The sequence below is a fragment of the Lotus japonicus genome, chromosome 1 (assembly GCF_012489685.1).
Source record: "Lotus japonicus ecotype B-129 chromosome 1, LjGifu_v1.2".
Taxonomy (NCBI): domain Eukaryota; kingdom Viridiplantae; phylum Streptophyta; class Magnoliopsida; order Fabales; family Fabaceae; genus Lotus; species Lotus japonicus.
The window spans coordinates 22,719,207-22,788,421 of NC_080041.1; the positions used below are offsets into that span (position 1 = coordinate 22,719,207).

Below are 69,215 nucleotides of genomic sequence, written 5' to 3' on the forward strand. Positions count from 1 at the left end.
AGTTGCTCATCCTGAGAGCGCCATCCAACTTCCCTCTATGAAGGGATAAAAAAAACTTTATACTCACATATATATATATATATATATATATATATATCATGCATTAAATTACTGATAATTAATACAAATTTTGTACCAATCATCATACCTAAAAGACATCAAATCATTCTTTATGCTCGTCTTCATCCTTCTTAACAGATTGATAAGATTTGATCCCCTTCGTGATATTGGGTCTGAATAACAACTGTTTTCTTGTAGCGTATAAATTAAGGGTAAATCTACATTGATTGTATTTCGGGAAAAACTTAGATACAGTTGCTTAGGTGCAGTTTGTACTATTTGCGAATTAAAATATGACATGTGTAATTTTTTTTCCACATCAGATTCAACAAAATTCCACCCACCCACCCCACTTCATCTTCTTCCTTACATTCACGTTGAACCTGCCGTATCCACCCAAACTAGCAGCCCAGACCATCAATCTAGATCTGATTCCACATCAAATTGATATTGTCCAAAAGCCAAACCCACCCTTTTCAATTTAGCCACCACAACCAATTTCACATCTGATTTAACAACACTCAAAATCTAAAGCTCACCCATGTAAAAGGGGCTAGGGGCGCCACACACACATGGGAAGAAGGAAATACTGAGGGAGAAGAGGGACTGAGGGAGAGCAACGTTGAAAGGGGGAGAGTGGTCGGCGCTGCGCAGTATTCAGGTTGGGAAGACGGTGGTGACCACGCGGTTCCCAATTCCCACCGGCGACATGAGCAGAGATCTGGGATAGGGGTGCTCGAGGCACGGCGCGGCGGAATTTTGTTGAATCTGATGTGGAAAAAAAATTACACATGTCATATTTTAATTCGCAAACAGTACAAACTGCACCTAAGCAACTGTATCTAAGTTTTGCCCTTGTATTTCCTAATGGACGTAATGCAATTATTTGATTCAGAAGCTAGCATATACTAATGACTTTTATTTAGTACTTGTATTGGCATGTAGAATCCATCCCTATATATGCTGGTGAACATTTAAGTGTGAGTTGGAGTCTCACATTTGTTCAATATGGTGAGGTGAAGACTTTATATGATATGTGGCTCATGAACTCAATGCCTTAATATCTTAGGTAATGATGTGATGTTTAAATCTCTTGGTGTCTTTTTTTGTGACCCATGAGGTCCCCCTGTCTCCCCAACAAGTGGTATCATAGTCAATGGTTAGTGGCCATGGCGATGACTCCTTGTATTGAAGGTCTTTATGGTTGTGAGATCAGGTAGTGTATCTTGTTGACGCAGTGAAGTGAACGACGCTGTAAGTGTGGATAGCTTCAGCGGGGGGAGAGCATGATAATGTGGTGGTGAATCACACTTAAGAGATAGAATATTGATTATTTAAATGTGAGTTGTTCTCCCACATTGGTTAAATATGAATGGAGTGAAGAGTTTATAAGAGTTGTGACCTATAAACTCAATGTCTTACGACTTTGGGTAAAGATGTGGCGTCAGATTCTCTACGTGTCTTGTTTCCTTGACCCATGGTCTCATGCTTTGGGCTCTCATTGTCTCCCCAACAAGTGGTATCAGATCATATGGTTGGCATAGTCATGGTAACAACTCCTTGTATAGAAAGTCTTCATGTCGATGTAGCTAGGTGTCGTGTTTTGTTAATGCAGTGAAGCGAACGGCAATGCAAATAACTTCCACAAAGGGGATGCGTAATAATGTGGTGGTGACTGATACTTAAGAGGGAGAACGTTGAGTATTCAAGTGTGAGTTGGAGTCACACATAAGTTAAATATGAGTGGGGTGAAGACTTCATAAAAAATATACCTCATAAACTCAATGTCTTAAAGTTTTGGTAATGATATAATGTTCAAATCTAGACTGAGGGAAACCCCCACCCCCTAAGTGGGCTCGCCCAGAGACGACCATAAGCTTTCACGCCAGGGGCAAGGGATCAAGCTTCATGAGTTAGAGAATAGTGGCTCGAGTGATTGTCATAGGGCGGTCAACATTATGTAAGGGAGCTGGATTGAGATTTCCAAGGCCCAACAGCTAGCCCAATTAGCTTAGAGATTAGGGTTAGGGTTTCTTTGTAAAACCTCTATAAAAGGGAACTTCCACATCAATGTAAATGACTTTTTAGCATTTATCTTAAAACTACTAGGTTATTACTCACCCTTCGTCTACTAGGGTTTGGGGCCTATACACGTTCTGAGTGTTCATTCTGGAACAAAATCTCTTAGTATCTTGTTTCTCTAGCCCATGAGGTCCTCTGTATGTCGTGAAAAAAATCATCTCTCACAGTAAAAGAACACTATATGAGATGTTGCTATGAACATGCACAAATTACTTTGTCCGGAAGCTATGCTCAAAGAGCATATATGAAAATAAAATGTAGTAAAACTTTTCAAAGGAGCAATGCTTTGCATAGTCGAGGAGCATCTGAATGAATGATATAAAAACAAAAACAGGTCGGATAAGGATTGGAATTGGACCAACGTTGTCTACAAAATCAAATTGAATTCAATACTTAATTCCTTTACAAATTTCCATGGTGCAAAGTCCCCACCTCTCTCTATCAAACAATGACTAAAAACTAAAAACCAATAAAACAAAAGTAGCATTCTTTTCCGTGTGTGCTTGTAAATTTAATGTGGCACGAAATTGATTATGCATACTTGACTTTAAATGCAACTGTGTCGGTAACGAATTGAAGTGGTTACATTTCTTTTGAACATGTAACAATAAATCAAATGCTATATGCAATGTATCTATGGTTCAAATTAAGAAAAGAAAAAAGAAACAACTAAGTATGGCATGGTACACCTCGCCCACTAATCATGAGATTAAATAAGGTTTGAATAAAGAACATTTTGTGACCAGTCGCTTATTATTTAGTTTGAGCACCTGCGACCCCTTTGCACATGGGCTTTGTCCTGTTAGGACGAACCTAGGCTAGTTGACAGCTTGCTCTTCAGCTAGTCATATATGAGGCCCAATAGTCTAGTTAGGGTTTTACACATTTCCACTATAAAAGGGAAAGTCATATCTTGTAACAAGGATGGACACATTTTGTATACTATGGCAGCCGGGTCACTACAGGTCCTACTTTCGCTAGGATTCCGACTTAACTTACCTCCTTGCTCACTAAATATGCAAAACCCTAAATCTAAACCCTAATTGGACTCTTAGGCCTCATATATGATCGGCCCAAGAACCCTTAAAAGATTAATTAACCTAGCTATACTAGTTCCACCCCAACAGGATGAAGCCCTAAACTAAGGAACCAACTTGCCATGCATGAACCAGGGTGCCATATAAGGGGGTTTGTCAAGGGGCGCTCTCTTGGCTGAACGTTGATGGATCGTTCTTGAGCCTGCTTGACGAGCGCTCTAGTTGCCACAACCATAACTTATATTGATGGGAATTATCCTCACAAGCACGTTCTGGGCAGGCCTTATATATGAGAGGTACCCGACTAGTCTAGTAAATTTTCTTTTACATAGATATTCAATCATATTTTTCATTTTATCACAATATAACTGAAATAAAATAAAAATGATCCTTTCCGGTTGAATTTGTTGCTGCCTTTCGTTGCCGAATTGAGGCATTTCCCAGTGGTTGGCGGGTGCTTGTCTTAAATCTCGCACCATGGTTTCAAATCTCGAACCATTGCTTTTTGTTGATTTGGTTACTACACCCATCTTTCTATATATCCTTTTAAGAAAATTATTAGAGGGTTTCACTAATGGGGCGAGATTTGAATAATTTACATGAGATCACATATCCAAACATCATTATTTCTCTTGTACTTAAAAAATGAAAGATGAAGTAATGTTTTTAGCATTTATACTATTGATTTTATAACTTCATCATTTTTCAAAAAGCAACCACTAGCAATAGAAGTTCATAACTAGTTACTAATCAAATTCAAATCGAGTTATAATTAAAGAGAAACTATCCCTAAACATGAAATAATGCGAAGGAAAATGACGTTTGTGATTATCAAAATGTTTTAGGCCAGTTGCAATGGCATGGCATTGTAATTAGAAAATGATTATCCTGTTTTTCAATTGCTTCACCTGCTAATTGTCCTTGCTAATTGCCTATTATGAAGATGAGGTCCTACTTAGTTTAGTCAATGTTTAATGTTAAAATAAATTTGGTACTTGCAATAAGCAAATCCAAATTGACAGGTCCCAAAAGGTGACACACATCTAAAAGTAAGAAAAGGCCACTAAGTACATTTCTTATTATGCGGTCCCAGCATAAGACAACATATTCATTTTCTTTCACAAAGTGAATTGGCTGATTTTCACAAAGATTTTCTGACTTCATTAATAGTTCTATCTAACTTCTTTTACGATAAATAATTTACAAAACACGAATGAGGTGTCCAAACATTGAATAAATCTGACACGTTTAAATAAAAATTAAGGATAAATAAGTTCTTGTCCTGAAAAATAGGCTCAGCCTGAAATCATCCCGCAATTTGAGAAACAACCATATTTTAATCATGGCTTAAATACTCTAGGGGTCCCTGAAATTGTACCTCGTATCAAAATAAGTCCCTGAAATTTTTTTTTCCGATTCCGGATCCCTGGAATTGTTTTTTTAATCAGAATAAGTCCCTACGCCGGAGAAGACGGTGGTTGACGACGGCGGTCATGGCGGCGCTACGACCAGGGTGTTGGGCCGGCTTCGTCTCGTCCTCAGGAACTCAGTGGTGGTGGTCTCGTGGGCTGGGTCGTCACAGTTGAAGAGAAAAGGTCAGTCGCAAGTTGATTTCTTCTCGCCGGAATTTATGGAGCTTCTCGGTTTCTTCGTTTTAGCTTTGTTTCTTGCGATTTCTTCGCCCAGATCAGATATATGAAGGTCTAGGAGTGTTTTAAACATGTTATTTCATGGTTTGTGGAAACAATGAGGAGGCAACCACTGTCTTCTCCGGCGTAGGGACTTATTTTGATCAAACAAATTTTTCTAGGGACCCGGAATCGGAATTTTTTTTTTCAGGGACTTATTTTGATACGGGGTACAATTTCAGGGACCTACAGAGTATTTAAGCCTTTAATCATCGTCCAAAAATTGGCTCTCGTGACTTTGCTAGATGTATGATAGTGTTGACGTGGCACACCGTGTGAATTAATGAGGGATCAAATTCAAATTTTATCCCTGAGCAATGCTATATGACACGACAGATTTTGTCGTGTCATGCACGAAATGTGTTTCTTGGCGGTTTCAAACCGCAAAAAACGCATAAGTGTCACAAAATGCAAAAACCTGATTCATAATTTCTGGCGGTTTTGAACTTACAAGCGGTTTGTAACCGCCACAAAATTACGTCGTGTATCACACGACAGAATACATGTCGTGTACTTTAGCATTTTCCTTTATCCCCACATGGCTTTAATTTTTTCATTAACTCTTTTTTAATAACACTTAATTTCTAATTAAAATGTTTTTAATTAAAAAAAGAACATTTTTAAGATTAACATCTTCATTAAAAAACAAGTCATCAAAACATGTTTTTTAATTGTGAGGGAGGGAGGAAAGAATACGAACAATGTCAAAGAAATTAAGTCCAAGAAGCATCGAACTCCTCATCTCCACACTTTTAACACTTAATGTCGTTGTTGGGGCTGGTTGCAAATGTAAATCTTACGTTTTTAATGGTGACAAAGGAAGAAAGAAGTCAATTTTCTTTTTAAGAAGTCTCACATTACCTAGTGTGGTGAAGGGTGAAAGAGTTTGTTGAGAACTCAAGTGAGTTGAACTCTCACATTGGTTAAGAATGAGTGAGATGAATACTTTATAGGAGATATAACTCATAAACTCAATGATTTAAAATTTTTGGGTTAAGATATATATATATATATATGTGTGTGTGTGTGTGTGTATGTGTGTGTGTGGTGCTAGGTTCAGTATCTTGTTTCCTTGACTCATGGGTCCTCTGTCTCCCCAACAGTTTAGCATGAAATTCAGATGTGCATCAATCAGTGTAAAGATTGACAATGTATCAAAATTAAACTTTATTTTTTATGGTGTGAGATCATAGATCCTATTTTAAAAAGTAGATATCAACTTAAACTGATGTAAGACTTTAGTAATCATACACTTTAGTATTTTCAATAATGTAAAATTGAAAATAGTTTTTTGTAAATCCAACTATTGTATCATAACTATTCATTATCTTGATAATTTCTGACAATTTTTGTTTATAAAATTTAAGTTTTTTTTAGGTAAGCAAAAATGATATTAAGGGGAGTAGTATGGGTACTCCAACCATTAACAATTTATAAAATTTAAGTAACTACAAGTTTATAATCAGATGATTCTTGTCTTATTTATATATTTCAAAGTATTTATATGTGGCTAATCTTAGGATATTATGGAGATGTATCTTATAAGAATGACTATTTTATATGAGAATATATGAATTAAATCACGACCATTAGATTTAACTATCAACGGTCAAAATTAAAAGAATTTAATGGTCATGTGATTGTCACATGATCACTGAAAAATGTAACATGACTTCATGTATTAATTTTGACCGTTAATGATTAGATCTAACGACCGTGATTTATTCCTATAATTTCATATAAAATGGTCATTCTCATAAGATACATCTCCGGAAATCATGATCATTTAGTTAAAGACTTTGAATTAATATAAAATTATATATATAATCTATATATGTGATAGAGATTTTCAATTTAAATTTCATAATATAATTATCTGAAAAAAAGTTATCGAACGATATGATACTGCTAGTATAAACTTACTAGTACTTTTTACCCGTGCGATGCACGGGGACATTCATTTTTTTTATTGCGTAAAATTTTAAAATTAGTGTTATTGTTGTTATATGTATTTAAAGATGATGGACATTGATATAAATATCACCCACACATATCATTATAATCTCCCAATGTGTACCACACTTTAAAATGTGTTACATTTTCATTACCGCTACACATTAGGGTGGTTGGTATTACTAAGGGTGTGTGCAGTATTTTTAACAATGGCCAAAGATAATTTACGGATTAATAAAGGATAAAATTTAATTTTATATATAAAAAAATATTAATTTGTAAGTATTTTTTCATGATAAATGTGTTTGTTTTTGTCTTGCGAACCTTCACATGCTCGCATTTCTGAACCTCCTGTGGCGATTCAAAATTCTTCTTCACTTTCTGGTGTGGACTCACCAATTTTGACTGCTTCTGGTGTGGTTGTTTCTCCTCAAACAACCTCCTCAGGGAAAAATTCACAGCGAGGTCGCCCAAAGGGCGCAAGAATAAACCAAAGCCGCTTCCTATTGATATTTTAGAGCCAGTCTAAAGGGAAGATGGAGTAACGACGCGTGCGCAACGGACTTGGCTGATTGGCAAACAATTGGGTTTAAAACCAAGAGGATCAGAAGCTTTGATGATTAAGGGTTTAGAGGCTCAAATTCGTCTTAATCACCCACATCGTTGACACGCCTGGACTTTGGATTAGTTTCGAATGTTTTGATTTTCCTGGGTGGTGAATTTATTACAGTAATGAAGAATACAATAGACTTTTACTCGGTGGGGTAATGTGGTTTGTTGTAATGATTTCGTGGAGGATTGGTGGATGTTTTTAAGGTTGGTCTGGCTTTGTTTTGGAGATAATTTAAAAGGGTTGAGATGAAAATTTTTGGAGGGGTGTGAGAGAAGGGGATTTGGGGGTCGGAAAAAGTTGCATTCAGAGTGGTAGGTACAGGTGATGCTTGGAGGGTTTGTTTCTTTCGGAACTGATAGGAAGGGGCTTGATGATGGGTTTGCTGTCAAAATTATCTAGTGTTGCTGTTTTGCTGGTGCAACGTGCTGCGATCACTGTCAAATAGTTGATGTTGTGCATTGCTGTATTTTATTTGATGGTGCTGTCGTTTGTTGTTGTTGCTGCTACTGGTATAATTATTTTGCTGTTGTTGTTGCTGTCAAAATCTCTGCTGCCGCTGTTGCTGATGTGGTGTGCTGGTGCTGCTGTCAATTAATTTGTTGTTGTTATTTATTTGTTGTTGTTGTACGAATTTGTTGTTGCTGATGTCTACTGTTGCAGTGTTGTTACGTTTTCGTTGGTGTTGTTGGGGCTAGGTGCATTTTTTTGGGAGGGGCGCTTTTGACTTGTGGAAGGTTTATGGGTTATGATAATGTATCAGAGATGCAAATCTGGCTATTCTAAGGTTGTGGTACTCTTTTTCCTAATGGGTTTTAATGAGGTACCACAACATCTATGTCAACCTATTTTAGGTACCATACCTTAACCTAGCATAAGGTACCACAACAAGCACCTTAATCATAGGGAATTGTTATTCAGACCCTCCATCCCACATCTATTCAGATTCCAGACCCAAGAAAATACTAGATTCTCGAAAATACCCCTTCGAACGCACTCTTGGAGAGCATGTTGTCGCACTTTTTGAAAGGCGATGAAGACGCACCATGTACAAGCGTCGTTGACGCTTGTAGAAGGTGCGATAAATTAGTACCATAAGGTTTTATCGCGCCTTCTGATTGCGACTGTCACGCATGTTCAAAGTGCGGTTCTGACACACTTTCAATATGCGACATTTAACAAAAACTTGACAGACAATAACAGAAACAGAAACTAAAACAGAAACACACAACCTCAAACCAGAAACATATAATGGCAATGTTGCAGGAACTGAAACAGATAATGGCAATCTTACATTATACTAATATTACATTGTTACACTACAACAATGACCGCAATTTGCAATTCGACTATTACAACATCAATATGCTAGTCATCAGCGAGATATACGATTTCATCGCTCTACGGTATGTTTTCCACATATCTGGCCATGCGATCAAGGTATGGTCGCTCCCAACCACGAGCTTCAACTGTACAATAATAGCGCCATTGTGGATTAATCACCGGCAAAGGAAAGTCACTTGACATCTCTAACATTTACGTTGGCTAACTGTCTTTCTTCCACATTTTTTCTGGCACATTTTCTCCAGACATATCCACTTCATATGATTTAGGGAGACTCATTCTGAAATGAACCAGATAGACAAACGATTTACTGATTCTGAACTGTAAATAATCGCACTATGAACATGCGTCTGCGTCACACACTTAGAGTGCGACGTAAACGCTGTTTGATGGTGCGTCAATATAATAACAACAAAAAATCAACGGAATATCGCAGTTACAAACAGCGTTCGAGACGCCCTTAACGAGTGCGTCCCATATGCACTCAACAAGAGCGTTACAAACGCACGTTTAAAATGCGACAGATCTGAATCGGGAAATGATGCAGTTACCTTTACAGACGACGACGAATAGTAGCGGAGCGGAGGCCATGCGATCGGTGACGACGGAGACGGCGGTGTGGGCGGACGGCGACGATGAATTCGGTGGCGTATGTGGTGGTGGCCGGCGGCAGGAGCAGAGGAGAGGTTGATGGGTTTGGAGGTTGCTAAAATGAGTTTGGAAGTTTGTAGTGGGGGTTGGGGGGGGGGGGGTTGAAGAAGCCAAGAGAAAGAAGGTGGGTAGGGAGGAGGGGTATTTTGAATTTTTTTTTCATTAAGAACATTTTTTACAATTCACACATTTTGAGGGGTCTGAATAGATGTGGGGGGGTCTGAATAACAATTCTCTTAATCATATTAGTCAGTCGCCATAGTGGCAATGGGATTAATTTAGATATATATATATATATATGAGATGTTATCATGAGGTTATCATGATATAGCAGCTAATATTAGCTCTCGTGGTTTTAGTTAGTGGTGATTAGAGGGTGCTTGATGGCTTGCCCGGGTTCTTTTTGATGTTTTTGTCTACCCTTGTTGGCTTAGGATCTTTTGGGTTTTATTGGTTGATTTTTTTGGAGGGCTGGGTATAGTGAGCTTTGATTAGCTTTTTGGTGTACTAATCATCTTTTGTTATATATATAATTCTCCTTTTGCTTTCAAAAAAAATTACTTAACGGTCTCTCAGGCAATGATCATATGAATAAATATGTCGTAAACTAGGAAAGATACAAAAACAAAAAATTGCATGTGATAACTGATTATAGCAAGGATGCGATTCCAAAGAAATCAATGCCCTGAGTCATGTTCTTATTATATTTAGCACATGTAAAATAACCAACGCCATGCTACATAGTGATTGAAAAAAGACAATACTGCAATCAGTTAACGAAAAATATACACACAGAAAACAGTAATTAACGACTTGTATATAATGTCTGTCAATAATGGTTCCCCACGAGGGAAGGATGCCTAGTAGCATACAATCTTTAATCTTACGCACCAAAGACAGCCAAAAGTTAAATCCAAATCGAGTTCTTGATTTTAATCAAATATTTTTTGGGATTGCATGTTACATGATATATTTTCATTCTTTTCATCACAATAATAATCAAACAAAAAGTTAAATCCAAAAATGAAGATACAAAATGTTAAAGCCAAAATGGAAACACTGTTTGCTCACAATAGGAGTCTGTTCATTCTTGTTACATGATCAATTGTAAAGACTCATTCTTATTAAAAGAACAATAAAATTAAACTCCGGACACACTGTTTTATTCCTTATATTTTCTATAGATCTTCACATTTTTTATTCATTCACTAAATATTTTTTATTTTATACCGTTCTTATTTAACTGTCTGGAGAGAAAATAATACACATATTAAGAAGAATAATTGATTTTATTAAACTTTAGAAAAAATTTATTTTCTTATTTTACCCTAGAATGTGTTTTATTTTTTCTCATTTATTGCTCCAATAAAGACACAATTAGGAAAAACATTATTTAATGCACTTTTGAACAGATAAATAAGAACACATTTTTTTTTCTTTAAAATTGGGGTTATCTAAATGACCCATGAAAATGCTTGAGTTAAATAACTCATCGTCCAATTACATTGAAGATAAGTGGGTTAGAATTTCTATATTTTATTTATAATTTATTTATAAAAAATCTTATTGATCCATTGAGTTGTGGATTAGTAACATACATGAGTCATTTGGACAACCCTTAAAATTGACGATTAATAAGGAATTGAGGGAGGTAGTGCTTTTTTTTTTTGTCTGTGAACGAATTAGGAAAAAGAAAATTGTATGCACAACATTAGTATATGAGTTTAGTAAGCAGATCAATTGTACATGACAAGTTGACCTTCAAGTTTAGAGCATGATCATTTTCTTTTTTTCATTTTAGCACACTGTCCCAGTACTCCATGTTTTATTTTGTTAATAATAACAAGGGAACAGATAGTTGTGTACTATGTGTAGGATTTGCAAATATTAATTGAAAGGAACAGTTGCAAGACTTTGCAGTCCTTTTAGTTTTTATTTGTAATAAAAACAGCACAGTCTTATTTGTTTCTCCCATTGCTCCCTAGATTGGTCCATAAAATGGATGAGTACAAAAATTCATGCTGTCACTTTTACCTGCTAAGAGGAATCCAAAGTATGTCATTGTGTTTCTGACTTTCTGCTATATCAATATACAGGAACATTGAAAGTAAAAAAATAAAGTTATAAAATAATAATTTCAAAAACAAGGAAAAGAAAATCAATAGTATCAATCATCCTTATGAAAATTAGATTGACTTAGGGAGGTTTATTAAGTTAAAAAAATTGAGTTTGCGATTTTCTAGAAAATTAAAATTGTTTTTTAGGAATTTAATATGAAGCAGAAATTATTCTGTATTTTTTTATATATATATTCTTTCACCTAAGACAATATATTGTTTTGAGAAGCTAAAATTAATATATTTTATGACTTTTTTAGTGTTTTCCCTATTAATCTGTTTCAACCGACTTAAATAACTATAAAAACATCTCCAATGCAAGGTTTTTAATTCTTATTTCTGAGCTAAGAACCAAGAACCAAATTCTTAACCATTGAAGGGGGCTGACGTGGAGTTCTTAGTTCTTAAAAATAAGAATTAGTTCTTATATATAAAGAGTTTTACTTTTTGAGTTCTCAACATAAAAAATTAATTTTTTCTCTTTCACTTATCAACTGATTTAATTTAAGTATTGAATTAATATTTAAGTTTAAATCAAAATTATATGAAAATAGAAAATATTGCTAATCTATCTATATATATATGTAAAGCACACTTGAGTTTTTGCATTAAATACAAAAGCAAAACTCAAGTGTTGCATTGTATTAAAAGCATCCAAACAAACAAAAAACTTTGTAATAAATATGTCAAACAATAATAAACTTAAAATTGAAAATATCTGTATTGTTAAAAACTATTCAACTACTTACATTAAATAACAACATCCATAAACTTAAAATTTACTTGATTTTTGTATTTCACAAATATTAAAAATAAATTCTATCAGAAAATAATATTTATTAACAAATAATTTTGGGAAGAAAGAGACAAAAATATTTCAACATTAAACTTCCATTAGCACACTGTTCATATAGTTTCAATAGAAAGTACTATTTTCAAGGCCAAAACATGAAAGAAAGAGATAAATACCACTTTATAAAAGTCTTTTTTCTTTTATAAAAGATTTTACACAAACACAGACTAAATTATTCAACTCTAATTATATATTTTCATACTTTTGCTTATTATTGAGAGTGCATTACTATTGACACATATTATCAGCAAATGAACTGAAAATAATTTCTATTAAAGCACAACATAAAACATGTGCTTTAATATACTAAAAATTTAGTTTACATTTCATTACATTTATCATATTCTTATGGCTTAATACATCAGAAGGCCCCTGTAATTGTAAAGGGAATCAAATCCAGGGCCTAGAAAATTTTTGCATCAAATTGGGTCCCTAGAAAAAAAAATTAATTCAATTAAGGCCAAAGTGTGTCAGCTCTCAATTTTATCCCAGTCATCATTTCCACGTGGCTTTTATTATTATTTCTTAATTTAAAAAATAATTAAAAATTATTTTTAATTCCAACTCAGTTAAATAATCAGAAAAAAAAAAATTTAAAAAACTTAATAAATAACCTAATCTAATAATCTAACTAATAAACTAATCTAACCTAATCTAATCCCAAATCTAATAATCTAACCTAAAACAAATCACCAAATTGAACCCAATCCCAAATTCCAAATTGAACCCTAACACGATTGAGAGAGAGAGCGAAGAACACGACTGAGAGGGAGAGCGAAGAACACCTTGATAACATCGAAGAACAACCACCACCATCACGATCGAAGAAGGCAAAGAAAACGAACTCCAACCGAGAGAGCGAAGAAGAAGGTGAAGATCAACAAACTCGAAGAAGCTGGTGCTGTATTTAGAAAGGTCGAACCAGGTATTACGAATATAGTTGTTGATTTGCGTATTAAAATGTTGTTTGGGATGTTCTTACTTCTTGTTGGGGATGAATGGTTGCTTACTTGTTCTTTGTTGGGGATGAATACTTGCTTAGTTGTTATTGGTTTGAATACTTGCTTAGTTGTTATGGGTTTGACTACTTGCTTACTTGCTATGAGTTTGAATACTTACAAGTTAGGTTTTCTTTTGCAGGAATGGCAGAAGGTTTGATCAAAACCAGAATCCACCATAAGGGTCATTTCAGAGGCATACCTTTGAGATATGTTGGGGGAGAGTCCATTGAAATTGAAGGGGATGTTGATTTATTCTGTTACTTTTCCATCAAATCTACTGTGAAGGGACTTCTGGGATATCCTGATGATGAGTACAAATTGTGGTGGTCCTCAGAAGTGAATTTAGCAAAGGGCTTGAAGAAGATACTTGATGATAAGGATGCTATGGAAGTTGTTAGGTATGCAATGGATACTGGGGGGGTGGTTGATATATACCTGGAACATACTGTGGAATTGCCTGAAGTTGTTAGGAATGAGATGCAAAAAGAAGATGCTGTGTTGGATGATGAAGATGATGTGTTTGTGGAAGTGACTGAAGTGGAAGTGATTCCTATGACTCAGGAAGCTCCTACTGTTGTAGTGCCTGAAGTGGAAGTGACTGAAGTGGGAGTGATTCCTATGACTCAGGAAGCTCCTACTGTTGCAGTGCCTGAAGTGGAAGTTCCTGAAGTGGAAGTGACTGAAGTGGGAGTGATTCCTATGACTCGGGAAGCTCCTCTTACTGTGCCTGAAGTGGAAGTGAATCCTGCCACTAAAGAAGCAAAGGGAAAATGTCTTGCTGACAGTGATTCTGATGACATTAGGATAGTATACTCTAGTGACAGTGACATTGAATGGAGCGGTGCTAGCAACATAGACAGTGAGGATGAAATCTGTAAAAACCTGCCCAATGATGGGTTTGATGATGTGGATGAACCATTTGATGTACAACAGGATGGTGATGGAAGAGATGATGTGAACAAAAACAGTGGGCCCAACAATGGTGTTCAAGATGGTGATGAAAGTGATAATAATGTTGGTTTCATTCCCTCTGAAGTTGCAGCCCAACATAACATTGATATGGAGTATGAGAGTGATGACCTTCTGAGTGATTATTCTTGTGATGAGGAAGATAATGGTTCCAGGGTCAAGTACCAGAGGTTCAGGCAAGAGGACTTTGACAAAGACTATAAGTTCAGACTGGGAATGGAGTTTGCTTCCACAGAAGAGTTTAAGAAAGCTATCCTTGCACACTCTGTGATGAATGGGAAGGCTGTGATATACAAGAAGAATGACAAGAATAGGGTGAGGTTTGCTTGCAAGCAAGAAGAATGTAGGTTCATTGCATACTGTGCCAATATAAAAGGGACTTCAACATACAGGATTAAGACACTTAATCCTGATCACACATGTGGAAGAACATTCAATAATAGGGCAGCAACAACTAAGTGGATTGCAAAGGTCATTGAGGACAGAATGAGGAACTCTAATGGGGTAATGCAAGTCAAGGAGATTATTCATGAGATGAGGACAAGGTACAGTGTTGGTGTCAGTTGGGGGACTGCTTGGAATGCAAGAAAAATTGCTAAGGAGGCTGTTGAGGGAGATGCCCTAAAGCAGTTCACCTTGATAACATCTTATGCAGCTGAGCTCATGAGGGTGAATCATGAAAACACAGCAGCTATCATTCTGAGATATATTCCCACCACACTTCAGCCTAGATTTGGTTGTTTTTATATGTGTTTGGAGGGATGCAAATCTGCTTTTAAGCTCGCTTGCAGACCATTTATTGGGATTGATGGATGTCACCTCAAAACCAAATATGGTGGCATCCTTCTCATTGCTGTGGGAAGGGACCCAAATGATCAATACTTCCCACTGACATTTGCAGTGGTTGAAGCTGAGTGCAAAGAATCTTGGAGATGGTTTTTGAACCATTTGATGCGGGATATTGGGGATAATGGTGAGAAAAAATGGGTGTTCATCAGTGATAAGCAAAAGATAACCTAAATTAACATATTATATTTGCAGCCTATATTTACTTCTCTTATCTGATTGTGCTGCCTTACTTAACTTACATTACAATCTGATTGTGTTGGCTAGGGGTTGCTACAAGTGTTTGCTGAGGACTTTCCTGGTATAGAGCACCGTTATTGTGTGAGACATTTGTACGCAAACTTCAAGCAGAAGTTTGGTGGAGGAACTGAGGTTAGAGACCTGCTGATGTGGGCATCCAAAGCAACATATAAGGAGCTGTGGGAGGAGAAAATGCAAGAAATCAAAAAAATCAATGAAGCTGCTTACTGGTGGCTGATGGCAATCCCTACGATACATTGGTGCAGGCATGCTTTTTCTTATTTCCCTAAATGTGATGTAACCATGAATAATTTGGCTGAGGCTTTCAATTGTACCATTTTAGTTGCTAGGGACAAACCCCTTATCACAATGTTTGAATGGATTAGGAAGTATTTAATGACCATATTTGCTACTTTGAGAGAAAAAAGTAAAAAATGGAAGGGTAATGTGATGCCTAAACCTAGGAAGAGGCTAGATAGAGAGATAAAGTATAGTGGTAATTGGGTAGCAACTTGGGTTGCTCAAGGTCTATTCCAAGTTGAGCATGCTGGTTTTGAAGACCAGTTTATAGTTGATATAGATAAGCAATCATGTACCTGCAACTATTGGGAATTAAATGGAATTCCCTGTAGACATGCTGTGGCTTGCTTCAATGATAAGGGTCTTAAGCCTGAGAATTATGTGCATCAATATTACCTTAGAGCAACTTATGAAATTTGTTATGGGCACATGATTTCCCCAATTAATGGTGAGAATAAATGGCCAAAGATGAGTCAAGATGACATCCTTCCTCCTGAGATTAAAAGAGGGCCAGGAAGGCCCAAAAAATTAAGGAGAAGGGAACCTGATGAACCAGATAAGAAGAATCCAACCAAATTGAAAAGAGGAGGCAGTTCTTACACATGTGGTAGGTGCCACCAAAAAGGACACAACCAGAGGAAGTGCCCTTTGCCTCCGTCATCTCCACCACTTGATGATGAGCACATTGAAGAAGAGAATGAACCACAAAGAGAGGATCTCTCACAGGTAATAAAATTAAGCCATGTTGCATCTGATTGTGCTTTTGTTGTGTAAAAATGTCTACAAATGTCTTTGTTTTTGTACAGGTCTTTGGCTCTATTACATCACAAGATGTGTCTGCTTCTGCTCCATCAACTCAAGAAGCTCCACCACCTCCACTGCCAGTCCAACCTGATTCAAGGGCAAAAAAACAAGCTCCACCACCTGCCACTGGAAAAGCCAAAAAACAACCAACACCATCTCAGCCTGCTGCAGCTGCCATAGCTACAAATCAAGCACCACAACCTCCACCATCTCCAGCTGCAGCTGCCAGAGCTAGACATCAAGCACCACCACCACCTCCAGCATCTCCAGCTGCAGCTGCCAGAGCTAGACATCAAGCACCACAACCACCTCCACCATCTCCAGCTGCAGCTGCTAGGGCAAGACATGAAGGAGAACCTGCTGCTAGATCTGCATCACAACCAAAGAAGCCTGTTGTCCAGCCCTCAAAGCCTGCTGCTCAGCCCACCAAAAAGCCTGCTACTAAGCCCTCCAAGCCTGCTGCTCAGCCCTCAAAGCCTACAGCACAACCCAAGAAACCTGTTGCTGCTGCTCCTAATCAAAGGGGAAAAAAGAGAGGGCCAGACAATGAGATTGCTCATTGGATTCCAGGAGACCAAGGAAAGAAGAGAGTTATCAAAAGGAGAAAATGGATCTGAAGAAAAAGAGGAGCACATGATGCTACAGGACAACAAAAGATGCTCATATCTGTCTTTTTTTGTAATAGTTATGTTAGATATAGTTATTTAGTGGAACATGGGACCACATCACCAACTATTGTAATGAAATGCTTGGATGACATTACTTTGGCTCCATTACTTTTGTATTAGCTTTATGGCTCACATTTGCTATGTTCAAGACTCACATGTTTTGAGGTTGTGTTTTCTATAACAATTTGGCTTTTGTTTATTAAGCATTTACTTTACAATTATGCATCATGTGCATATACTGCCAAAACAGGGCAGCAAGTATACTTTATTGTGTGCATGAGTTATGGAACATTGCAGGGGAAAACATAACAAAATTGAAGACCATAATTTATGTTCAAAACAACCAAAACACATTGCATTAAATCATGTTGGATGTTGCATTCATTACATAGGACCTTTTGCATTCAATTCAATCCTGGCAAAATACAAAAGCCATACAATGCAGACAAAAGAAGTTCAACTTGGACAACACATAAGAACCTAAGCCCTAAATCCACCACACCTCATTCCTAGAAAAACTTTGACACTGCTACAGCCAAAGTAATGCCTAAAAACAACAAGAGCACATTAATCTTCAATCCCTCTCTTTCCAGCTTCATCTTCATCATCTCAATTTTGTTGTCCTTCTCATTCATGTCTTCACATAACTTGACAATTGCCCTGTGCACTATTTCCTTAACATCTTCCCTCAAACTAGCAATCCTTTTTTCCATAATGTCATTTATGTCTTCATTCAGATTTGAAGAACCCTGCATACCATCTTCAGCAGCAACACCTCTATCCCATTCGAAAAAACCACAAGTCCCTTTCTCCTGGAACATTTGAAAAATCAAACATTACAAGCAGAACCAGAGGTCAGATGAATAATTATACATGAATCAGTAGAGAAGAAATTACCTTCCAATCAGGGCACCTCCAAAATAGCTTTCCTGGGTTATTCTTGGAATTGGATCGGTAGAGAATTACCTCTTTCCCACAGCCACAGGTCTTGCATGAAAGTGAGGGTGAAGGACAAGATGTGGATGAACGACCACTGAGCCTTGGGTTCTTCGATGCTTCGTGGTTCTGAGAATTCATCTCAGTCGACCCAACAAGCTTCGTTCGCTTCTCTTCTTGTCGTTCTTCACCCTTCGCTCAGCTCCTTCCTCCCTCCTGCAACTCTCTCGTTCGTGGAGTTGTTTCTGAGAGTCTCTCAATCGTGTTCTTCGTTCTCCTCAGTTAGGGTTCAATTTGGGATTGGGTTCAATTTGGTGATTTGTTTTAGGTTAGATTATTAGGTTAGATTATTAGATTTGGGATTAGATTAGGTTAGATTAGTTTATTAGTTAGATTATTAGATTAGGTTATTTATTAAGTTTTTAAAAAAAAAAATTCTGATTATTTAACTGAGTTGGAATTAAAAATAATTTTTAATTATTTTTTAAATTAAAAAATAATAATAAAAGCCACGTGGAAATGATGACTGGGATAAAATTGAGAGCTGGCACACTTTGGCCTTAATTGAATTAAAAAAAAAAAATTCTAGGGACCCAATTTGATGCAAAAATTTTCTAGGCCCTGGATTTGATTCCCTTTACAATTACAGGGGCCTTCTGATGTATTAAGCATATTCTTATTTATCTACTATTGGATAAATTTTTTTATATTACATATATTATTGTTACAAATAATAGACACATAACTTAATACAAACCCGTGCGTTACCCGTGCAACGCACGAGTTTAATTTATAGTATAATGGTATTGTGGGACCAAATGAATAATGCTAAGAACTAAGAACTCATGGTTGAAGTAAAATCTGCAAAAAGTTGTTTAAGTACATGTGGCAGTACGGGCCTACATGAATAGTGCTGAGAACTAAGAACCTTTACGAAACAACTCATACATACACTAGGCAAGCAGATGCAACAACACGATTAATTCATAGATAATCGTCATCTCAAAAGGTCTTCATTTTTTGAGACCCCAATTTGAACTCCTAGAAAATGGAGAGACCGCCATCATATTCCGAACAAGTTAACATATATGAAGGGAAAAAAAACTAACAATCACTATGTTATCCAAAAAAAGAACTAACAAATCATTTGTATGCTGATATTATGTTAGTTGAAAAGTTTAGGGCTCGTTGGTGCACCGCATTAGGCATGATATGGTAAAGTTTATACAATACATTATACTTATCCATTGTTTGGTGCTAACATTGTATTGTATAAGCTTATCTATCAATCTACTCTTATACATTAAAATGATGGATTATTTAATCTACCCTATAGATGATGGATAATACATGATAAGAGTTTGATGTATAAGTTACATGAAAATATTTAATCCACTACTACCTCAATCGTCATCACCACCATCACCACAATACTCTCCACCAACACCACCCACTACCACCACTGCCACCTCCACCACCACCAACATCACCGCCCTCCACCACCGCCACCACCCGAACCACCACCACCATTGTTGTCATTACCGCCCTACAACATTGACGCCACAATACTCTCCACCAACACCATCCACCACCACCACCACCACCACCTCCCCCACCACCACCTCCATCGCCATCCACATGGCCACCACCGTCACTATCGGCACTACTACCACCACCGGCCTCACCATTATCACCTTTCAACACCACCACCATCGTCGTCGCCGCGCCTCCCAAACTGCCACTACCGCCACCACCCACTAACATCGTTCTCATTTTTATACTATCGATCATCATTCAATACTACGCAAAACATAGAATTTTATTAATTAAAACAAAATGATAGTTATACAGTGTATTACCAAATTTTGTATAGTATTGAATTTGTATTCAGTCTAATACTATCAGACCTAATACTATTAGTTCTTATACTATCAAGCTTTATACTATACAGCGTGTCAAACGAGCCCTTAATTATTCTTCGTCCAAATATATAAATAAGAAAATCGATCTGCTCATGAAGGTATGAAAAACGGTAGAAAGGGGGGGGGGGTTTGAATAACGTTTTCAAGATAAAACTTCCACCTTAAAGATTTTGACAAATCTTTTCGAGAACTAAGTGCTAAAGATAAGAGATAGAAAAGCACACAAGGATTTTTATCCTGGTTCACTTGATAAATCACTCAAGCTACTCCAGTCCACCCGTTAAGGTGATTTCTTCCTTCTTAGAATGAAGGCAATCCACTAATCAGGTAAGAGTTACAACTGCACTTGAAACCTACAAGTGACTAACAATTACACTGACTTAGCTCACACTAAGATTCACTCTCTTAGTCTTCTCTAGGATCTGATCAACCTTGATCTCCTAAAGGAACTAAACAAACTGTTTATCAAAGAAATGTTTACAAGAGATTTGCTTCTAAAAAGCTGATAGTAAACACAATGAATTTCAGATGAAAGAAAGCTTAGAAGGATTTGAATATTTCTTGCGCGTATATAAGTGCTTCTAGCCGCTTCTTTCAATCTTCAGTCACTATTTATACTCCAAGGATTAGGGTTGAACGTTGCATGGAAATGCTACCGTTGGAGGGCAGTTCTGGAAATTTCAGCTTCTGCTGTGGCTGAGGATGTTAGGTAGGTCGTCAGGAAGGTACAGTTGCTTTTGTACTTGGATAGTGACTTGACCTTTAAACCTAGGAGACTTCTGATCAGGGGAATGCTTCATGTTGGAACTTGTGAAGCCGGTTGATCAGAGTCAGAGGGAAAGCACAGATCCTCTGACCGTTGTATCTTCTGATTCTGAACTCAGAGGGAAGTACATGGTCTTCAGAGTTTCTTGCTTCTGGACATCAGAGTTTCCACTATTCAGCTTCTGGATCTTCAGAGTCTTCTACACCATCAGAACATCTGAGCCTTCAGTGTTTCTTGGTTGTCAGAACTTCTGGATCTTCAGAGCTTCTAGTGACTGAGTCCACATCAGAGTTTGTGCAGCTTCAGAACTTCTGAAGCTTTTCCACTGTTCATATTGAATATGGTCAATGCGAAAGCGTTGCTTGGGACACTCTTTAAGCACAGTGCTTCTGATTTGTGTGAGATTGAATAGGGGTCAGAGCCTGTAAATAGCACACTCAGAAAAACACGTTAGAGTACCATAATTGTTCATATCAAAAGGTTAACTTGTAATCATCAAAACATAGAGTTGTACTACTAGATCAAAACTTGATCTTACAGCTCAAAGTAAAAATTAGAAATCAATTAAAATTATTAATTAATAATTAACATATTAAAATATTTTCATGTGGTCAGTATTTTGATTAACTCATAGAACATAATCATATACTGAACACTGGTTGGATGCAATCAAAGTGAAATGTAGCTTCAATGTGAATTTTACATGATTCTCATCTCATGTTAGCCCTTATCTATTTGTCGCCTCAGTGTGGATTCCCATCCGATTAAAAAAAAAATACAACATGATCACATTCATGTTCTAATCTTGTACCTCTTTCATTTTGGTTAAAGTAGGTATGATAATAGATAAGTTTAAAAAAAAAAGGTATTGATAATAGATAGGATCCAGATGAGTATTATAACACCTATGTTATACTCACATTTTTTGTTTAGAACAACTCTTTCAAATATTTTATTCGAGCGTAGGTAGCAACTTTATTTTCTGTTGGGTGCTTATATGTCCAGATTTAATTTTACTACCCATATTTTAGTGAATTTTAATTGAAATGTTCGTGCTTACAGTATTACAGTGTGCATGATTGTTAAAATCTTTCCTTAATTCAAATATAATTTCTAGTGATATATTTATTTGTTTGATAAATTTAAAAAACATATATAAATTGTTTCTAAGATTGAAGCATTAACATAGAAAAATCAATTGAAATGAAAAAAAAAACATAGAAAAATAATTAAAAATGTGACAGAATGACGAGCGATGATTATTAGATTCGGAGGAAGGATGAAGACTACCCTAGCTCTTAGATCAGTTTTCACACTCTTCATTGATTAGATCTCAGATTGTGTCGATTATTACCAGATTCAAGGGCTCTTTGTCCAAATTGGAAGGGTGGTAAACGTTTCCTTGAAGAGGCAAAGGAAGATTGGTAGGTATTTTTGGTTTGGTTTTGTGAGATTCGCTCTGATGGAGGTCGTGCCTTAGACGATTAACCTCCTCAATGAGTTTCTCTTGGGTGGATCATCCTTGCTGGTGGCTTTGGCGAGATTTTCGCGAATCGATGTTGATGTTTTGGGTGAGGATGCGAAGAAAGTCCAGGAGCTCAATGGGATTTCTGCGACAAATAGGGAAGAGAAGGATCGACGAGCGATATCCTCCTCCGTGGATGAAGAAAGGATGATTTCCGGTCTACCTATAGGTGGCTCTATGTTTGAAGGTTTGATGGTGTTCATGAGCTTGAAGAGGAGGTTCTTTCGCCTTGTGGGGAACCAGGTCATGAAGGAAAGAAGGCCCCGAGCCCAACAAGTATAAGTCCTGATGGTCTCATTGAAGTTCATTGTTGTTATGTGATTTGGAGGTCTGATGATCCTCTCTCTCTTCAGCCCTTGCATCGACTTGGGGCATATCACCTCAGGAACAAGTGAAAACCCCTAAGGATAAGGGAAGACCTAGGAAATCTAAGAAAGGAGGAAACAAAAAGAAATGCCATATTCATAGCTTCAGTGGGATTGCAGTAGCGGAACGTTGATGATGATGTAGAGCCAATATGGAGGGAGTCGATGGTGTTCTCGATGGAGCTGTCTGAACCTTATGATATTCTGACTAGGGTCTGGAGTCTCATCTTGACGGGGAAACACTTAGTAATAAAATAAGATTGCACATATGATGTTTCACTTGGACAGATTGTAGCCTAGATCAATGAGTGCATGTCTTCTTAGGTTAGTAAAGATCGAGTTTCGGGGTTTGGGGGGTCATTGAGGGTTTTTGGGTTTGGGGGACATTGATTCAGTTTGGAGCTTTGTTGTTGCTCTTTGTCGATTGGGTTGTCATCGATTTTGCTGGTTTTTTTATCTCGTTGGAGGAAGGGTTGTACATCCTTGATATTTTCCTCATCAATAAATATTTTATTTAAAAAAATTATTTCTCTATTTATATAATATTTAATAATTTAAATATAGACCTATATTTAAAAATAATAATAATAATAGTTTTAATAGAATATTTAATTTTTAAAAAACATTTATTTAGAAAAGTTAAAATTTTCAAAATAGTTTATTATTTTTTATTCAAATTGAAATTTCAATTTAGCCTTAAATGTAGGCTAACTGAAATTAGAATTTTCAGGATCCAAAACAGACCCTAATTCGTCTAGATTCAAGATTAGATCTCATAAGAAATGATTGAATTTGTAAATTGAATTTATAATTTTGATGAAACAATGATTTGTTTTTTGGCGGGGAGATGTGGAGGGAAGTAACTGCTAGTAGTAGTAGTTGAAGTAGAACGGTGATGGACCAATGTCAGCCAAACACGCGCGTGAGAGGAACAAGACAAACACAGACAATGTCACTCCTTCCACATTTACTAATTCGTCCTTTTATTGGTTGAACTTAATTTAATTTTCGAATTCTTTTTTTTGGTTACATAATTTTTCGAATTTACTTAAATATATATATATATATATATATATATATATATTGTACCTTTTTTTTGAATTGTACCAAATTATTGTAAAATATATATTAAAATAAAAATTATTTTTTTGTTACAGAACAGGTAAATTGATTATAAATATGCGTATAAATATATAATAAACAAAATATGCGTATATTATCATAACTTCTATGGAATAAATTTCATACATGTTGATTTATTACATTTTAAATTTCAATTTTTGAAATCCAAGTAAAAAAATCCTTTGTTAAATTCATTTTAATAATTACAATTTTATTGATATTAAATTTAAAGTAAAAATTCACTTCCTTCTTTGTTTTTTTTTTATGCTTTGAAAACTCAAATTCACTTCCTTCTTTTTTTGATACATCGGAAAGATAAATTACATCCGTTAGGAATCGATTCCTGGACTTCCCCCTACTCCTACCACTTGAGCTATCCTACGGGGACATATTCACTTCCTTCTTTAAAGTCAACTATCAATATAATCAGTTTTAAAATTTATTTTTATTTCCATTTTTAAAATTATAATTTTCAAACTGTCTAAAAGAGAAAAATAGAAATCGGGCTGCCATCACTTCAAATTGCACATGTCAGGAATCGATCATTGGACCTCACCCTACCTAACTCATATGTCTCTAACTCCTATCACTTGAGCTACTCTACGGGAACCATTTAAGCTAGAATAATAATAAATATTTTTTAGGAGAATAATTAGTTAATTATTATAGTATTTTTTTAATAAAAATCCTATATTAAATAATTATTACCTAGAAAATTATTTATTTGTTAAAATAATTCATTATTCATATAAACTAATTCCTTAATTAGATTAAATTAGTTTAAAAATAAAATAATTTATTAATTAAGTATATAATTATTTTATATTCAAAATAATTATCATAAAAAAATTGAAAAATTTAAATGATTAAATTATTTATTTATTCAAGAAATAATAATATTTTTAATTATATTCTAGATGTTTTTTATTTAACTAATATATTAAGTAATTACTAATTAGATAAATTATAATTTCTTAGAGTAATTTAATAATTATTTACATAATTATATAATATTCCAAATAATTTTTATTAAACTAATTTGTTTACAATCTAAACTAACACAATTGTAATATATACAAGAAATGTCAAAGTAAAATTTTATATTCTTCCTTAGAAGAAATAATTTTTAAATAAAAATTAATTTCTTTTAAAACTTATTAATTTATTTTTAAAAATATTATAATTTATAAATTTATATTTTTAAAATTAATATCATACTTTTTATGTATAAATTAAAAAATAATTTTCTTCAAGTCAACTATTTTTATGTATAAATTAAAATAATATATGTTTAAAAATTCATTAAATTTGTTAGAATTTAGAATTTCCAACCTTTTAAAAAATTATTATCATGCTTTATGGAATAAGTTTGATACACATTGATTTATTAGATTAAAAAAAAATTAAGTCAAAGTTAAAAATTATTTTCTTCCTTACATTCAATTATTTTAAATATATATGAAATTAATATATATTTGTAACCAAAAATATATATATATATATATATATATATTTATAAATTTAAATCAAATTTTGAATTTCATATTTTTTCCAACTGGCTATAATTTTCTACTTAAAACAAAATTGATGGGTCTCCTGATATATATTCTTTTAATAAGTCAATACTAGCTGGTAATTAATGAGAACTTTATGTGAGTCAAATTAATATTTATTTATTTATTTTTTAAAATAAAATAATGTTTCGAATTTTATGTTTTATCTAATCTTTCATAATTTTCTTAATAAAGCTAATTTTATTGTTTTATATGTACATATTCTTAGAAACTTATTAATTATATTTCCTTTTTTTTCTCGTGCACAATTACATTGAGGATTCTATTCTTTGAAATTTGAATTGAATTACATTGAGGTTTTGTTCCATTGTGAGAAAAGAAAAAGTGATTGTGGTTGTGATAAATCAATGTACCAAGGTATAAATAAAGGAGTATAAAGAAATGTACCCTCTTTCAATTCTTGCACACGAAAACATCCAAAATTGAATACTATTTATTAGTTAACCATTATCATTCAATCTTAAATATCTCTCTCTGAATATCTTCTAGTCTTGTACACGAATGTACCCATCTAATCTAATCTCCAATACAATTAATCATTTTCAAAGCTCATTCTTCACTAATCAATATCACTCCATGTTTTTTTCTTTATTGTTATTATTAATTTGGGATTTATTTTCCTCTAAAAAAGTAATCATTTGTCTTTTCATCAATTAATTAATATTTCATTTAATTTAGAGTATCCTCTTCCACTAAAACAATCATATTCAAGTAAAATATTTTCCTCCTGTAACCAAAAAAAATATTCAAGTCAAATAACACTATTATAGAAGGTAAAATTATCCAATACAGCTAAAAACAACCTATTACTAGTTGGTCAAATAACTAATTAATTAGCAAGTAAAAAACGCATATTAACCCATCTCTCTAACCCTCGACTAAAACAATTATATCTAAGTTGGATAAGACCGCTATAGACGGTAAAACTCTTCCTATCGCATAACTGCATACAACGAAACTCTAATGCGAAGACTAGAACAACCTCAAATCAGTTGGTCAAACAATTATTTAACAATTAATTTATTTTCAAGTAAAATTTATTATTAATAATAAATTTATTAGCAAGTAAAATTAATTAATATTTAACTTATTAGCAAGTAAAGAAAACATACCATGCCTGTCTCTCTCTCTCTCTCTGACCCTGACCCTGACCCTCTTCTCCCACATACAGAGAGAAAAGATCATAGAATGGCAAAGACCCTTCTTTGGTTTCTACGATTTTGGCGCTTAAACCCTTCTCCTTCTCACTTCTCAGACTCCTCTGTCCCCCACACACTTTCTCTCTCTTCACTCTCTTTCCCTTCTTCTTAAGGCCCCCTCCTGCTCCAGTCTTTTCAGCAAAACAAAAATGGAAGAAGAGTGAAACACAGAAACACCAACATACATCACACACATATATATATATATATATATATATATATATATATATATATATATATGTACACACATATACAGACAGACACAGATTCATAGAGAGAGTGAGAAGCAAAGGACTATCTGGGTCTGCAGATTTTTTTGTTCTTAGTTCACAGATTTTCATTTGATCTTATTAATCATCATTTGATAAGAGATCTCAATACCCCAGAGCTTTTTCTGTCTAAAAGACTCCATCTTTAATCTGAAACCTGTGTTTTTCAATCTTTTTTGATACTGGGTCTTGTGTTTTGTAATAAAAATTTGATTTTTATTTTTCACTGAATCAAGTGAGGTTTTTTTGAGCTATTTCAATGGCACCAAGTTTTGATTGTTTTTCTAGCCTTCTCTGTGAGGAAGATGCTAGTATTTTTGAGGATAGTGATTATGGGGGCTCCATGGAGATGATGGTGGAGGAGACATGGAATTCTAGATATGGTGGAAACCAGCACTATGGTGATCCAAATCCAATTGGGGTTTTGCCATTGCTGAGTGATGAGTGTTTTGCTTTAATGGTGGAGAAGGAATCACATCATTTGCCTGGTGGTGATTATGTGAATAAGCTGAGGAGTGGGGATTTGGATTTTGGGGCTAGAAAGGAGGCCATTGATTGGATTGAAAAGGTGGGTTCAAGAGATTGTTTGATCTTTTTTGCTTTGTGTCAATTTAGCTGTGGACTGTTTTTTCCTTAATCATGAATTGGGAATTTATGAAAATCTTCATATTTTGCTTTTGATTGTCTTAAATTTGCGCAATACTTTATCCAAATGGAAGAATTTTATCTAGATTTGATTGCCTCATTCTTTGTTTGATGATGATTCTGTTGGTGAATCTGAGTTGCTTGAGAAAAATGTATGGATTGTGAATTTTAGGATGGAGATTATTGGATGCAACACTTTGGTTTATGCATATTTCTGCTGATTTTAACATGTTGAAAACTAAACCAGCATTAATTTTGTATCAATTTGAAGCCATTGTCTCTTGAACAAGTAAAGATTGCTCTTTGATTTGATCTGACTAATGGACTAATAATGTATCTGTTTTATAGGTCCGAGAGCATTTTGGTTTTGGACCTCTATCTGAATATCTATCCATCAACTACTTGGATCGATTCTTATCTTCATGTGAATTTTCAGTAAGTCAATAATTCAACGAAAAAATAAGTTTTTTTTTTTCTTCTTATGTTCAATTGTTGACTGGTTTTGATCTGATGCTTCCTCTCTCAGAAACAAAGAGCTTGGACAATGTCATTGCTTGCTTTGGCATGCTTATCTCTTGCAGCCAAAATAGATGAACCTAAGGTTCCTCTGTGTCTTGATTTGCAGGTAAATTCTTTTAATTGATGCAATCTAGTTTGAACATGTTAAGTCAAATATCTTTGATTACATTGTGGTGATTGGTTTATCTTTTTGTTTTTTTCCAGGTGGGTGAATCTAAGTATGTGTTTGAATCTGAAACAATACAAAAGATGGAGCTTATGGTACTGAACAAATTGGGGTGGAGAATGCAAGCAATTACCCCTTTCTCCTTCATTGACTATTTCCTTTCCAAGATCAGTGATGATGAAACCACACTAGGAGCTTCAATTTTGAAATCTGTCCAACTTATTCTGAGTGCTGCAAGAGGTAACTTTCTGTTTGTTTTCTTGTCTAACTCTCTGCAGCAATGTTTAATTATGATAGTGAGGAACAAAAGATGATAATTTGGAGTGTGGGAATCCAATGCAGGTATTGACTTCCTAGAGTTCAAATCATCAGAGATTGCAGCAGCTGTGGCATTATCTGTGGTGGGAGAAACCCAAACAGGTCACACAGAGAAAGCCATTTCTGTTCTTATTCAACATGTAGAAAAGGTAAAGATGGTGGTCCAAGAACAATAAATAAAAGTTAGCATAATGATGGTTTTCCTTTTTAGTATGATCGTTTTAAGTTGATTAATTGTAACTGATGGTGCATGCTTGAAAACCCTTCTACAATTAATTCTTCCTTCTACATTTAATTTTGAAGGCATAATCAATTATAGGTAGGGACTTCTGTGAGTGTATTTAGATCAACATTGTCTAAAATTTATTTTGATTGAATTGATTTTAGTAAAATTGATTATGATAAATGTGAGTTGAAATGGTGTAATTTATGTTTGGATACCTTCATGAGAAAAGTTGGCTTTGTAGGGTAATATTATGAAATTCAGTTGTAAAATCTCATAATTGATTATGTTCAATGTAGAAGCTACTCTCTCTGGCTTTTAGCAGAATAGTCATCCAAAATTGATTTTACACTATCAGAATTAATTCTTATGTTTTTTCCAACAAGGAACCAAACACTGCATAACTTTTGGGTTTCAAAATTAATTTTGGTGAAAGAGAAGTGCATGTAAGCATGTTAGGAATGCAATTAATTGTGACATGGTTTAATTGATATTTACATTTGTCTTGTTTTTATGGCAGGAGAGGGTATTGAAGTGTGTTGAAATGATCAATGAGTTGTCATCAGGTGGTGGTGGTTCTGCCAGTGATGCTATTGCTGCTTCTGTTTCTGTTCCCCAAAGCCCAATAGGGGTGTTGGGTGCTGAATGCTTCAGCTACAAAACTGATGACACCACAAATGCTGGTTCATATGCAAATTCTACACATAATAATAGTCCTGATGCTAAACGGAGGAAGCTAAATCCAACATTTGGAGTATAGCTATTTTGGGTTGGAAATTTTACCATCACTCATAAAATTCTTTTCTGGAAAAGGATTTTTGTTTTTGTTTTATGGGTGGTGTTCCTCTCAAGGGAAAGCCAATCAAGGAAGCAGGAAGATAGATAGGAAAAATGAAATAATAAAAAAGCCAAAAAAATAAGAAACCCAAAAAAGACAATAAGTGGCGGAAATAGAACTTACTAGGATGAGACATATTTTGGGGCATTTACTTTAATCATGTCATTATCTTTTATACTATTGGTTATTAAACAATTTTTACTGTTTTTGAAACAGTTAAAAAAAATATTATTGCTTTGTCACCATATGGATCTTGATTTTGTGTGTCGTATCAGCAGTTCAATTGGACACTTTGACCTAGTGTCTATTTAGACCATTGCTAGGTGTTTGATGATAAGGATTCGTGAACATCTTTTGACTGTAGAGAGATAAAAAGGGAGAAAAAAATAAGTGATAAAATAATAAAGCTGTCTTGTGTTCCAAAATCTCGTCATAGGACACAACTTGAATCATAAGTAGAAAATTATGTAGTTTAGTTTTTAATTCCTGAGGTAGCACCTAGGTATGAAAAACAAATTACTAAAATCTTATACAAACCGGGTTGGACTCAAGTAGATAGAAAGTCCTTTTATAAAGCATTGTTGCATAGGTAACGTAGAGGTGATGGAGCATTATGGCCTCTAAGGTTGGTGGGCTCTTTTATTACGGGCCATTGAGGCTTGTGTTTAAAATGTTCTATTGACTCTTGGGGATTGTTCTCTTTGTCTGAGAAAAAAACCATTTTCTTGGGACATGGTTGAGTGGTAACTAGGAATTTGTTTTAGTTGACCTAGGGAAACAAAGGAATACTTGATGCGAGTGCTAAGTAGCATAAGGACACACTAAAATGACACCCCTTAATTGCCTCCCAAGAACACATTCTTAGGAGAACCTGTTAGACAACTTTTACTAGGTTGACTTTAGGTCTTCTTGGAAAGAGTTTATTACTCAAAGTCAAATGTATGTTTGTTGTTCAATATTTTGCTTCCTCAAGAATTTGGACTAGCGGTAGAGGTGAGAATAGACCAGACCGTTCGTAGGGGCTTATGACCTATCCTACCACAGGCCCAGGCCAGGTCAGGCCAAATTGGTAAATAGGCAAGGCTTAGACTTTTTGAAAAGTCTATTTAGTTAAAAAGGTCAGACTCTAGCCATTCAACAATCCTTGTAAACCTTATAGGCTAGCCTATTAAGTAAATATGATGAGTATTTTTCATTTACATTGTAAATATGATTAGTATAAATATATTTTACCATTGATGATGTCTATATATTAGAAATTTATTATAATATTTTAATATTATATACTTATTGACATTTTTATATATTTAAGCAACTTGACTTATACAATGATTCAAAGTGATAAGTCTAATTAGAAATAAAGTGTGATTTTAAATTGGTTCTCCGACTCTAAGAAACCAACATAATCTCGTTTAGTTTCATCTCTACCTAGTAGTTTATAATATTACAAGTCTGATTGTTAAAAAAATTATTTTTAGTATAATTTAACCTGATAGTTTATAAGTTTGATAGCTTCTTTTCTTTACAGATAAGTTTGTTAGCAAACGAAAAAATGTTGTTGTGAAACGGGCCTTTAAATAGGCTATCAGGCTAGGCCAGGCTTTCGGGAAGGTCAGACCAGGCTCGAAAAAAAGCCTTTGATAGGCCACATGCCAGGCTCATGCCTTAAGATTTTTAAACAGGCTAGGCCTATTATGCAAAGCCTACCTAGGCCCAACCTATTCTCACCCCTAACTAGCGGCTCCTCTAACTCAGAGTGGATTCAAGGGAAGGGCTGGGCCTCACCTTGTAGTAATTAGGAAGGACTTGAATCGATAACCATCTCTCGACTAACCTAACCTCCTCCGTCACTCGGAGCCAATAAGGGGTAGTTTTCGTTTATCTTATAGTATAAACACTTATACTTATATATATTTTTTAGTTTATTTCAATAAGCTTCTCAAGTTAGCTTATGAATAAGTTCTAATTGATGAACACTTATGGTCATAGGTGTTGAGAAGTCTCACATTAACTAAAGATATGACCGATTTAGCCCCTATATATGAGAAGACAATCCTCAACTCTTGAGTTAGCTTGTGTGTTGAGTTAGGCACCCCAAACTCTAATATGGCGTCAGAGTCTATCCTAGACTCGTTAAGTGGAGACCATCTGTATATGTGCACCCGCAGATGTTCATTTGTGCATATCCCACGCTCCAGATGTCCAGCCCTGAGCGTGAGAGGGTGTGTTGAGAAGTCTCACACTGACTAGAGATATGGTCAATGTAGCTCATACATAAGAGAAGACAATCCTCAACTCTTGAGCTAGTCTTTTGGCTGAGTTAAACCTCCTAAATTCTAATAATAAGCTTTATTAAGTTGTTTACCTAAACGTACCTTACACAACCATGATAAGAAGTTTTGAATTTAGTTCTTTTGTTGGTGATTAACTGATTATGAAGCTAGGGAAGTTAGTTTTGTGCCAAAAGAAGGCCTTGTATACACACACTTGACGAGTAATGAAGGAAAGTTGTATTGTGCTTCAGTAAGGAATTTCACTAAGATAACATAAATTTGGATTGTCCGAACGATATAAAAAGTTCATATATAGAAGCGATTTTATAGCGCATTGTCTAAGGATCGGACGGTGCAATGATATATAATTTTCATAAAACATAAGTAATGAACTCCATAAACATTAAATAAAATAAGATAAGGCTTCAATAAGATTATGTAAAAGATTTATTTTGGTTTACTTCAAAATACATAAACTACATTCAATCCTTAAAATACATCACCAAAGTGTTTCTACTAAAAACACAATTTTAATTTCTTTGAGACTTGTACTTTATAAGTGTTTTTTCTTTTCTTTCATCAAGTCTTTTCGAGATCACACTTATGCAAGTACCTTTTCCATTGGCCCTCAAGAAAACTACAACAACAAGCTAAATGTACAAGAAAACTACAACAACAAGTGAAAGGAATAAAAATGTTAAAGAGGTACAAGAGTTTATTAATTATGCAAAAGGGTAGAAGAAAAGATGAAGAAGTCTTTGACATCTAAACTTTATCATTTATGCAAAAATATAAAAATTACCCAAATATATTAATTAGAACAAGCTAATCAAAGTAGTAGGATTAACTGAGTCAATGAATCTAGTAAATATTCATGAATAATGATCTTAGGCCACACACACATAAATACATACTCCTTCTTCGTCATCATCAAATTAGGGCATTGCAAGTAGATCAGATAACTAAATAATTTTTTATTATTGTATCAAACACAATATTATGTGATCCATAAAAAAAAATATTATGTGAAGCAAACATTGATGATTATAGGCATAAAAGGAAAAAATTACACAAAAGGATTACGTAACGAAAAATCAGAAATAAAAACTCAATGTCCTTTGAAATCTATTATGAAGAGCTATATGCACTTCCTTTCATAGCTAATGTAAGTTTATTTCCATTTATTTATTTTGATGTTGAAGAACATCTTAGATGATTCAATTTTTTTATTTGGAGTCTCCTTCACCTAGTCTCCCTTCTAATCTCATCCAGACGGCCACTTGCTTTGCATTTAATGCTCTTCACGTACACCAAGTTTGAGATGACCGTTGTTCCATAGTTTGCTCAAATTGATGAAACACAGTGTAGCTTAGGCAAATGGCATAAACGATGTTTCCATTTTGGTGCAGATATAATGTAGACTTTAACCCGACTAGCTACTATATCCCATGAAGGCTCGCGTCTCTGAAGAATAGCTCAAGTGATAAGAGCCTTTGAGGGACGTATGAGTTGGGGAGGGGAGAGTCTAGGGATCAATCACTAAAGGGTGTAATTTTATCTTTCCGATGTTTTAAAAAATCTCATGAAGGCTCGTTAGGGTTAGGCTTCTGACATGATGTGAATCTTTGCTGGACAATGTTGTACTTTTTTTTTGAACTCTATACAATGTTGTACTTGATCTTGATAATTGTGCCAAACATTGAATATCAAACTATAAAGGTTGTGCTTTCTTATATACAGTGGAAATCTTGTGCACTGTGCTTCTCTATGGACGATAGAGGTCTTGTGCAGACTAAAGAGGTGGTAGACGATGCCTTCTGATTTTAAGCAAACGATGAAAGTTGATTAGGCATACCACAATGTCTTGTTTTTCAAATTTTAACACGTCACACTTATAGCATATTTTTTGCCCTAAGCATTATAACTTTAACTTTATTATCATAAAAAACAAGATGGGGATTACGAGGTACGTACTAAACATTTGAACTTAAGAATGAAGTTGAAAGATCGTTCATTGTTATTTTTTATTACCAACCCGATAATCCGAATTGGCCTAACCAATGATTGATAAGGTGAAATGATTCATGTTATGAATAAAAAAGTTAGAAAACCAACCCAACCTAACTCGTGTTAAGGTTGGTTAAAGTCCAAAAATTACTATAACCTGATCCAAAATGATTAGTGTTCATCTCTACACATTGTTGTTGTATGTCTCATGTGCTTTCTAACTAAATTATTATGATAGAACCTTATAAACTAAAATTATATTTCATTTTTTTTTGCGTAGTACTTAAAATTAAAGACAAAGCAAAGAACAAAGAAAAACTAAGATATGCTCATTTCTATCCAAAGGAAGCAGCGAGAACAAGTTATGTAGAGGAAGAGACCACTATACGAAACCACATTGCCAATGTACACCAAAGCAACTAAACAATCAGTACATGAGTTTTACTCACGACGGATGTAATTGAAAGAGACATTCTAAGGGCGAATAGAAATGGAGATAATCTATTCCAAGACATCAAACAAAGGAAAAGAAATGGTAGGGGTCTCAAGAAAGCCAATGGCTTAAATATGTTTATGGTCCCTGTGTATTGAGGACAGTTTGAGTTTGGCCCCTATTTTTTTCAAAGTAAAGCAACCATCCCTCCGATTACACTTTTCGTAACAAACCACCCTTAACTCCGCCAGTCCTTGCCAAATGCCATCACCTGAGGGGCAACTTTCTTTTTGGTCCACCGGTGCTCCATGGGCATTTTAGACTTTACATTCAGGGGCTTTTAGACTTTTCCCCTTTTCTCCTTCTCCCTCTCACTCTCTCTCCTCTCACTTCAATCATCTCCAACAGCACCCTCTCATGGATTCTTTGTTTTCTCTAACCCCAAAACTCTTATCATTGAATTGCAACCCTCTTCACCCTCTTCTTCAAAATTAACCCACTATCACTATGTCGATTTCATAACAACTCTATGCAGGAACCAATACTCATAACGTTATCTCAAAACTCTTACTAAATGAAACCACAATCCAAATAACACTTGAGAGCAGCAAGAACCCAGCAAAAAAAATGAACAGGACAAACTTTGCAACATTACTCTATAAAGATCAACTAAGCTTCATGGGCATCAATTTCAAGTTTCAACCTCGCAAAACAGAAACTCAAGATTCAAGACCTGAGAATCATAAATCCCCAACTTATCAGAGAGCTTGCTGCAAGCCTGAGAATCACAAATCCAGAAATCAATCGTTACATTTCTGCACAGAAAGGAAAAAGGAAAAAATGGTGAATGGATTTGGGAACGAACGGTGCGACGGTCGGGGACGCAACCGACGGCGACGAGGAGCTCGCCGATGGCATCGAAGGCGCCTTCGCTGTCGAGTCCGAAATCGAGGTCGTCATCAGCGAGGACGTTGACGATGTAATCGACGATTGGCTCAGAGAACTATGTTTTCTCCAAAAACAAAATCTAACAACAAATTCAGCGCTGACAGATTAACCCAGATCTTGCTTCAACCCAGAACTTGCTTCACCTTGGCTCTCTCTGATCTCATCTCTGTCTTTCTCCTGAATCTCTCTTTCTCTCACAATGTCTATATTGCAGATGTGGTTTGAAAACCCTGGTTCTCTTCTTAGACACATGGCTTTGGTACAGAGGTTGGGAAGTGAGGTTATGGTGGGGTATATGACAAGGTTGATGGAGGCGAAGAACCTCGTACTGCTGCGGTTAAGGTCACGGTGGCTGGAAGGTGGTGTTGGGTTTATGCGTTCTTGCCTTCTGGTTTCTGGGTTCTTCCTTCTGGTTTCTGGGTTCTTCCTGTGGTGGTCAGGGTCAGTGAAGATTGGTTGGGAAAGATGAGTTTCTCATTTACATTTTTGCCCTTTTATCATCCATTAAATCCTGGCCATTTAATTGAAAAATATTTCAAGATGCTAAGATCTGATGGTTATAAATAATGGAGTACCGGTGGACCAAAAAAAAGGTTACTCACCCTAGTGGCATTTGGCAAGGACTGGCGGAGTTAAGGGTGGTTTGTTACGAAAAGTGTAATCGGAGGGATGGTTGCTTTACTTTGAAAAAAATAGGGGCCAAACTCAAACTGTCCTCAATACACAGGGACCATAAACATATTTAACCCAAAGCCAATCGCGTCCAAGGAACCACTCTCACATATCATCATATCATATAATGGTACCCGGAGTCTCAATCTAATAACAAATTATATTTCAAAGGCCAAGAGCTCAACATGAAATTAACCACTGGCAGCGCCACGCACTGTTGTTGTTGCGTTCAGCACATGGGGGGACTTTGCTTCTCCAACACAACAATCACTATTTTATATTCAAAAATTTAATCAATTACTATATATAGTATCAACTTTAATTATTCGCTTCAATGCTAAAATTGTCAATACATAACTAGAAATGATTCATTTGGTAATGTTTTCTAGCACACTAAGAAGGGAATGATTCATTTGATCTCTTTGCATATGCAATTATGCATGATGATGGTAGTTATGTCAATTAATTTGGCTTTTGTAAGTGGAAATTAACCAATGGTAACTTGCTTAGAGCATCTTCAATGCAAAGTTTTTAGTTATTATTTTTTAGTTGAGAATTAAGAACTGAGTTCTTAGCCACTAGAGGGGATGACGTGGATTTCTTAATTCTTAAAAATAAGAACTAGGTTCTTATATAAGAAGTTTTACTTTTTGAGTTCTTAGCATAAGAAATTAATTTTTTCTCTCTCATTCATTTAATTTAAGTATTGAATTAACATTTAAATTTAAATCAAAATTATATAGAAATAAAAAATATTAATATAATGGTATTGTATGATCGGATGAATACTGCCATGGAAGGAAGTTGAAAAACATGTCACCCATGTTCCATTAGCCGTATTAATTTAATAATTAATGCCCAGTGTAACATCCCGACTTGACGACTAGCCTGACGGTAACAACACGAGTCCCATCAGGGCGTTTTTTCCTCAATCAAAATGCATCTTCTTTTCGGGAGCCTAACTCATAAAAACTTCATGGTTAAGTGTACTTGCCTTGGAGCAATATTGGGATGAGTGACCTCTTGGGAAGTTTCCCAGGCGCGTAAGTGAGGACAAAGCGCGCTGAAAAGACATGTGTTCTTAGCGTGAGGCCAGTCATCAGATTGAGATGTTACACCTAGCACCCATCATCACTGCCATAACCACACAACACCATCTTCCACCATGCCCATATGAGACCATCCACCATTTCATGACACACCAACCACTATTGAGCACCTTCAACATCAATGCCCCCCAAATCCCACCACCACAACCACCTTTGCCACCTCGTAACTCGTTTAACCACCCTCCATCATTTCTTGGCTCCATCCACCTTCTCTAATGCTATCAAACACTTTTTACCACCATCGCATCATACCCCTAAAAGCATTACCTGACGCTTGTACTCACCACTTGTCCATCTCGACTCTTTCAGTGTACCACCAACCACCATTACACAACATGTGAAACCTCCACCGCCTATCTATATGTAATATGTAATTTGTCTCACATCCTACAATTGTCTTTAGGCTCGGACACGTCGTGAACACGACTCAGACTCCTCTATGAAATTGAGCTAACACTCCTTCACGGCTAGACACCTCTCATGACACCTATATTAGTTTTTTTTAATTTTTTTGGCTTAAATAAGCTTTAGGTCCCTGAAATAATAAAAGGAATCAAAATCAGTACCTGGAAATTTTTTGCATCAAATGTTGTCCTTGGAATTTTTTTTAATCAAATTAAGTCCTTTGGACCAATTTTGACCAGTCAACAGCCTAGGGGCGAGCCCAGTCAGCTTAGGGAGGCCACGTAGACTTTTTTTCACATCAGTTTTAGTCCCTATAAAATTTTTAAATCAAAATTTAGTCCCTCCTCTACCACCACCATCTTCTTCTTCCTTTTCCACCTTCATCTTCTTCCTTCTTCCTTCAATTCTTCCACGTATGTCAAATCAAGTTCAAATCCACAAACGCACATGTTACAAAGAAAAGTCACAAACTTAAAAACATCAAAGTCAGAAAGCAAGGAACTTTGAAACAATAATTAACAATAACAATAGCCACCAGCAGGGTTAATTAATGTCATGTTGCTCCATTGAATTTACACTTTCACTTTATGTAGAATTAGTCAATCATAACAAAACCTTAAGGGTTTCATTAGCATTAAGTTCAACAAAGCACTTGATAATTTAACCCCATGTTTCAACAATGCAATATCAGAATCATAGGTAGCGATTTTGAAAATTGAAGCTTAGGGATTTTCGAAAGTGTCTAAACTCTAAACTTAAAACGAAATCAAAGTGGGATTCTGAGAGGTGTAAAAGCAAAAATTGAGAAAGAAAATAAACAAAATTGAAGAGAACAGTATCAGCCCAGACATCAAAATCTTGCCTTGTTGAGAAGGAAAATGAGAATGAGCGATTTGTTGAAGCTTCTGAGTAAGAACCAAATGCAAAGAAGTTTGTGAAGAAAGGTTTAACATGAAAGTGGAAGAGGAAGAAGATGGTGGTGGAAGAGGAGGGACTTAATTAGTTTTCTATTTCTGGAAATATTATGGGTTTGAGGTATGGAAAGATGAAGGAGGAAGAGGAAGAAGATGAAGGTGGAAGAGGAAGAAGATGGTGGTGGAAGAAGAGAGCCTAAATTATGATTTAAAATTTTTATAGGGACTAGAACTGATGCGAAAAAATTCCACGTGGCCTCCCTCAGCTGACTAAGCTCGCCACTGGGCTATTGACTGGTCAAAATTGGTCCAAAGGACTTAATTTGATTTAAAAAAAATTCTAGGGAATTCATGCAAAAAATTTCCAGGGGCTGATTTTGATTCCCTTTACAATTTCAAGGACCTAAAGCTTATTTAGGATTATTTAAATAATATTCTTTTTAATATGGCTTAATACATCAGAAGGCCCTTGAATTTGTAAAGGGAATCAGTTTCAGGGTTTGGAAAATTTTTGCATCAAATTGGGCCCCTAAGAATGTTTTTTTAATTCAATTAAGGACAAAGTGTGTTTGATGCTGAAGTGGCTTCAATTTTAGCCTACTCAGCTTTTCCACGTGGCATTTACTTTTTTTTTTAATTGAAAAAATTCTAAAACTTAATTTTATTAAATCCAACTCATATATTAAGGATCCCTCTAATATGCACAAGGATTTCCTTGTGTAACTTTGCACAACCAAATGAATTGTCCCTTCTACCCTTACTCCAAAATTTAACCCCACCTTTATCCTCTCCATCATCTTCAACCCAGATTCATCCCCACCCAAATCCAGATTAAAAAAAAAAAAACCTAATTTCATCTTCAACCTCACCCATCCCCACCAAACACCACCACCCACAGAACCCCCCACACTGAAACCCAACCCATCTTCAACCTCACTCACCCGAAACCCACCTAAACCTCCATCAAACCAAAAACCAGAACCATATTATAGCCATAAAAAACTACAGTAACTTCAGGAAGATGAAATAACTGATGTACCGAATAGTAATAAGAAGACATCCAAATTTCTAGAATCCAGCATTCCAGCCATTAATCTTGTATGACAGTTCCACTTTTTCACTATCTAATCTTCTAGGAAAAAATTAAAGGAGCACACAAAAGCAAAAATAGGGATTTTGAAGTGACCCGGGGCTTCTTTATCCTATCCTCATCACATTGATTAATTGTAATTTGTAAAAGTTGATAAAATAATCAACCACATACAGTTACATCATTGTCCAAAACCTAAACAAATCAACGAGATCTAAATGATTGTTGGGAAGGCTTCAAGCACAACGCATTCTGAAACAAGAGCTTGTAGGACGATTTCAATCCCAAAGGGGCAGTAGGACATTTGGGGCATGAAACCGAGAAAGAGGCCATTTGGAACCAACCCCACGAATCAAAAACAAGTCTTTCCTTGTTTTCCGATCAAAGGGGCGCGTGATTTGAAGGAATGACGATGTGGGTCGGTGAGAATTTAAGCTTGAAGTCTATGAGAACGAAGAGAAAGGGGAAATGCAAATGTGATGGAGAATACAAAAGGGGGAAGAGAGTGATTTAGATTTTAGACAATTACAGCTTGTATGATTACGATGCAACGGCCATCAATGTCACAAAGGCACACAACTAACTTTGGAACAACAATATTTGGTTTCGGTTTCTGGGTTGGGGTTGAAGATGGGTTGGGTTTCAGTGGGAGGGGGGGTCTGTGGGTGGTGGTGTTTGGTGGGGATGGGTGAGGTTGAAGATAAAATTAGGTTTTCTTTTAAATCTGGATTTGGGTGGGGATGAATCTGGGTTGTTTGGGTTGAAGATGATGGAAAAGATAAAGATGGAATTAAATTTTGAAGTAAGGGTAGAAGAGACAATTCATTTGGTTGTGCAAAGTTACATAAGGAAATCCTTGTGTGCATATTAGAGGGATCCTATGAGTTGGATTTAATAAAATTAAGTTTTAGAATTTTTTCAATTAAAAAAAAAATTAAAATGCCACGTGGAAAAGCTGAGTAGGTTAAAATTGAAGCCACTTCAGCATCAGACACACTTTGTCCTTAATTGAATTAAAAAAAAATTCTTAGGGGCCCAATTTGATGTGAAAATTTTTCAGGCCCTGAAACTGATTCCCTTTACAAATTCAGGGGCCTTCTAGTATATTAAGCCTTTTAATATATACATATAAAATACCCACTAGGGGTTATGAAAATCAGATTTAGAAGAAGTGAAGAACGTAAAAGAGGTTTCTTCTTCTCTTGCTCTACCCTTCACGACCTCTAGTTCTCTCATCCACCGGTGACGCTCATATCGCAGCCGACATCGCTCTCTCCACCGGCGACGACTCTCCTCCGCGGCTAGGTTTTTCCTTTTTCGTTTTTGCTTTTCATTCGTTCATTGTTTTGGACTATGTTTGTTCATTTTCTTGTTTCCACTTTTCAGCCTTCTTCCTCCACTGTTTCTTGACGACGTGATCTTCGTGCTCATTCATATTCCTCTATTTATCGCTGCTTGCCACTGGCGGAGACAGAAAACCCTAACAACCTTATCCTAAAAAGTTAAAGGTTAGACCTTTCAACACTTCTCCCTTGTTTCGTTGTCTCTGGTTTATTATGTATGCATATACAATCATTCTTGGGTCATCTGCTTCTTCACTGGCAGATTGTTAGATTAGGCATGATTCCTGAATGTTCTAGCTCGTCATTTTCTAGTTGAAAATTAAATTAGTTTGGAATATGATTTCTGATTTAAATGTCATGACTTTTCACCACCAAATTGAAGCAGTTTTTTGCAGAAGCAATTACTGTGTATACACATCTTTGTCATTTTTTTTTGTTATTGTTGGTGAGTGATGTGTGCAGTCTGTATAATAAGGGAATCTCGTGCTAACATGTTTCCTTTTTTACTCTACTTGGATGTCATCGTTAATTAGTATTATTAATTTGAATTGATATCAAAGCTTAATTCATAAGATGGGATATGCATAATATATGCCTCAACTTGAAATCAGTTACTGAAAAATTACCATTAAGAAAATAATTGGTAGGACTAAATTATACTTCAGCTATATGAAGTCAATAAAGAATGAAAAGACAAAATAGACATTTTAGATATGTGTAGTTCTTTTGATTGGCCGCATTTTGGTTAAAACATGATGTGCAACCATATGTTCTAACATCTGGAGCAGCATGTTGTGTTTACGTATGTTGGTGGTTCAATCTCTGAAATCAAGTTGTTTGTTTGGCTGCTGACTGTATGGGGTTTCAGAAGACTTATCTTATGCTGTGCGTTTTATGCTTTTGTTATCTTCTGAAGGATTGTTTGTTTTTAATCTTGGCTGAAGCAACAAGATTGATAATGTGTGAACCAAGTCTATCTCAAAGTTTGAATTCCGTTTTACTTGGTTCTGTTACTTTATTATGATAAGATTTGATTCTTTGAAGATTCTTTCCAGAATTGATGTTGTGGACTCTGTGACGTTCGGCCCATTGAAGATCCAAGCCTCGAGTGAATGTCTATATAAAGGAGTTTATAAACCCTAGCCACGTAGGGATTCTGAGCGTGAAATATTGAGTTTAGGATTTATTATTTTGTGAGTCATGTTGTGAGTATTGTAACAACTTAGTGCTTCCTATGCTATTGTAAGTACTAAGTTGATGTGTTTAGTTGAGTGCTAGTCTCATCAAACTTGTTATTGTTTTTGACAAGTGTGATCACTGAGGCAATGATTGAGAGAAAGAGATAAGGGGTTCTCATACTTAGGGGGAGACTTAAGTATTAAGCCACTGGTAGCAATAGGTAGAAAGGTTTAGAACTATGTCTGTTCTTGGTGAACCTTTTGTATGTGCTTGACTGTTATAGTGGATTATCTTTCTCGGGCTGAAGCCCTTCAGATGTAGGTGATGTTGCACCGAACTGGGTTAACAATTCTCTGTGTTCTTTATTATTTTTGTTGATTTAATATTGTGCTGCACATCAGTTGTTACTGTTAGTCAGTTGTCGAACCGGTTGTCCCAGCATCGCGTTCGACATATGTCTTGTGCGAGAACCAGAATTTCAATATGCAATCTTACTATGATGTCATGCTAATGAATATAGTTGTTTCCATTTGTTCTTAACTATATGTTTTTGACATTTCAATTTATTCCTGTCCACAATGTAGTATTAACTTGACTAAATGTGTTGGTTGTTTGCTGCTGCTGTTTTGTTCTCCACTAAATGTTTGTTTCCAAATATGTTAGAAATGAGTGCTTCTTCTAGTCAAGTGCAACAAAATGAAACTAAGCCTCTATGGAGCTTTGTGACAAAATTATAAGGACGTGCTGGAGGTGAGAATTCATAAGTGAAGTGCAACCTTTGTGACACAATTTTTCATGGCTCTTACACTAGAGTAAGAGCTTACTTTCTGAAGATATCTGGAAAAGGGGTTAAAGCATGTGAAAAGCTCACACCTACTAAATTTAATGATATCAAGAAGTTGGACAATGAGGTTGCACTAAAGATTGAGCAGTCAAAAACTAAAACGGTCTATTTGCCCCCGCTTTATAGTGAATCCATGGAGAGGGATGAACCAAAAAAGAGGAAGACAAGTGCTCTATGAAATGCCTTCAATATGCAAGGTAGAGAGGCTTGGATCATGAAATTGCTAGGATGTTTTATTCTTCAAGGTTGTCATTTCATTTTGCAAGATATCCTCATTATAGGAAAACATTTTCTTATGCGTGCAACAATCATATCAGTGGATATCAACCTCCTGGTTATAATAAGTTGAGAACAACCTTGCTTGAGAATGAGAAAAAATATGTAGAGAACCTATTGAAGCCAATAAGGAATTCTTGGAGCCAAAAATGGGTGACAATTGTTAGTGATGGATGGAGTGATCCACAAAAAAAAACCTCTTATCAATTTTATGGTTGTCACGGAGAATTAACCTATGTTTTTAAAGGCTGTAAATTGTTCCAATAAGGTTAAAGATAAAAATTTCATTGCCAAATAAATGAGAGTTGTTATATTGGAGGTTGGACCATCCAATGTGGTGCAAGTTGTGACTGATAATGCACCTGTATGTAGGGCAACATGTTTGATCATTGAGGATGAATTTCCTTCTATTTACTGGACTCCTTGTGTTGTGCACACTCTTAACCTTGCTTTGAAGGATATATGTGCGGCTAAGAATACCAAGAAAAACAATGTTGTTTATCAAGAATGCTCTTGCATCACAAAAATTGCTGATGATGCTATGTTAATTAAGAACTTCATCATGTGCCACTCTATGAGATTATCTATCTTCAGTTCCTTCAATTCATTGAAGTTGCTTTCCATTGCTCCAACAAGATTTGTCGCACTTTAGTGATGCTCATAAGGTTTAGGGAATTAAAAAAAGGACTTCAAGAGATGGTCATTAGTGAACGATGATCCACTTAGAGGGGTGATGATCCCAATAAGGCCCAAGTTGTGAAGGAAACTTTGTTAAATGATTTATGGTGGGATAAGGTGGACTACATTCTTTCTTTCACTTGCCCTATCTATGATGTTCTAAGAAAAATGGATACGGAAGCATCAACTCTCCTTGTAGTATATGAAATGTCGGATTCAATGATTGAAAACATGAGGAAAGTCATATACAAGCATGAAAGAAAGACGGAGTCGGAGGAATCAACCTTTTATGAGGTAGTGCTTGCCATATTAGTTGATCGTTGGATTAAGAGTATCACACCTCTTCATTGTTTAGCTCACTCTTTGAACCCAAGGTCATTTTAAATATAATTTTTAGTTACTTACCTCTATGTTGTTTGAATTTATAACAATATTTCATTTATATTGTTTGTAGATATTATAGTCATGAACAGCTAAGTGAAGATCCTAGTAGAGTTCACCCACATCAAAATATGGAAATTACTCATGAAAGGATGAAATGCTTCTAAAGATATTTTGTTGATGTGGATGTGAGGAGACAAGTGAATTTAAGTTTGCAAGCTTCGCGAATAAAAGAGAAGGATTTGAAGATATTGACTCTTTAAACGATATGGGAAAGTTAGATGCAAAATCATGGTGGCTTGTTCATGGTGTTCATGCTCCAATTCTTCAAAATGTTGTCGTTAAGTTACTTGGGCAACCATGTTCATCTTCATGTTGTGAAAGAAATTGGAGCACATACTCTTTCATACATTCTCTAAGAAGAAACAAGATATCACCGGAAAGAGCTGATGATCTAGTATTTGTTCATAGCAACCTCCGACATATTTCAAGAAATTCTACACAATATAAATAAGGGGAAACCAAGATGTGAGATATAGCAGGAGATGACTTTGGCTCACTAGATGAGAGTGAAATTCTTGAAGTTGCTAATTTGTCACTTGATGAACCTGGACTAGAAGCTATGTTTTTCAATAACGATGATGATGGTGATGATCAAGCAAGAGGAGGGAGCCACTAGATAGATTAGCTCTTGTTTTAGAGATAAAGTAGAAAGTGCTTAAATTGTAAATTGAAGCTTCTTATTATCTTTTTGGTGAAGCTCATTGACATAGAATTTAGGAAGTTTTAAGTTATAGTTGTAATGAGAATAACTTGTTAGTTGTCACTTGTCACTCTTGACCTTAATTTCAAACTCTCTTTGTTTAACTTTTTAATGACAGTGGTTTTTGTTGGAAAAGCAAATGGTTGGATATTTTGACAGTGGCACAAGGTATAAAAGTATTGACTGATATATTGAGGCTATGAAGACTCTTTTGTCAGTCCTTAATGGCAGACAAATTACTTTCCTATAAAATGATGCAGTAAAAGTCAGGGTTGTATGCAAAAGGAAATGTATTTTTGTGATGTTGTGTAGTAAGGTTGGTGGAAAGCAGACATTTGCTATCAAGACTTTGATTGGTCCCCATACATGTGGTAGAGTTTTTAACAACAAAAATGTAACATCCGAGTGGGTTTCCAAGAAGGTGGTTGAGAGGATGATGGGATCAACGAAGTTGAATGATGTGGTTGAGGATAGGTTATTCAACTGGGATAACAAGGTACAAAGCATGGAAAGGAAGACAATTAGTCATGCAGATTGTGGAGGGAGATGCAAGAAAAAGCAATACCAACTGCTTTATAGATTCAATGTTGAATTGAGAGGGTGTCCCTAAGTAATACATGCAAGATGCATTTGGAAAACCCTGTTGGATCTATATAACTAAGGTTTGAGAGATTTTATATGTGTGTAGAAGATTGGAAGAGAGGATTTCTACATGGTTTCAGGTCTTTCATTGGCTTAGATGAGTGTCATTTAAAAACACAATATGGGAGATTCTCCTGTGTACTGTTGCAAGAGACCCAAATGACCAATATTTTCCATTGGCATTTCTTGTGGGGGAGTCTGAATGTAAGGACACCTGGTAGTGGTTTCGTGAGCTACTCTGGCTTGAAATTGGTCTAACAAGAAGATGAATCCTTATATATGATCAACAAAAGGTATGTCATGCAAATCTCAGTCTTTCTTTGCATAAATATGATGTCAATTCAAATGCATACTATTGTCATGTTTACAGGGCCTTAGGTCATGTCTGGAGGAAGTGGAGCACCGATTCTACTTAAGGCACATTTATGCCAACTTCAAGAAGAATTTTGGAGGGAGGGTTGTCATAAGAGATCTCATGATGGCAACAACCAAGGTAACATATCGCCAGCTATGGGAAGAGAAGATGAATGAGGTGAAGGCACAAAATGAACAAGCATGAATATGGTTGGTGTATGTACCCACCAGCTCATGGTGTAAGCATGCCTTCACATTCTACCCGAAGTGTGATGTGTTGCTCAATAACTTGTCAGAGTCCTTCAATGCAACATTCTATTGGAAAGATACAAGCCAATATTGACTATGATGGACTGGATCAAAACTTATTTAATGGACACATTTGCAACTCTAAGATAGAAGTTTGAGAAATATAAAGGGGAGGTGATGCCAAAACCTTTGAAGACGTTATGATGAGAGATTTAAAAGAGTGCATTCTGGTTGCCAACATGCTCTACAGAGGACAAGTTTGAAGTTGATGTTATGTTGTTTATTGATAGTGGGTGAGCCACTTTTTACTATTGTAATCACATGAGTCAAATAGACTCTCTTTTACCATTGAAAAAGTATGGGTTGTATCAATTTAAAATGATTTGGATAACTTTATTGTGATTTCTAGGTGAGTAAACAAATTTGAACCATTAAAGAGACAACACAACAACTATTTTAAGACATACTTTGTCATTAATTCTCAATCTCAAGGCTGGTACAAGCCAAATTTGGTACATTGTTAGAAACAACATCAGATCAAAATAGGAGATTCAAAAACCCTTTAAAATAGCTTACATAATGTTGTTGCAGTCATAACCAACATAACATACAAGTTACTACCAATACTACCCTACTAGAATTTCCCATAATTGAAGCAAAAGCCTAATCTCACTACCCACAACAGTACAACAAAGCCCAAAATGACAAAGGCAATATTCTTCTTCATGATTTCACAGTCAAGCTACTATGGAGTTTGTTGTTGTTGTTCTTTCTCTCCTCGAATGTCCTGTTTAATTCATCATGTTTCCTCTTCAGATTCTCCAATTCATGCACCGTTCTGAGGAGTTCAAGGCATGGTTGTCGTTATGCACCTTGGCCTTGAAGATAATCATCCCACAAGAAAAACCCACAATCTTGCGGTGTCTGCAAATCCATAAGAACCCAATACAGAAATAAGAGACCAATCTAACTTTGAAAACAATCAAAATAAGCATGAAGGTGGAGAGGTGGAGTTACCTTGAAATTTATGCATCTTCAGAACTTTCTTCCTGAGTTTTATGGAGTATGTGAAGTCAAATACAAAATCAATTCTCCACACTCGCATATTCCTCCAGGAGGCAACGATTGCAGATAAGCACAGAAGCAGAAGACGAAGTCGGCCTTGTCATGATGTTGCTCGACCAGGAAGTAGAGTGTGCAATGCTTCGTCTTTAGTGAGAGAAGAAGGAGAAGAAGAAGCAGTAGAGATAGAAGGCGAAGGGAGACACGAAGAAGCAAAGGAACCCTATTTGGAACATGATCATAAATAGGGAAAATAGGACTTAGATTGGGTTAACCCTTCTTTTGATTTTGTGTTGATTTAGGATTAGGGTTAGATTTAATTTTGGGGTTAGATTATGGGTTAATTAGGGGTTAGGTTTAGTTTAATTTTTTTAATTCAAAAAAACCTACCTAGGACTCATTAAATGACGTGGTACACGCCAGATCCCAAGCCCCAGCCCACACGTAGGCACGACGGCTGGAGGCAGATCGACGACAAAGATGGATTCCTCATATTTCTTGTAGTCTAATAGTATTTTCCAAAAGATTGTTCAAGACCATTTTCATATTTAACCCTTTAATTTAAAACTTTGTTTTTGATCTTCCTAGTCTATATTAATGATCATGCATCCAAGCAAATAAATACCGTGCAAATGAAACGAGACCGTTACTAGAAAAATTGCATGCAAAGTTTTCAGTGACCCGGCCCATTACAAGAAAAACGCAAATAATTTTTTTTTGGATCATAGTTCCAAAATAGTTTTAAACCCAATAAATTTTAAACAACTAAAAAGAAAAAAATAAACCCACGACAGGTTTCACAAAGAAAAGACCAAGTTTACAATCTGCAAGTACAATAAAAAAAAAAAACAAGGGTATCTAATCCCCTGTTATTAGATTCTTTGGACCTGGTATGACACTAGTTGCAAGTTGCAACTTTTGAACCCGTTCAATTGGGCCTTTTAATTGAATATTTAAACTATGGAACAAAAATATTCTTATGATATATATCTTAGTTTTTTTTTGTTGACAAAAATAAAATGTTTTTGGTGCATCAGAAAAAATATTTAGAAATGTCTCAGGAAGAAAAACTGAAAATATAGGCACGTTTCAAAGCACGAGACAGTCTCAGAACATGCAGTTTGCAAATTTTTTCCTAATCTATTTCTTTATTTTCGTATTCCCTTTTAAATGGGGCAATACTCTTTTTATCATTTTCTGTTCAGTCTTAAGTCTTAACAATTTAAATTGAGCTTGATACATTACTTTCACCATTGCAAGAAATAGAAACTTCGTGGCTTGGCTTCAATGTGATTATTTTTTTTTACCTTTTGGGGCAATGTTGTAATGCCGGTGACATAGAAAAAATTTACATAATTCTAATTCTATGATCGGATACATGTTACTACCGGTACAAGTATATGTTAGAACACATTTTTAGAATTTAATTTAAAACATTCTCAAAAGCGGCAACACAAACAACTGATGGCATTCGATATTCGGCATGAACAGAAAAATTATAAGAACACATTAACTTGCCTAATGTATTGCTTCATCGTCTCTCCTAGTTTTCGCTAGTAAGATGCGTAATTAGCCTCTCATGATGTGGCTACAAATGCCTATAGGGAGATTGTGGGCCTTCAACCTTTTCAAATGAAGATACGTAAGCGCTATAGCCTATAACAATCATTTGACAAAAAGCACGTGGTAAAAATAAGTATATAGCTCGCCCTCATTGATCCAGGTGGTTGGTGTTGATCTAATGCTTCTTCGGCCAAATACAATATACAAGTGAGACCTGCACTATGAGCAAATGTGAAAAACCGCTTCTTTTTTTCGGTTCTCCTATGAAGATCCAGGTCCTCAGCTCTATCAACACTAAGAGAGCTTGGGATCAAATGTTGGTACCAACTTTTAAAAAAAGGTTGTTTGCTCTATAAGAATTAACCAAAAAATGACATTTAAATATTCTGATAGTAACAAACACCTAAGGATACCCCTCATTTGATGCAATTTGCAGGGGACTTATGATGTCACTTGATCATCTCTCCATCATTGATCTTTGCGCATATTTTGAGTGTCTAAAGATGTTTATCACTATAAGTGATCTATGTATCAAACTCGAATTAAGCCAACATCTTCACATCCTTTGGGTACGTGGTTAGTTCACATCCCGACTGCCAAGCCTAAAGTTAGTTCTCCCGGCCCAAAACCACCAATTATACTTCACAAACAAAACAAACACACTTGATTTGATAGTTTTTTTATTCTTACAAGAGGAAAGTTGATTTTGATAGTTTGATAATATTCCAGCTTTAATTATCAAAATCCAAACAATAAATCATTAACAAAAAAGTCAAATGCAGGCGGAAGCAACTTAGATTAGAAATACAAAATCATTAACGTGGATACCTAAGAATAAAAAAAAGTGAAGACTCATCAGCGCAAGATATGCAAAAGTGGCATGGAGTCCAATGAGCACACAAGCCATCAAGCATGCCACTGGCGGCTATACCTCCGCAATAACCGCTGCTATTTGGTCCCACAATCTCACACGCGTCAAATTCCCATTAGGTTCCCCCTACCTCATTTAGCAAAAACCTACACTCACCAAGGTCAGTGACCGTACAAGTGCTATATATGTGGATAAAACGACAAAGACAATTCGCGTGGCATGGTTGCGTTTTGCATGGGATTGAGGTTATAGCATTAGCTTGTAGTTGTAACATAGGTCCCTATTTAACTATGGTTTGAGTTTGACTTTCGTGAATTCACGAGCCAAAGCGTGCGCTAATGCATGCGCCAATAAATCCACTCCATGCTTCACAGCAGCAGAATCAGATTTCTCAGATTCAGATCATTACAATAACTAGGAAAACAAGTAAGTACTGCTACTACCACTGCAACTAACCACGCCTCTTTTTATTTTTTCTTTCCTTTTTCAGTTTGTTCAGTTTTCACGCTCATCTCATCTCTCGGTCTCAGTCTCAGTATCAAGCGTGCATGCTTCGCTATGAGTCGTTGCGATCGGATGGAACAAAGAGTAGGAGATTATAGAGTTCTCTGCTTCAATCTTTGTACACTGTAATGAATGAGTTCATGTTACATGCCAGATATTAATGAGTCACTTAAATTAAGGATTTAAGTTTGTACTTTGTACCTCGAAATTTCCCCAATTTCAATTTGGACAAAACTTAGACTGTCTTTATTTTCAAAGTGTTTTTGTTTTGATTTTATAATATTAAGTTATCACTAAGATAACACTATTAAATTTGGGTTGTTTGAATATTTGTGGCATAATTAAGCATGTTAAAATGGGCTCCAGCTCATGAGTCACGGGGGATTTTTGAGTTGGAGCTTATTATGATTGTGGGATGGGATTTGCTGCCAGAGACTTTGTGAGAGGGACTTGCTTCATAGACTATGTGCTATATGTGATGAGTTGGAGATCCTGTTGTTTTGGGTTGGGTTTTGTAATTCTCCTTGGAAATTACTTCTTGACCCTAGACAAGTGGTACTCTTTTTCCTTCTCTAGGTTTTCCCAAGGGGGTTTTTCCTAGTAAGGTTTTAATGAGGCCCCTTCTCTAGGGTCTATTTCCAAGGAGGGGGTGGGTAAGGTATTAGGATACTTGTCTTTGTAAGTGTTGTCAATTCTAAGTTTTTTCTATTGCTCTTTGCTTGTATTGGGCTGAAGTACCCCTTGTACTTCATTTCAATATAATTTTTGCTTATCAAAAAAAACAAATGAGTCACGGGGGAGTTGGATTGAAAAACTTCTATTTAGGTGAGTTTCTTTTTGTTACTTAATCTAACTCGATGAAGCAGCTCGTTTTTTATTTTATTTTATCGTCCATAGAGAAGCGTGGCGCGGAGTTTCATCGTTATAGTACAGTATTAATGGATATTCTTTTGCTTTTCTCTAGGAATTGAGATGTTAAAATTGGTCATGTGCCGCGAGAGGGAAATGCTCCAACAGACTGTCTAGCGGGAATTGGTGCAAGACTACAGTGTGCTGCAATGGATTTAGATTCTCCTCCTGATGAAGTGGTGCCTCTTCTTCATAAGGATTTAGTTGCTTTGTAGTTTTTCTTTTAATTTTCCAATGTACCAAAAAAAATATTATTAATTATACATTTTGTTGTAATTCATTGAAAATTTATTTTTTCCACACATTTTTCTAATTTCTATTATAGTATTTATATGTTTTTATCAATTATTTTTTTTTTTTAAATAAAAGAGAGTTAGCTTCTGTTTCGGGGGACTCCTCAGCGATCACTCCCCCGAGTTAATCACGATACCTTCCCACCCAATCAATTTAGGGACGATCACCTCCGGCCGACCAAACTCGGGAGCGACCAGACTAGACTGGCTAGACCCCCGCGTTGAAAGATCTTTATCACCTCACCAATCACATGATTGACTCTATGACCTAGCCACAAAGGCTAGGCGTGAAGCCCAAGACCTATTCTCTATGAGGAATCCCTGACCGTTGGATCATTGCGTACAACCGGTTACTCAAGGAACTCATGGCACCCCCTTAGACCATCCCTACCATACGAATGCGTATATAAAGCCCCATCTCAAATGGATTCAGCTACCTATTCTATTCTTCATGTCTTAGAGCTTTTCCCCAAACTCCCTAGTCACTAACTTATGCATCGAAGTTCCACCGTTTGCCCCCGCTAAATAAAGCCCTCTACAGTCGGAGTTCCACCATTTCTTCCTCAATCAACACCTCCCGAGCGGTTTGACCGGCTTAGTCCGATCAACTCATTATTAACCCACCATCAGCCAGATTGTAGTTTGAGGTTTACTTCACTTTCAACTTGTGGTGATTTTGTTCAATGAGTTGGATTGACTCACCTAGACAAGCCTAGGCCATAAAGTCAAACATTACTTTCATAATAAAAATGTGTTATTAATTTCAAAACTTTGTTAACATTTTTCAAAGTTTATGATAAAAATGTGTTATTAATTTCATAATCAATATAATCAAAATACTCGTTTGTATAAGAAACAATGATTGTATTAAAAACAACGTCAAAAGAAAATGATTGTATTAAAATAAGCAGAAGAAAAATGAATCATACCCCATGTGAAACGAAATTAATGTATGCCAGAAACATCCATTGATTGCTTTAATTAAATTACACCAGGAGAATAAAGAATTATACACCCATGTGAAAGTAAATTAATCTTTAATAATGAATGATATTAGTAGCTAGTGAAAGATTACATAAGACGGCGTGTTAATTAATTAAAAAATTTGTCTGAATCCGTGTGTGCGACTTTCCTACTAAAGTCTCACTGTGCTGGAGATTTGGTGGTCGGAGTTTCTGAGATTTTCTTCCCATTTTTTATTTTTCCTCCTTTTACAGTTTTCTAATTGTAATTTAGTTTAATAATGTCGGTCCAAACAGAACCACATTATTATATTTTGAATGCGTATGGTATCTGGTATCAAGTTACGAAAATTAATTATGTTCTTCAATAATCATCAATTGTTGTACCGATACGTATATTTTGTACTTAAATTACTGTTATATCCTTTTGAGTGTATGTGATTGGTAGTTTGGTACGAATGAATCAGATCCGTTTTCTCGCAAGTTGGGTTAGAATGTGTTATATCTGGTAAGATTAAATGAGGATTGAGCGGAATGAAGGGCTGAGAGTTTACTAACATTAATAATAATTAATATCTGTTTATAAAAAAATATTGTCTCAATATTAATTTAGACCACAAATTGACGTACTTTTGTTGTGATATTTTTAACAACCACTAAATGTAAAGAGTGAAAAATAAAGAAAGTTTAATGGAGTGTTAAACCTCCACAAAATTAACATGTCAATTTTATGGCGGTGTGAACAACGGTTCAAAATAAAAATCAGATTTTCTTTTTAAGATACTGTGCAGATTGTAGTGGTCCGGATATACGTGGTGTGTTGATCATTAGGATGCTTTTGTAATGGTCTATGACCACTTATTGCTATCAATAAATTTTAACTTTCAAATAAAATTGTATGTATGTTTGATAATCATTATTGGTTTTAGATAATAACCATAGTCGAGAGTCCACCCAATCTCCAGACTACCTTTTTTTTTTTTTTTTTTTTTGGTCAATCCAGACTACCTCATGTGTCTAGACGAAGAACTCGACGGGATAGGGTGTCGGTCGAGGGTCCTATCTTGAAAAAAAAAATATAAGAATTTGCTAATAAACGCCACGCATGATGAACAACTGTATTTGTCATTTAACACTACAATTGAGTTTGTATTCCAACACTACACTTAGAAAAATGGCTTAAATGCACTTTTGGACCCTCATGTTTTAACTTTTTGCGATTGTCAACCCTTATCTTTTTTTTTTCTACGAATGGGAACCTTATTCTTTTAAAACGCTGCACCGTTTACCCTTATGTCTAAATCCGTCAAAAACTTGACGGAACACGCTGATATGACCTTCCACGTGGATAAAAGGGGATTTAAAAAATGGCTTAAATGCACTTTTGGACCCTTAAGTTTACATTTTTTGCGTTCTTAGTTTGAATGGAGACCCTAATCTTTTAAAACGTTGCACCGTTTACCCTTCCGTCGGAAGGCCAGTTAAGTGGGTTCCGTCAAGTTTTTGACGGAAGGGTAAACGGTGCAACATTTTGAAAGATCAGGGTCTCCATTCGTAGAAAAATAAGATCAGGGTCAACAATCGCAGATTATATAAACTTGGGGGTCCAAAAGTGCATTTAAGCCTAGAAAAATTTATAGCATATATGAGGCACAAAAGAATGTTACCAACTTCATAACCACATTAACATATGACTTGTGGTCCAAGTGTGGAGCGCTCTACCCTTTTCTGGTGCTCTGTTGGCTTTTTTTTGTGTGAACATTTTTATAAACTTAAGGTCTAAACCTAATGCCCCACCAGTATGTGCCAAACATCCTTCACAATCCAAGAATGGCTAGCACCGATCCTCCTTGTCTTTGTTAGCAATCTGAAAGATACTTTTCTCATCGTAGTGTAAATGTCGTCCTAATCTTCTCATCATGTTGGGGAGCCCAACTCACCTTTATTAGCATGAGAAAATGATCAATTAGGTTACTAAGACAAAACAATATGATACAATTATAACAAATGCGAAAGAATAACTTACCTAAAAGTCTAACCACCACTTCTCCCAGCCAGCCGCTGCGGAATCAGAAGTGCATGAGGGGATGATGTGCAAAAATTCATTTTGAATGACCATCTTTAAGGTCTGTACGACCGGTTTTGTCGTAATCACCCAATAAAAGTGAAAATTGAAAATCAATGTTAGAAATTTAAAAGCATAGATATTTCATGTACGTAAGTAAAAAGCATACTAAATAATAGTTACTTACCCTCTATTGCAAGGACGGATGATAATCCTCCCCTAAGTGTCTTTCTCATACCTGGAAATAGCCAACATAGGAATCCTATGTTGCTAGTCAACCACGCCATTTTATGTGGGTGTTGAATCTTGTTATATATAAGAGCATACAAATTTATATAAAAAGATATAGATGAGATCAATATTTTAATCTATCATCTCATGAAAATGTCAAATACAATTTTATGGAGATAAAAGAAACAAATGATAAATTTAAGTGGCGCGTGGCAGCGGCAACGCACCAGTGGGGAGGCAACACAATAGTGGGATTAGGTGGTGGAAGGAGTAGGGAGTAGGGATCTGGTGGCGTCACTAGATCGAGGGAGAAGGAAGAGGCTGATGAAGATGGACAGTGAGGGTGGCATAAAGGGATTAGGGAGGGAAGAGCCTAGAGTGAGGGTGAAGGTGAGAGCGGCACCGTCAGAGGAAGGAGAAAGAGGCTGAGGGAGAGGGAGAATGTAAGAGTGTCAGAGGAGGAGAAGAGGGGTCAAGGGAGGTTGAGGAGGACGGAGGGGCTGAGGATAAGCATGATGCTGAGAGTGGAGTCCTTAGAGGGAGGCCGAAGAGTCTGACAATAAGGGTGGCAGAGGAAAACGAAGTGGGCGGCCCAGGGGAAGAGCTAGTGTATGGATTTGAGGAACAATGGAGAAATGACGCTTGTAAGGAAGATAGGGTAGAGTTAATGAAATTTAGTGTTGGCCTAGACGACGCTTACGACCTTGCGTAATGGGTCATACCCAGTTCGACACTAAGTTTGCCAGTGAATGCAGTGTCTGCCTCAATCGCCACTAATTGTTGGCTAGAGAACACATTGGCTAATTTATCGTTTGTCTTAACCTATGCTAATTTCTAGTAAGCCGATGCGAATCACTCCAATTCTAAAATTAAGTGAGTTTATTATTATTTTTTTTATGATTTTCGTCAATTGAGCTAATGTTATGCCACCACTAATTTTGGATGCTAAAATAGTCTTTTCTTATAGTGTCTGAAGGTATGGTCAACTCGTGCCATTATGTTGGGTTTCGTGGTGATTGTCGAGACTTAATGGTAGGTCGTCCCTAAGTGACTAAGTAGCTAGGTACGTAAGTCGACTTGGGACCAATAACTAAGGGTCTTTCTAGGATGTTTTGGCTTTGTTGTCAATATCTTCAAAGGTGTTGGTTACGTCGGTTAATAACTCGGAAGTTTATCGGATTATTAGCATCGAGTCTAGTAACTAGGCTCGTGGTAGCTGGTAGGCTAGGGCTCCCTGTTGATCTTAATAGCTGAGGTACTTAAGTGTGCTAAGTATGAGAGGTGTCGAAGACTACCAAAGCAGTAGAAAATGACGAATATTGTTCGATCAATTAACAAGACACTTTTCACAAAGTTTGTGATTACATTCCTAATCCCAATATCATCTCTCCTACATAAAGGGATCGAGTATTAGAGCATCTCCAATGCAAGGTTCTTAGTTCTTATTTTGGAGTTAAGAACTAAGAACTTTACCATTGGAGGTGCTGACATGGACTCATTAGTTCTTAAAAATAAGAACTCAGTTCTTATATAAGAAGTTTTGTTTTTTGAGTTCTTAGCTTAAAATATTAATTATTTCTCTCTCATCCAAATTACTTTATTACTTTTTTTTATTACTTTATGAAAATAAAAAGTATAAATAATGCGGTTGGTGTGACCAAATGAATAGTGGTAGAACTAAGAACTAAGAACTCATGGTTGGAGCAAAATTGCTTGAGAGTTGCTTAAACACATGTGGCAATATGGGTCCACATCAATAGTAAAAGAACTAAGAAATAAGAACTAGCATTGGAAATGCTCTAAGTGCTTACGATAATTACACTGCTGTCTCTATCTCAGGTGGATAATTTTGACTTTGAAATGCAACTTAAGATGAAAAAGTTAAGCATGTAATGAAGAACTAAACTGTTGTTTTGTGGAAATAGAGGGCGAGGCTAATGATGCCATTCATTTTTAAGCCGGTTCGTAGGGACATTATTAGGGGAATCGAGTCAATTGAATTTGCATGCCCATATTATTGCAAAGAAACGGGCACACGACCGGTGCAACTTGAAAGAAGTCTTGGGTCATTAGTACCTGAAATATAATGTGTTCTCCACTACTTGTTTAAAAGATATTGCTACAATAATAACCCTTATATATGTGAGTTCCACTATACATTATACATCCGCTACATTGAACTTATATAGTAGCACCCCACGTGTGATACAGAAAATTGCTTTTTCTTTTCGTTTTCTCACTTTTGGCCTATCAATTTCGTAGAAATGAACAAATGTTTGTTAGAGTCACATCATTATTCATTTTACTTACAAATTTCTCAAGCACAAACAATTTTATGCTAATTGAAAGAACCAATCAATCATTCCGAGAGTGTTTTGTTGCGTAGCGAGTGGCGGTGGTGATGATAATGGTGGTGGTGGTAGTCTTAGATGCTTTTAGGTTGTGCCTTAGTCGTAAGGGTGCTACGACGGTAACACGTTGTTGAACCAAGATTTTAAGGCCACAATTGTCGACACCAGTGTTAGAAGGACTATTCTTCAACAGGAAGAACCGTGACGGAGCTCGAAGCCCATTAGGCAACACTTCCCTCCAAAGTTAGGGGAACAAAGGAAAATTCGACAAACCAGCAAACGCGACGAAGGAGGCAGTTACCAAGTGGTGGGCAATTATCAGCACGTGCGCATACCCACGATGCCACAAACAGCGGTGGTTACCCACGACTCAAGGCTACCCACGTCGCAAACAAACCGATCAAAGACACGTGCGCAAAGCCACCGGCTAAACGTGGGGTAAGGCGCCAAAATTCAAACCCACGAAGCCATCATGCATTGAAGAAAATAACCGCCAAGAACGTGGAGGAAGAAACAACACTATAAATAGAAGAAGCAGCAGCAGAAAGAGGGGTTCCAACTCAAACTCTGAAAATTCACCAAAAAGCTCTAAATGTCCGCGTCAATGAGACTCAAGGAGCAAAACGTGATGATGGAGGAGTATGTTGCAGAACCAACACTTTAGTTTCCTTGCATTTCAGCTTGTTGATCTCCAGTTCTTTTGTGTAGTTTGTTTTGTCGAAATCTGCGGTTCACGTAGTTTTCATGTTATTTTAGTTTATTTGACTGTTTTGTAATTGACTCATGTTTAATGAAATCTAGTTTCACCCGAGTTGCTCTTTGTTGTCGAAAACACAGTCATTCACACACAACACTTTGGCAAAGCGTTTTCTCAAAAGGACCCTGAAATCTAAACTTCCTTTAGTCGAACTAAGAGGATATTTGTTTACCAAAAATCCGTGTAAACAAATTGGCACGCCCGGTGGGACCGTTTTTGTGAAAACTAAGTTTTACAGAAGCGTTTTGTGTGTTTAGTTTATTGCATGCTATTTGGTATTTGTTACCTGCTTTGGTTGTGATTTATATGCACCTGAGAAGTGGTAAGACTATAAGTATGGCAAGCAATCGAGGAAGAACCTCCCCCCAAGGGTCTAACGTGGGCAACCAGGGTAGCCCCGGGGGAAGTAGTGGTAATATTAATGAAGAAGTGTCTACTGGGATGGGACCTGGCACCACTATGCCAACCCAGAACGTAGCAATCTCTGCAGTTGCAGAAATGCCTGTATCTACATCAGTGCAAGCACAAATTGTTCCGACTATCACGAGGGGAGACATGCCTTATGGTATGCCTACGTCTATGATGCAAGGCATACAAGGCACGTATTCGACGTTCCCTGAAAATGTTCCCCCATTCAGCATACCCCCTTTTGGGGCAAATGGAACAATGCTAAATTTAGGGAGTCGAGTTAGCCCTCCTATTCCTGGATCTAGTTCACAAATTTATTTATCTACAGGTATGAATACTGGTTCACTTCAAGCCATTAGGCAGCAAGTAGATGATAGTAACCATGAAATGGTTAACATGCTATCTCGACAGATAGGTGAACTAATTAACCCTGTGCTCCAAAATAATAATGCCAATAATCAGCATTTGACACGTCAGATGGATCGACTAGCTACAGCCCTGGGGGCACCAGTCGAAATTCAGCCAGCACCAGGGGTTAACCAAATCCCATTGCCTAACCATGTCCCTGCCCCTGTGCGCTATCAGGTGCCACAACACCAAGACATGGGGGCAAACCCTTTATTTAGGGGAAACGAGGCAGTGCAGCCACCGTTGCAAAATGTGTATATGGTGAACAGGGAAGAACATGCTGATGGTGTGCTAGAAAGAATTCGACACCAGAACGCTGGGGGGCAACAAAATGTTGCTGCTGTGGTGGAACAATTGTTGAACCAACATGGTTTCAACGTGGGTTTCGCGAATAAACCCCATTTTGTGTCAGCCTTTACAGAGGTGGTTCTCGAATCAGAACTTCCTCGAGGCTGGAAGGTCCCCAAATTCACTAAGTTCTCGGGGGATTCAGGAGAGTCCACTGTAGAACAAATAGCCAGGTACCAAATCGAAGCAGGGGATTTAGCCATCAATGAAAATCTAAAAATGAAGTACTTCCCGAGTTCTTTAACTAAGAATGCATTTACCTGGTTCACAACCCTCGCTCCTAGGTCAGTCCATACATGGGCCCAGTTGGAAAGAATTTTCCATGAACAGTTCTTTAGGGGAGAGTGCAAAGTGAGTTTGAAGGATTTGGCTAGTGTCAAAAGAAAGCCAACAGAGTCCATTGATGATTATCTAAACAGGTTTAGGATGCTTAAATCTCGATGTTTCACTCATGTCCCTGAACATGAGCTAGTTGTCTTAGCCGCTGGTGGTCTAGAGTATTCTATTAGAAAGAAAATCGATACTCAGTATATTCGACATATGTCTCTACTCGCAGATAGGGTAAGACACATCGAATTACTAAAGGCCGAAAAGTCTGAGGAAAGGGCCAAGACTACTAAGTGGCCGAAGAAGGAAAAAGTGGCGTACCTAGACGCTGATCCAGTGTGTCAAAGTCCCTGTGTTTATCGAGAAATCCCTGCGGATGTCGACTTGAATGACGTCAATCTGGCTGAACTCCAGCCAGGTGATCCCTACGTTTGTAAAGCGTTGAAACCACGTGAAAACAAACTTGGGGAGGAAAACCCCAAAAACACGGTTCCTGCTGTGAAGACTTATACTTTTGATGTGACCAAATGTGATGCAATTTATGATATACTTGTGACTGATGGTTTACTTGTGGTCCCTAAAGACCAAAAGCTTCCTTCTCCTGAACAAAGGAAGGGGAAGAAATATTGTAAATATCATAACTTTTTTGGTCATTGGACCTCACAATGTGTTCGTTTCAGGGATCTTGTGCAGGGGGCATTGGATTCAGGAAGACTCAAGTATGATGAAAAAGCCAAAGGTCAAATGAAGATCGACTCTGATCCATTGCAGATAGCTGAGGCCAACTATGTAGAGCCTTTCTAAATTGGCATGGTCGATATTTCTGAAAAGCTAGGTCTGGGCTTGACACTTGGAGAGGCAAGAGAAGAAAACATGGTTGTCGAGGAGCCAGAGGTCGAGAAAGAGGTGAGCTTAGAAGAGGTTTACCCCAAGGCTGGAGAAACTCTTGTCGAGTTTCTATCCCGGAGCAAAGATGGCGAGAAAGAGGTCATGCTGTGCCCTCGATGCAGCGCCGTGTTCGACAAGTCTGCAGCCAAAGCCTACCAAGATTCAGAAATGAAAAGGCATTATCAAGACAAAATGCCTGTGTCTAGAAGGTTGAAATACCCCCATCAGGAGTGGGTTGAGAGAGGCCAGGAGCTCGATGGCCATAGAGGCCAGAAGTCGAGGAATAAAGACAAAACTTACGTTCCTGATGCTGGGTTGCCAAAAAACCAATGGTTCAGGCCAGCACCTCCAAGGCCAAAACAACACCAGAAATGGCAGAAAATCGACCTGGGCCAGGGATCCTCTTACATCAACAATTCCCGCGTGTCGCGAAGCTACTCCTATGGTTCTGGGAACTACTACGCTCCTGAACAAATGACCAGAACTCAGTTCAGACGTTTCCTGAGGAAAAGAAAAGCTGAAAGAGAAAGAGGTGGCAAGTTCCGTTCACTATGGGACATAAAGCCAGAAGACAACCCTCGAAATGAACCTAGTGTGGCGTCGATTATCAACCAGCTAGACCACGCCATCAAACAAGGAGCAATCGTGCCAGAAAACCCGGCCAAAGAAAAGGGCAAAGAGGTTGTCGAAGATGAGGATGAAGACATGCTAGAGGATTTCGATGACAGTGATGGGGAAGACCTTAACATCATCTGCATAGTGTCTATCTTACCCGCTGAATTCGACAGAATCTCAGAGATCACCGAAAGTGAAGAAGACTACTACGACGAAGAAGAGCCAGATGATAACCCCTTGTGCTACTACGTGATGCAAAAAGGATCCGTCGAAGACGAAAGAGCAATTTTCCAGAGGCCAACGGAGCAGATGAAAAGCCACTTGAAGCCGCTATTCGTTTGGGCCAAAGTCGACGAAAAAGGAGTCAATAAAGTCCTTGTCGACGGAGGAGCCACAATCAATTTAATGCCTAAGTTTATGCTCAAGAAGCTGGGCAAAACTGAGGCAGACCTAATCCCTCACGACATGGTACTTTCCGATTATGAAGGGAAAACGGGTTCTTCCTTAGGAGCAATTATGTTGAACATAACCATAGGAACGGTAGCCCGTTCCACATTGTTCATTGTGGTCCCTTCAAAGGCCAACTACAATTTGCTGCTGGGAAGAGAATGGATTCATGGTGTGGGAGCAGTGCCTTCAACTTTGCACCAACGTATCTCCATTTGGAAATCAGATGGGGTCGTCGAGAATGTGCAAGCAGATCAAAGCTACTACTTAGCGGAGACAGGTTATGTTGGCAAAAAGAATTTCGAGAAGAGTTTAGCCACAATTGCTCCTCTAGACACAGTGGCTAATCAATATTTCAATCCTTACTCGGAATATTCAGTGACATTGGATCCCATTAGGGGATTAAACCTGAATGAAGCTTACAAACCTGATGCCATGAGTGGATGGCACAGCGATGAAGAAAAGGATGCCACTACTGAGTGGCAAAATGATGTTAAAGATGATTAATTCGAGCCTAGCTCGAATCTCGGCTTACGCAGCCGAAAACAGAATAAGGACGGCCTTAGAGGCCGCAAGAATAGCCAAAGAAATGGCTACTGACGAAGCCAATGCCTCAATTCTGCCTGTCGAAATGACATCTCAGGAGGAGGCAACGACAAATAAGGATAACACGTGCATAGAAGAAAACGAACAGAGTGTTGATGAATGCGAATTCGAGGACCTTCGCAATTTGAGGCTAGATTGCATCTATGATGACGGTCCATTAGGTTTCGAGAAGCCAATGGTCGACGTTTCCAAGAAAATGGAAGCACAAGACCCTTTGGAAGAAGTGGATTTAGGTGATGGCTTAGAAAAGAGGCCAACATACATCAGTGCTCTTATTGACCCAGAGTTAAAGGACAGGATGGTGAAATTACTCAAGGAATTCAAAGACTGTTTCGCTTGGGATTACGATGAAATGCTTGGCCTTAGTCGAGAATTGGTGGAATTGAAGTTACCCATCAAAGAAGACAGGAAACCAGTCAAGCAATTACCCAGGAGGTTCCATCCAGATGTGTTGGTGAAAATCAAGGAAGAAATCGAAAGACTCCTTAGGTGTAAATTTATCAGAACGGCTCGATATATGGACTGGTTGGCCAACGTGGTTCCAGTGATCAAGAAGAACGGAAAGATGAGGGTTTGCATTGATTTTCGAGATCTTAACGCTGCCACTCCAAAAGACGAATATCACATGCCTATTGCTGAAATGATGGTGGATTCAGCTGCTGGTCATGAATACTTAAGCTTGTTGGATGGTTACTCAGGCTACAACCAAATCTTCATAGCATAAGAGGATGTGTCGAAAACAGCTTTTCGATGTCCTGGTGCCTTGGGAACATACGAGTGGGTGGTCATGCCATTTGGGTTGAAAAACGCTGGCGCGACCTACCAAAGGGTAATGAATACCATTTTTCATGATTTTATCGAAACTTTCATGCAGGTTTACATTGATGACATTGTGGTGAAATCCCCATCAAGGGATGACCATTTGTTGCATCTAAGGAAATCCTTTGAGAGGATGAGAAAATATGGCTTGAAGATGAATCCCCTTAAATGTGTCTTTGGTGTTATTGCAGGTGATTTTTTGGGTTTTGTGGTGCATAAAAAGGGCATCGAGATCAACAAGAACAAAGCTAAAGCCATTCTCGACACGAGTCCACCAACCAGCAAGAAACAACTGCAATCATTATTGGGAAAGATTAACTTCCAAAGAAGATTCATTGCCAACCTCAGCGAGAAGACCAAATCATTTTCCCCACTTCTTCGACTCAAAAAAGAAGATACGTTCCGCTGGGAAGCAGAGCACCAAAAAGCATTCGATGAACTCAAAGTGTACTTGTCCAGCCCACCTGTAATGGCACCACCTATAGGGGGAAAGCCAATGAAGCTGTATATCTCTGCCACGGATGGAACCATTGGAAGCATGTTGGCTCAAGAAGATGAAGATAGCAAGGAAAGAGCCATATTTTACTTAAGTAGGGTGCTGAATGATGCAGAAACCCGATACACCATGATCGAGAAATTGTGCTTATGCTTGTACTTCTCTTGTGTAAAGCTGAAATATTATATAAAGCCAATCGATGTAATGGTTTTTTCTCATTATGATATAATAAAGCACATGTTATCTAAACCTATCTTGCATAGTCGAATTGGTAAATGGGCTCTGGCCCTAACTGAATATTCACTCACCTATGCCCCACTAAAGGCAGTTAAGGGGTAGGCAGTTGCTGATTTCCTAGTAGATCATACTTTGCCTAAAGAAATTATAACTTATGTGGGCATCCAACCTTGGAAGCTATTTTTCGACGGTTCCAGCCATAAAAATGGCACCGGAATCGGGATGCTCATAGTATCCCCAGGGGGCATCCCCACGAAATTCAAGTTTAGGATTAAGAATAATTGCTCGAACAATGAGGCCGAGTATGAAGCATTGATATTAGGCCTCGAAATCCTGATAGCCTTTGGGGCAAAGAACGTTGTCGTAAAAGGAGACTCTGAGTTGGTAATAAAGCAACTTACCAAGGAATACAAATGCGTCAGTGAAAATCTAGCTAGGTACTACACGAAAGCTAATAATTTGTTGGCCAAATTCGACGAAGCTGGGCTAGGCCATGTTTCCCGGGTAGACAATCAAGAGGCCAATGAATTGGCACAAATCGCGTCAGGATATATGGTCGACAAATGTCGGCTAAAAGAGCTCATCGAGGTCAAAGAAAAATTAGACCCCTCTGACCTTGACATCCTGGTCATTAACAATATGGCACCTAACGATTGGAGGAAGCCAATTGTCGATTACTTGCAAAATCCTGTGGGCACTACAGAAGGAAGACAAAGTATAGGGCAACGAGCTATGTCGTCATGGGAAACGAGCTATTCAAGAAGAATGTCGACGGAACACTATTGAAGTGTTTAGGCAAAGACGACGCGTTCATAGCGATCTCGGCTGTTCACGATGGGTTGTGTGGTGCCCACCAGGCAGGAATCAAGATGAAGTGGATCCTATTTCGACAAGGGATGTATTGGCCTACTATCATGAAAGATTGCATGGAGTATGCCAAGGGGTGCCAAGATTGCCAAAGACACGCAGGGATACAACATGTGCCAGCAAGTGAATTACACTCAATCATTAAACCATGGCCATTCAGGGGATGGGCTTTAGACCTAATTGGAGAAATTAACCCATGTTCTTCTAGACAGCATAAGTACATCATAGTGGCTATAGATTACTTTACCAAGTGGGTAGAGGCAATTCCTCTACAAAATGTTACCCAGGACACGATGATCGATTTCATTCAGAATCACATAGTGTACCGCTTCGGGTTACCTGAGTCACTCACTACAGACCAAGGCACAGTGTTCGTAGGTCAAAAGGTGGCATCATTCGCAGAGTCTTGGGGGATAAAACTCCTAACCTCGACTCCTTATTATGCTCAAGCGAATGGCCAAGTAGAAGCGGCCAATAAAACATTAATCTCCTTGATCAAAAAACATGTTGGTCGAAAACCTAAAAGATGGCATCAAACGTTGGGCCAAGTGCTTTGGGCTTACAGAAATTCACCTAAGGAAGCTACCGGAGCAACACCATTTCGACTAGCGTACGGCCAAGAAGCAGTGCTACCAGCAGAAGTATATTTGCAGTCATGTAGAATCCAAAGGCAAGAGGAAATTCCAAGTGAAGACTATTGGAATATGATGCTCGATGAGTTAGTCGACCTCGACGAAGAAAGACTATTGGCATTGGATACCTTAACCAGGCAAAAGGATCGCGTTGCTAAAGCTTATAATAAAAAGGTTAGAGCTAAATCTTTTATGCCCGGTGATTACGTATGGAAGGTTGTCTTACCAGTCGATAAAAGGGATAAACGTTACGGAAAGTGGGCCTCAAACTGGGAAGGCCCTTTCACAGTCGAGAAAGCACTTTTAAACAACGCTTATTCGATTAAGGAATTAGGAGGTCGAAATCGATGAATGACGATAAATGGCAAATACTTAAAAACGTATAAGCCAACGTTGCATGAAATAAACATCGAATAAGGAAGTAAAAGAAGGCAGTAAAAGAAAATAAATTGCCAAACTTGAATGTTTTATTAATTAGAATGAAGCATTACAACTATGGCAAAGAAGCTCTAAAAGGGAAGATTGGCCCTATAACTATTGTATCTGGCCCTAAGAGGCTCCATGCGCCTTAAGACATCCTCTTGTTGAGATTCCAGTCGCGATTTCTCCTGTCGAAGATCCAGCTCCTCACGGGCAGTGGTAGAAAGCTTGTCCACCAAGGTTTTCAGAGCTCCCACACTCCCCTCAGGGTCCACTTGGTCCAAAGCAGCCCTCAACGCCTCGAATTCCCTCATCTTCTCACCTATTTGGTGTTCAGCAAAGAACACTCGAGCCGTGAGTTCCCGGTGTTCTTCATACAAGGGCACCGCTTCATGCAGAAGGCCCAGAAACTCCAGGAGAGGGTTTTTTACAGAGGCAATAATATTCCTCTGCAGAAGCTGGTTGATGAGCCCAGTAAGCTCTTCAGCCAAAGAAAGGAAGGAATGCAATTCCCAAAACAGGTCTTGGTCAAAGGCCAAGCTCCGGATCTGATCAAGGACACGACGGCTAGCCATAGTTAAGGGAGGTTGCCAAAACAGGAGAGGAATTCTGGAAAAGAAGCAAGGAAGAGTTTGAAGAAGTTACTGAAGAGAAGTAACCAAAAACGCTCTATTTATAGTATAACAACAGAGGAGTGCATTAATTAGTGGCAATCAGTTGCCAACTCTTCATCTTATGGTTACAGGCCGCGTAAATTACCACTACCATCGTAAATAGCTTTGGCCTTTAATGAACAAAGACTTTCATTGAATCAAGAAAACGTGGTATAAGATTGCAATAAATTGGCTTATTTCCCAGAAACCAAGCAACGACTACGTAAAGGGTGCAATGGAGTTTGAACGGCGCAACAATAAGTGAGTAGCCGTCAGAATAAATGCATAGTGGAAACTGAAAAGACTTGGCAAATTAAACGTCAAATTATATGGCCTACGTGCCAAAACCATTGTCGAAAAATTACATGCAAACCGGCATCGAAAGCCATGGTTAAAATAGTGCCATCATTACATACTGATAAAAGAAAGTCTTAAAGCAGGAATTTAAAAGAATTCAAGCGATCAGCAAAGGTGGCAATCTTGGCATCGAGATCCTTCTTCACAGCCTGGTCAACCTCCAACTCCTTGATAACATCTTTTGTCGAGATAATCAGAGCTTTGGATTCCTTAGTAAGCCCATCAAACTGAGCTTTCACAGCAGGGCCTTCCTCGACCAAATCAGCTCGCTTCTTCTCCAACTTAGCAATTTCTCGATGCAGCTCCTCAAGTTTAGTGTCGACATCAGAAATTTCATCTGCAATTAAAACCTTCCTAGTAGTGAATTTCTTGAAGTCTTCTTTCATCGCCGCAACCTGAGCTTTACCAGAAGAGACTTTTGCTTCCTTAAGGCTAACAGCTTGGCCAACGTCCTTGACTTGATGAAAGGTGGCTAAAGCATCCACCAAGAAAGATTGAAGGTTGGCCAAAGCAGCAGCCTGATGAGAATCAAGCTTTTGACCAAGCAGGAAGACAAGCAATTCCTTAGCAGCATGACTCGCTTGAGGGTCAACTCGAATCCGGTCGAGGAACCCGATATCGAAAACGATAGCCTTCAGCCGACCCATGCTCTCCTCGATTTGCTGAAGGTTGGCCACCCCACTAGATTGAGCAGTCTCAGCAGTGGCATCAGCTTGATGGGGTGGAGAATCCCAATCTAAGGTGCCATCGAGAAAGCCATCCAAATCTGCCAGCGGGTCCTCCTCAAATAAAGTGTCAAGCTTTTCACTAGACACATGAGATGAAGAGCCACCCTTGGCTTGAGGCGAAGGTTGCACAGTGGCAGTCGATTTTGGAGGAGGCATGGGGTTATCATCCTTGCCTGGAAGAGCTTCTGCTTCGCGAATGGGAGAGGTTGCACCTTGAGTTTCCTACAAGAAAAACCTCTTTAATGCCCTTTTCGATAAAGTAAAATGCACAGTAGAGGAACCAACAGAACATGGAAAAAGGTAAAGATACCTGGCAAGCAGATTCCTTAGAAGGGCTTGAGTTGGTGGAGTTCTTGGAACGATGGGGAGATTTATGACCAGATTTGCTCCTAACCTTCCTCCTTCCCTCAGATGCTGAGGTCTTTTTAGCCAAGGATGCGGCCTTAGGAGGTTTCTCGACACATTCAGCTTTGGATTTTGCAGGGTTGGGAGCTGGAGAATTCTCACGAGATGGAGGATTGGAAATGGAATGCTCATGAACATCAGCCTGAAAATAGGGACAAACACGATCAGACTAAGAAATCACAGGTTAATATGTCACAAGGCACTCTCGAGAATGAGAAACATACCTGAATAGTGGCGTCACCATCACCTTCTTTGCCATCGACTTCTGGTTGAGCATCAGATGCCAACTTAGAAGCCCCACTGGTGGTGGAAACACGAGCTCCTTTGGCCCTCTTCTGGCTAGCCGAAGCAGCAGGCTTAGGTTTCCTTTTTCGACCCTGTCGAAGAATACATTAGTCAATATTCCAAGGAAATCGGAAAGGAAAGGGAAAGCCATGAGAAAAGTACCTTGAGCTTGTCAGTGAGACTGACATTATCATCCTCATCATCATCATCATCGTCCTCAATCACAACTGGCTTGTCCTTAGAAGAATGAGCCACTGGAGAAATAACTTGAGGAGACGGTTGGGTAATGACCTCAGCTGCAAATAGGAAGAGAATTAAGAGGTAAAATAGAAAAACCTAGGCCAAGTCGAAATATTACCTTGACCAATACGCATGTTCAGCGATATGTGGTTGAAGATTTCGACGGGCACATGATACGGAAAGTTCCATAAGTGGTACTTGGTCCAAGTCACTCGCTTTTGAGGAGGAAGAGCTTGATTGGCCAACACATTTATATTTACATGGTCAACCCATTTGGGCAAGACCGGTGGAAAGGCCAATGCAAACCTACTCGTAGGCAAAGATGGGAACCTGAAGCCAGTTTTTTCGAATAACAAAAGATAGACCTTCCTCACCAGGAGGAATAACTAACTTGGATTTTTTGGCTTTAGATTCCCATTTTTGCCTTAATACTTGGGCTTCTTTCGCAACCGTATCTCGAAGGCGAAGAGTTGGATAATATACCACACCAAAGAACTCTTGAAAGGATCGAGTTTCTGCCAGGTGCATACCTTTGGTCTTCTTGAGATCCTGCTTCTGCAAAAGAAAAGCATCTGTCATGCATTGAAGACAATCTACGAGGGGCTTCGAAATCTGGGCCCAATACTCAGACCACCAGGCTTTGAAAGCGTTAGTAGCATAATACGAAGGAGCGTAGGTGAAGGGGCTCAGGTTGAGAAGTCTTTTGTTATAAAAATGAACAGTCGTGTCAAAAGCAGAAGCCCTTTTTACAGCCCCAGGGTACAAGACGAGGCTCTTGTCAAACAAGGTGTTGGGCAAAGCTTGGCTAAGCCCAAACTGTCGAGAAACCAATTGGGGATTGTAGCCACATAAAGTGTAATCACTGCTAGCAAAGCCTACGGTTAAAACCCTAGGTGAAAGGATGGTCCTCCAGAGCGTAACATGATGTTCTTTGGGCAATGCGGAATCAGAAGCGTTAGGGTAGGAATTCCTCAACCAGAAAGGGCCACGAGTAGCCTTGCTATAAGGAGAAAAACTGGAGCGATAGTGCTTCAGTTCAAGAAACATGGTAAAAATACTTTCTGAAATCGGCCTCAAAGCTCGACGCATTATAGGCTGGGGTCAGGGTCTCGAGCCTGTGGGCATCAATCCTGGTGTTAGAAACAGCTGGAGGATTGTCCCGTGCCGGCAATAGAGATTCGAAAACTGCGTTCAACCAAAGTTGAAATAACCAGAGAGGTCCAGCTGCATTTGAGGGAAACAGTTTTGACATTCCGGATATCCTCGACGGCTTCATTCAGCATCTGGTAAA

General features: G+C 37.3%; 1 protein-coding gene and 2 long non-coding RNA genes across 3 annotated transcripts; all 3 read left to right on the forward strand.

The window, feature by feature from the left end:
* The first annotated feature begins 26,554 nt into the window (after nucleotides 1–26,554).
* Nucleotides 26,555–29,855, forward strand: LOC130734161 (cyclin-D4-1-like). Its single transcript, XM_057586488.1, has 6 exons — nucleotides 26,555–27,469; nucleotides 27,895–27,981; nucleotides 28,073–28,171; nucleotides 28,270–28,471; nucleotides 28,574–28,698; nucleotides 29,293–29,855. Exons 1-6 carry the CDS (start codon nucleotides 27,161–27,163, stop codon nucleotides 29,530–29,532), a joined length of 1,062 nt encoding a protein of 353 aa, XP_057442471.1. The 5' UTR covers nucleotides 26,555–27,160; the 3' UTR covers nucleotides 29,533–29,855.
* Nucleotides 29,856–40,621: 10,766 nt separating this feature from the next.
* LOC130731712 (uncharacterized) lies at nucleotides 40,622–42,477 on the forward strand. The gene is made up of 3 exons (XR_009016789.1): nucleotides 40,622–40,766; nucleotides 40,848–40,969; nucleotides 41,860–42,477. It is a non-coding gene; the product is annotated as an uncharacterized LOC130731712 (long non-coding RNA).
* Nucleotides 42,478–49,893: 7,416 nt separating this feature from the next.
* On the forward strand, nucleotides 49,894–51,396 carry LOC130734162 (uncharacterized). The gene is made up of 2 exons (XR_009017775.1): nucleotides 49,894–50,995; nucleotides 51,135–51,396. It is a non-coding gene; the product is annotated as an uncharacterized LOC130734162 (long non-coding RNA).
* The last annotated feature ends 17,819 nt before the right edge of the window (nucleotides 51,397–69,215 follow it).

What these genes read in the sequence shown, in the direction of transcription:
- LOC130734161 (XM_057586488.1), top strand. Translation starts at nt 27,161, where the DNA reads ATGGCACCAAGTTTTGATTGTTTTTCTAGCCTTCTCTGTGAGGAAGAT. An exon ending in CTCTGTGTCTTGATTTGCAG is followed by an intron (nt 28,172 to 28,269) that starts GTAAATTCTTTT and finishes GTTTTTTTCCAG; the next exon opens with GTGGGTGAATCTAAGTATGT. An exon ending in TATTCTGAGTGCTGCAAGAG is followed by an intron (nt 28,472 to 28,573) that starts GTAACTTTCTGT and finishes AATCCAATGCAG; the next exon opens with GTATTGACTTCCTAGAGTTC.